The sequence below is a fragment of the Nicotiana tabacum genome, chromosome 8 (genome assembly GCF_000715075.1).
Source record: "Nicotiana tabacum cultivar K326 chromosome 8, ASM71507v2, whole genome shotgun sequence".
NCBI lineage: Eukaryota > Viridiplantae > Streptophyta > Magnoliopsida > Solanales > Solanaceae > Nicotiana > Nicotiana tabacum.
Genome location: NC_134087.1, coordinates 72,719,229 through 72,787,601, shown reverse-complemented (window position 1 = coordinate 72,787,601; position 68,373 = coordinate 72,719,229). Strand labels below are relative to the sequence as shown.

General features: G+C 35.6%; 1 protein-coding gene and 1 long non-coding RNA gene across 3 annotated transcripts; one reads left to right on the top strand and one right to left on the bottom strand.

The window, feature by feature from the left end:
- Window positions 1-30,125: 30,125 nt before the first annotated feature.
- On the bottom strand, window positions 30,126-33,637 carry LOC107813056 (small ribosomal subunit protein bS16m/bS16c-like). Its single transcript, XM_016638263.2, has 3 exons — window positions 33,328-33,637; window positions 32,738-32,783; window positions 30,126-30,609 (listed from the first exon to the last, which is right to left on the bottom strand). The coding sequence occupies exons 1-3, from the start codon at window positions 33,458-33,460 to the stop codon at window positions 30,387-30,389; spliced, it is 402 nt and encodes a 133-aa protein (XP_016493749.1). The 5' UTR covers window positions 33,461-33,637; the 3' UTR covers window positions 30,126-30,386.
- Window positions 33,638-45,290: 11,653 nt separating this feature from the next.
- Window positions 45,291-57,307, top strand: LOC107813055 (uncharacterized). Of its 2 annotated transcripts, none has more exons than XR_012694070.1 (4): window positions 45,291-45,477; window positions 54,123-55,170; window positions 55,515-55,583; window positions 57,046-57,307. It is a non-coding gene; the product is annotated as an uncharacterized LOC107813055 (long non-coding RNA). The 2 variants fall into 2 exon arrangements; XR_012694069.1 differs by lacking the exon at window positions 45,291-45,477 and adding an exon at window positions 51,019-51,857.
- Window positions 57,308-68,373: the final 11,066 nt, after the last annotated feature.

Below are 68,373 nucleotides of genomic sequence, written 5' to 3'. Positions count from 1 at the left end.
AAAACATTTTCTTTATGAACTCATTTTCCTCCAATATAATTGGAGGAAAATGTTTTCCTTATCAAGAGAAGGGAAAACATTTTCCAAAATTCCTTTTCAACCTTCCCCACCCTCACCAACCCATCCTATCCCCCTCTCCAAAAAAGGCTCCTTTTTTTTCAAATTTCAGTTTTTCCATTACCACCTACCCTACTACCCATCCCACCCCCAACCCTACCCCTACCCCCACCCCCACCCCCAAACCGCAAAAAAAAATTACCTTAATTTTTTTTTTTTTTTGCAATTTTAAATTTCTGTTTTTTTGTTTTTTTACACCACCCACCGCAACCCCCCACTACCTTCCCCCGCCCCCCCTCGAAAAAAAATATTTTTTAAATATATTTTTCAAATTTAATTTTTTTATTTATCGGTTTAAAGGTTCAAAATTTTACAAATTCCAATATGAGTTCGGAGGTTTATGTGTTTGGAAGTTTACGAGTTTAGAAATTATAAAAGTTATGGGTTCGAAATTTCACGGTTTTGAAAGTTTAGTGGTTCGAGAGTTTATGAAATTTGTGGGTTGGGAAGGTTGTTGGTTTGAAAGTTTATCGCTTCATGTTTATTATTTCTAAATTATTTATGAATACTCTTGAAAAGTCATTTTCCCTAATTTACGTATCAAACACCGAAAAATGAATATTACTACTTGTTTCTTGGAAAACATTTTCCGTTATACCAAACACATCCATTGTAAAGTGTTATTATATAGGGATATTGTTATAGAAAGGTCTGAGTGTATCAGCTTTCTTTTATTTACTGGAGTTTCTTGTTCCCGTGCCCCCTGGTACCGAGACCCCCAGTAATCTCTTGCAGGGCGCACAAGGCCCTTAGTCTTCCTGTCCCTAGATGTAGTAGTCAATAAGCGGGACATTCAAAAAAGCTATGCACCTTCACTGAATGTTAATGAAAGAAAGCCCTTTCATCCTAATCTCATCTACTTAAAAGGGGGCCGGGCATAGCACATTCTTTTTTGGGACACATAGGCTATTACAAACGCATCAAAAAAGACTTTTCGAAGCGGGATCTTATTAAAAATATAATACATTTATATAATAGATAATTTTAACATAAAATTTTCTATTGTAGTCTTAATGAGAAAGTTTTTATTCTCGGGCGAATATTATGGTAAATTAAGCTTCAAAAAATTTTACTTTCTTGTTTGAAACTACGTATTTAGTTGAATTGGTTACATAAATTGCAATGGTTAAAGTACCTTTCTAATGACGTGTTATATTTTTCATTGCACACTTTTCTTTTCCTAATAAAGATGCTTGTAAGTTAGTAATAAAATTATTCGAGAAACCAATCGATTAATTACTTAACACCAAAATAGCAAGTTAGGTAAATTACTGTTGGAAATTAGGTGTAATTGGCTAAATGGATATTTTATAGCCGTTTCATTTCATTTAGAGTACCGAGGAAAGCTCAACTCAAATTACTCTCTATTTTTTTTCTTAACTATTTGAATCAAATTGCTCTAAGATAATATTGAGCTTATCTAATGCATGTGAAGGGTACCACTTTTCTAGAATTTTTATATAAAATATATATTGTGTTGATATTATTTTTGTTGGCCGTATTTATGCTAACGAACATTAACATTTAACTCAAACAATGGGACTTCATTATTTTATGGATTTAATAAAGGATTTTTACCTCTTATAGCAAAGGTTAACATCCTATTTATTTTAAATAAATATCATTTTAAAAAATTATATTCTATAGATACCTTTTAATGTTTATAGCAAAATACTAATTTTGGTTACTTCCTACTCCTAAGCCACTAAATACGTTATTCAGTTACACTATTTTCTTTCTCTCTCTACTTTGATACATGTCATTCTCTTCCCCCATTCCCTGAAAACGCGATGCTCCATCTCAAAATTCATCTCACCCACATCACCTACCATTAGTCAAAAAAACCACACGCTCTCTTCTCTCTCCTCTCTCTCTCTAGGGCGACATGGTGTAGTATAGGCTGCCATGGATGCACAGCCCTCTCCCCAGCTTCAAGTTGTGGGAGAGACGAACAAAAACACTACTCCTAATACAACATATGCAACGTTATTGGAATCAAAACAACTTGCCCAAATTTCAACAAAAACAGATTTGAAACATGTTGATATTGTGCATGGTGTAGCCACAATAAAGTTTACAATGGACGAGATTAATCAGTTCACTAAAGTGGAGGGATTACATCAAGCTCTTGTGCTCAAATTCTATGTATCATGTTGTATCAAATTCTTGTGTTGTAAAGTTTACAATGGACGATGCCTTATTGGATGGCTTGCAAGAAGACATATTTTGATTAGATTCGAAACTGGGAAGGTTATCGAGCATGTCCAGAAATTCAATTTGGAGCTGAGCAAGTTGATTTTATGTTAATATATTTCAATGTATTACGCTGTATTTTCATGTATTTCATTGTATTCATTATTTTTTTTCATTGTAATTCAATGTATCTTGCTGTATTCCATGTATTTCATTGTATTCGTTGTCTTTTTTTTCATTGTATTTCAATGTATCCCGCTGTATTTTATGTATTTCATTGTATTCACTGTCTTGCTATATGCCATGAATGTATTCATATTTTTTTTAATTAATATAATTTATGTATTCATATGTATTATATAATTTCTCTGAAGGTTGCTATGTTTTTGGGATATTTTTCGGTTGAGAATCTTTTTTATAACTAAAAATACAAAATTTGTGTGTTATAATTGAGTTTGTTGAGTTATATTAGGAGTCTATTATGTTAATTGATTCACTTTCCGCTTAAAAACAGTGTAATCCTCTGTTTTCACGCCATGAATACAGTCGAATACAATAATTTGTCCAGCTGTAATCCCATGTTTCACGCCATGAATACAGTCGAATACACTCGAATACAACAACTGATTAGTTGGACTTCCCGGATTCACGCCTATTTTTGCTACTGTATTCATGAATACAGTAGCTTAAATACATCTAATACATCTTATAACAACAGAAACTGTATCTACAATCCGTAATATATCAAATAATATCTATAGATAGCTAATTACCAGTAAAAGATAGTGCTTTATGAAAATTTCTCTTTAATAAAATAGAAGTCTTAGGTCGTTTGCCTATCATTCTTTACCTATTGCGGGGTCGAACTAGTCTAACACCAATGTAAAAATTGCACGGGGCACCTTATTTGGTCACCCTCGTTTAACCTATACCCATTTTTCTTAAACTTTTAACTTGTACCCACTTTTTAAATAATTTCAGCCCTCTTTCTCCTCATCCTTCTCCTCCTTAAAGTTATATCCGCCGTCAATCTCTTCCTGCTGGACAACCATAATAGGAACAGCGCCACAGTTGAGATACAAGTCGTTAAAATGTAGTGTAGATATTAAGAAGTTCCAATGAAGTATCTGCTGGAAGCTAGTCTGCTCAGAATATCCATCCATACATCATCTGGAAGAGGTTTACAATGCTCAGTTGAAATATAAGATCGAACCATTGTGAAACTGACAATCTAGTTTCTTTGGTAAAAGGAAATATACTATTACTACCCTGTAGAATTAAGAAAAAGGTTCCGAGAAATGACAAAGGCTTTGTCTTGGAAAAGCCTCTGGGAAGCATGAAAACCATAAGCCAGTTACAAAACAAAAACTTCAGCTCTAGAGCTGAAGTTCGCCAGTTACAAAATAAAAACTTCAGCTCTAGAGCTGAAGTTCGCCAGTTGCAAATAAAAACTTCAGCTCTAGAGCTGAAGTGTTCGCCAGTTGCAAATAAAAACTTTAGCTCTAGAGCTGAAGTTCACTAGTTACAAAAATAAAAACTTCAGCAATTACAAATAAAAATTTCAGCACACTTGCTACTTCAGTCCCGTCTACTAGAATGTTGAAGTTTTGCGTGATTGCCTTTGCTATTTCAGTCCCGTATGCTGAAGTTACGCGAAAAAGTGGGTACGCTTGCAATTTTTTTTTGCAAAGCAAACACAAATTAAAACGTGACCCAAAAAGCGGGTATAGATGCAAATGCCCCAATACCAATTCCTTGCGGAAAATTTATAAATGGCCAGTTTTACACCTGGTCAATCAAATTTAGCCACATAATCAAAAGTCAACGATATTTAGCCCCGAATTAAGCACGGTAACAATTTATTGACTAAAATACCCCTACTATGTTTATTAAATTTACGCGACTTGACCTTATATTCTTCTTTAGCAAAACCTTCCGGCTTTAAACTGAAAATCGAAGTAAGCTCTCTCAATTAAATCTATCTTCTACCACCACAGATTTAATTGTGATTCTCTACAATTCTTCTGTTTGTAATTCAAACCAGAAAATTCTCTCAGTAAAATTTTTTTATTCTTCGAATTTTCTGCAAATCGAAGTAAGTTCTCTCAATTAATGCTTTAATCTGTGTTATTTTGACACATTTTCTCAATGCGTTAATCTGTGCTTAATTGTATTAAATATCTTCTTTTCTGTAATTTAGATCGTAACTATTAAAATCTGCATTGTTCAAAACCACAAAAAATAACACAAAATCCTTCAGAACATAATGCCAGTATAATTAGCCGGAATTTTCTAAATTAATATGTAAAACTTAGATATTTTCAGTATAATATATTGGAAGTATGTTTGACTGCAGTAACAGCAGTATAATAAACTGGAATTTGCTTAATATATATGAAAAACTAAATTATTTTCAGCTTGATCCTGGAGTTATATTTTTTAACATTATAACTTCTATATATCTAATTATTTGGGTTCCTGTATATTTTGCTAGAGATGTACATTGCGGAATTATAATGTCCAGTATTTTATACAGGATATTCACAAACCAGATTGTTTACACAAAGTTTGTTGATTTAACTCTCTCAATTAATGCTTTAATCTGTGTTATTGTCTAATTTTCTCAATGCGTTAATCTGTGCTAAATTGTATTAAATATCTTCCTTTCTGTAATTTAGATCGTAACTAATAAAATTTACATTGTTCAAAACACCTATAAATAATATAGAATGCTTCAGAACATAACGCCAGTATAATTTGCTGGACTTTTCTAAATTAATATGTAAAACTTATATACTTCCAGTATATTATACTGGAAGTTTGTGTGACTCCAGTAACTCCATTATAATAAGCTGAAATTTGCTTAATTTATATGAAAAACTCAACTATTTCCAGCTTATTATACTAGAGTTATATTTTTTAACAGTATAACATCTAAATATCTAATTATTTGGATTCCTGTATATTTTGTTAGAGATGTACCTTGTGGAATTATAATGTCCAGTATTTTATACAGGATGTTCACAAAAAAGATATTTTACCCAAAGTTTGCTGATTTAACTATTGTTGTATTTCTTATTTTAGTTGCTTACTGATAATTATACTGGAAAATCTAGTTATAAAGCTATATAGGCAAGTATATTGTAACAGAGATAGGTAAGACAGTTTCTAATTTGTATCTACTATACTTTGGTCGAATTATAACTCCAGCTTATTATTTGGTTTCATTAAATACAGGATGCATACAAATTTCTTGCTTATCGCATTCGATGGCAAATGTACTGCAGATTTCAAGTACTTAGATCATAAAACAAAGCTTCTCCTTATAAATGATGGGACTTCGTTTGAAGAATTCATGAGTAAAATTTTTGAAGTTATGGAGTTAAACAACAACAAGTTTGAAGCAAGAGTATGACTTAATATCAACCTAGGTACTGCTAAGGGAATACAAGTGACAAAAGATGAAGATCTTAGCTTGTGTATGATGCTTTTAAAAAATGATCCATACTATAAAGGTTCCAAATTTATTGTTGAAATATCAGAAATACCAGATCAACAACCAGAAGGTAGTGCAATAATGGAAATTGAGAATCATCAATTATTGCACAGAAACACATATGTTCCGGAAGAGCAAGTAATGTTGATATCGGAAGTAGCAGAAGAGCAGGAGATGCCAATTTATGACATTACAATGCAAAATAAAATTGTAATTCCTGTGGAATATCAAGAGATTGAATCACTAGACACTATTGAAGGAAGAAAAAGGAAAGCAAATGGAAAGGCAAAAGAATCCCCATCAATAATACTAAAGGAAAATGTATCATTGGATGATGTAAAACTCGGGTCAGGTTTTCAAGACAAAAATGCTATGATTATAATATACTACAATGAAACAAAACTCAGCTATATTATAATATTCTTCCAGAGTGACACACACAGCAGACGTCCCGTAAAATACTGGAAGATAAACATTCACATGACAAAATTAACTCTAATATACAGAGACTAGAAAAAATTTGAAAAACTTATAAAAATAAATTACACAACGATTACAACATTATAATATAAAACTAATAACAGAGTGACAAAATTACCAGAAGTAAGACAAACTAATGAACAGAGAAAAAAATCGTAAAAGTTAAAATACAACAAATATTTAAATCCTAACGGTACGGAAATCAAAATTAAACCTAAAGAACCATTAATAACAACGAAAATTCAAACACATTATCATAAAAAACAAAACTCACCCATAATTTTGAAGAAAATTGGACCTAACCCAGACAAGATTCGAAGAAAAGTGCTCTCTCAAGAAGCGAAATCCGTACAACTGCTGTAAAAACAAAGAGAAAGGCAAAAAAGTAACTACAGTATATTAAAAAGGTCAAGGGAAATTATGTCATTTACCATATATTTTAAGTTAAAATAGCTAGAAATCAATTACATTTAGATCGGTGGCTATTTTTCGATAGCCAACCGTAAATCTGGCTACGTCTTACAATTTTGACCAATTCCTTAGATATTGATTGGAAAATTGGCCCGTAATAAATTGGATCAATAGGCCCATTATATTCTTTTCACAAGATGAAGATTATTCACCTATTACGGGCCAATTTTTTGATCTAATATGGGCCCATAATATTCGAAAGAGTTTAACTTATGAATTTTTACATAAATAGCCAGTCATATTCACTATTTACTTTTTCTAGCTGATGTACATGAATTACACACTGATTATACACAGTTATAACATATTATACCTGATTTATTTATATATTATACATCAGTCGGCAATTTTAAGTTTAAGCAATTGGCTGAACGGCTATTTAGGTTAATTCTTCAATAAATATCACGAACAGAGTAATTTAACATAATTATGTCACTAATTATAGCTGACCGAGGACATGACCCTTGACATGAAGGTGTGGAGGTCGAAGACTAGGGTAATAGGGTAGTTAGTTTAGTGTTCTCCCTGTCATACCGGTAGTATTAGCACCTACGTTAGTTTTCTGTTGGCATTAGATTTCTATGACTACCTATCTTTTCTTTTATTGCGGTCTCCTGATTATTTGTTGTGATTTATGCTATTTTTACATGGCTTCTATCTGTTGTGATTCTTGTTTTTCTCTTATTTACGGCTTCGTATACATTATTTTCTCCAGACTCCACTATGTGGGATTATATTGGGTTTGTTATTGTTGTTGTTGTTCATTACAGGTAGCCCTTAAAAATCCCAAGATGGAATAGGAAACCTAAAGCAACTAACAATCTCATAATTTAATTACTTGGAAAAAAAATGTTCACAAAATTGAGGATCAATGTGGGACTATCCTCCCAAAACACAAATTTTAAATTAAGTAGAAAATTTAAATATAATCGCTAATTCTTTGCAGTTAGTGACAACTGATTTATAAAGAAAGTTCTTATGTGGAGAATTATAATTAACAAGAGCATATTTACTCTAAGTTTAACAGATTCTAAAAGGAAATTGATCACGCCCAACTATGCCTTATAAAAAGGACAATGCGGTCGTTGCAAATATAATCCGGTTTACAAGTCCAGAATCGAATCCCACAGAGAACTAAGGCTTAGCTACAGCTGTTCACTATCACCAAGAAGACAAACTTGAACAGTTCCTAACTTATAGATATTTAGATTCTTGTGTTTAACTAATTGATTAACAAATTAAAATAATAAATTAACAACTAAAGATACTAAGAGTTAGAGACAAGATTAAGGAGGTCTAGAGTTATGATTTCCCCAATTGTCGGAATCCTTCCCGCTATGTCTTCTATAATTTCGCCTAAGTATTCTCTACCGATCATGAGCACTCTTATTACCGTAAATCTCTCCCGAGTAATCACGACAATTTACTAGACGCACTCTCCCGAGCTACGCTAGCTGACTTTTGATACAGCTCACTTCAGATCGCACCCAAGGCTTCGTTATCCCTAATCCCGCCTTTAAACCCTCGGTTATTGATCCCTCATATACTCTGGGAGTGGTGTTGTTCAACAATTACCTAAATATGCACTCTCTCTCGAGTTATGCACACTAAATAGGCACAGCTAATTGAGAGCTCTTCAATTAACTACAATAAGAACGTAGTTGAACAAATAGAGATTATACTACGGCTCAATTATATAAAAACATAACAAGAATTTATCCTACAAAAGGTTCTATCAAAACTCTAGATAACAATTTAGCTATTCATAATAGTATGTAAAACTACAATAATAAAAGTCATAACCAACAATAAAAAATAGGAAGAGAAAAGAAAAAACTTGTAGAAGAATTTCCAAGCCTTGCTCTTATTGTGTCTCTGCCTCCTTAGATCAAATCTATGTCAAAAATATGTCCTCTCCTTTTCTTGGCCGGCTTCCTTGGTTTAATATAAGGTTTAGGGCTTAAAATCTCGTGTTTTGCACTATGGTCCCTGAAATTTACGCATCCTGCCGCGGTTCCACTGCGGTCACGGTCAAACCGCGGCCAAACACCCTCTCAGATTCTTCAGTTGTCCGCGACTGCCCTCTGCCGCGGTCGCGCCAAAACTGCAGTTTTTCACCCTGTTACGTTTGGAATTTGGAAAAACGTAAAACATAAAAGTTGTAACGCTTTGCGTTATCTTTCCAACCATAGATTCTAGAGCCCAAATGGAGTTCTGCGCAAAAGGTTATGTCTATTTTACTAGATAGTATGCAATATATCTCTTCGAGTTTTTGTTTTGTTGTTTTATCATCCGTTGATCCCCGAACACGATCCCGGCTTAATTCCTTGAGCTCTTACTCAGAATTCAAAGCTCCAAACCACTTAAATTCGTTTCATAACATCTATATAGCTCGGAATCACACCTACAAGGCATAAAACACACAATTAGTGCAAAACACTAGCGATTAAAGCGCAAACTCAACTAAAGTGCAGTAAATTAGAGTGTAATAATCGACTAAAATACGTAATTATAGCCTATCATCAACACCCCACACTTAAAACATTGCTCGTCCTCGAGCAATCAAACTACACTTTTTTTTAGACACGGCCTTTTTCAACAATTTTCCTAACTCATCACACCAAGAGTATTTAAAATAGACTAAGCACAAAAGCGTAACATCTTCACCTCAAGATTTGACTCACAAGTACCATGCATTATTCACAACTCACCTACTTACTCTAACATAGAGGTCACTGACATTACATTTCCTTCATGAATCAAGTGCCCTCACACAACAAAAGAGAGTAGTTCTACATAATAAAATTTAAGAACACTTTAGGAACTCAAGATAGAAAGAATTCACTCACTCTCAGAAATAACATTCATATGCCACAAAAGATGCACCATAAGCTTGCCCGTAGTGTACTACTCCACTAATAGAGCTCATTCAATCTAGGATCAATTAGGACTTTATTTGGTTGTAATGTAGGCTACGGGACAGGTAGGATACATTTAGATAAAAGAGTGACTACAACTCACTTAGCACTTTAATACATATACTTTAACATTCAAACCCCATACTTATGTCAAGCCAAACTCCACCTTCACATCAATATACATCAACTCCCAAATTATTTAAGCACAATTATATCAAGAGTCACCACTATCAAAGAATATTTTTTTTTCACAACAATACAACTATATTATTTTTTTTTCATTCTTTTATTTTCAATTCAAGTGGCTCTTGCTTTTCAAATCAATGCACCCTTTCTCCTTATTTCATTAGTTCCACTCAAAAGCCAAACCAACCACCTCACACTTTAACTTTTACAAAGTTCATAAACAATTCAAGTGCTCATGAGAGGTTACAATGGTTCAAATAGATGGTTAATTCAAACAAATGGGTAAGGCTTGTAATGTGGTTGCCAAAGAAATAAGATTATAGGCTCAAAGGGGTTAACTACGATACATAACAATTAGGTGGGTAGAATATACATATCTGGCTCAACAAAGATATGCCTATATCACTTCCTAGACTGAATAAAACTACTATTTCGCTTTGCAAATACACGGGGCAAGTTCTAGGCATCAAATGCAATGCACAGAATATAACAAATCCTTACACACACATGGCACATGACTCACTCAAGATTGGATCATGAAGACACTCTAGTCAAAGCAGTTAAGCAAAGTTAAGATCATACAATTTAAGGTACTTCTACAAGAGTCAAAAACTGAGCCTAAGCGTCACAACCAAAGTACTCACTATTCTCAAGGCATAACAAAGTCAAGAGATATTGCTTCACTTCAAAACACAACACAATGACTCCTACTCGTCAAAAAAAACTAACTAACCCCGGTTCAAATAAAACCCTTGGAAAAGAACCATGGTTTAAAGAAAAACCAAGGGGTAATTATTACACTACCTAACAATAGAAAATTTTTTTGTACTTTTTCTTTAGACTTAAATCCCTCAAGAAAATTGTCTAATAGATCCGTCGTCGGGAAAAGTCCAATCTTTTCTATTTAAAAAAAAATTGTTCAATTAAACTAACACAACTAAAATAGCATAGAAAGTCACCCAGACAATCTTCTCACCCCACACTTAAAATTGTGCATTGTCCCCAATGCACACCATAACTAATAAAAAGGGTAAAAGAGACTCCCTGGTAGGCCAAAGGCCGAAACATTAACAGCTCATGGGGTACTCAGACTTCTCCCAAGTTTGGTCCTTTGTGCGGGTACCTCACACTTAGTTTCAACCATTTGGTTTGTTGTTGCATCCTTCCAATACCTTTGCTTTCCATGCTCCTAGAAAATAAAAAATTGACACTACAAAAATAATACAATTAAAAAAATAAAAAATAAATAAAAGAAAGCAATAAAGTTAGGTTGCCTCCCAACAAGCGCTTGATTTAACTTCGCGGCACGACGCGGATCACTTTTTGCCTCCACCTCGAGTTTATGAATTGAACCTCAAGTTTTGATTCAAGCTTATGATTATGGTCATGGGGCGGTGGAACGAATCTGACTGGCCCAATAAAATAATGTAGTATTCTGCACTTCTTGGCCTTTAGATGAGGTGTGTAATCCCGACTTTCTGGAAAGAAGAATTCCAGAATGTAAGCACTTTGTTCCTCATTCCTTGACTCCTCAAGTGGCTCGGACGACTCTATTTTCATATCATCATCTAAACACAATGTGAAAAATGCTTGGAGTGAGGACCAATGCGCTCAACTACATGAACATTGGGACAGTCTACATTCTCAACACTAATGACAATAGAGTCAACTAAATATGTATCCTCAATATCCTTGGTTGACTCTAGTATCTCCTCTACGACATCGGCATCCTCAAAATCTAGATGGTTAGAGTGTTGGGGTTCTACTTTGGATCCCTCCATTAGCACCTCAATTTCCGTCTCTAATGCAAATTGCTCCCGGCTACTATCCATAATATTGACATATTGAGCATTAAAAGCTTCAACTAGTTGACTCACTTGAGCCTCTAAGTTGCGAATAGTTTCATCTTGCCTTTCTACCTGCAGTTGTATTTTACTTTGTTGTTCTATAATGCACTTTAACATATCTTCGATCTTCTTTAGGTCAGCTTCCCTAGGTTCTTTGTTCCTGTTATCCTCACAAGAAAACGTAGAATCATCATAATAAGGGGTTGGGGGAAGATAAGAAATATAAGCACAACCATGAAAGTGACCATCTTGACCACCACACATATCACACACATTCCACACATAAGATTGAATTGGTGCACATAACTCCCTCTCGGGAATATTTTGATAATTTTGCCACGGGTAATTTTCATCACAATATTCGTAAGGAGGATTAAAAGTAGAATTACCAACATCAAAAATTTCATAATTCAATGATGCCATGTTTTTTTTTAAATCAACAAGTAAAACAAAAAAAAATCAAATACAAAAAATAAAAATAAAAGTTCAAACTTGTAACCTAGCAATATGTACACCTACAGCTACACCATTAGTTCCCCGGCAACGGCGCCAAAATTTGATCACGCCCAACTATGCCTTATAAAAAGGACAATGCGGTCGTTGCAAATATAATCCGGTTTACAAGTCCGGAGTCGAATCCCACAGAGAACTAAGGCTTAGCTACAACTGTTCACTATCACCAAGAAGACAAACTTGAACAGTTCCTAACTTATAGATATTTAGATTCTTGTGTTTATCTAATTGATTAACAAAATAAAATAATAAATTAACAACTAAAGATACTAAGAGTTAGAGACAAGATTAAGGAGGTCTAGAGTTATGATTTCCCCAATTGTCGGAATCCTTCCCGCTATGTCTTCTATAATTTCGCTTAAGTATTCTCTACCGATCATGAGCACTCTTATTACCGTAAATCTCTCCCGAGTAATCACGACAATTTACTAGACGCACTCTCCCGAGCTACGCTAGCTGGCTTTTGATACAGCTCACTTCAGATCGCACCCAAGGCTTCGTTATCCCTAATCCCGCCTTTAAACCCTCGGTTATTGATCCCTCATATACTCTGGGAGTGGTGTTGTTCAACAATTACCTAAATATGCACTCTCTCTCGAGTTATGCACACTAAATAGGCACAGCTAATTGAGAGCTCTTCAATTAACTACAATAAGAACGTAGTTGAACAAATAGAGATTATACTACGGCTCAATTATATAAAAACATAACAAGAATTTATCCTACAAAAGGTTCTATCAAAACTCTAGATAACAATTTAGCTATTCATAATAGTATGTAAAACTACAATACTAAAAGTCATAACCAACAATAAAAAATAGGAAGAGAAAAGAAAAAACTTGTAGAAGAATTTCCAAGCCTTGCTCCTATTGTGTCTCTGCCTCCTTAGGTCAAATCTATGTCAAAAATATGTCCTCTCCTTTTCTTGGCCGGCTTCCTTGGTTTAATATAAGGTTTAGGGATTAAAATCCCGTGTTTTGCACTATGGTCACTGAAATTTACGCATCCTGCCGCGGTTCCACTGCGGTCACGGTCAAACCGCGGCCAAACACCCTCTCAGATTCTTCAGTTGTCCGCGACTACCCTCTGCCGCGATCGCGCCAAAACTGCAGTTTTTCACCCTGTTCCTTTTGGAATTTGGAAAAACGTAAAACATGAAAGTTGTAACGCTTTGAGTTATCTTTCCAACCATATATTCTAGAGCCCAAATGGAGTTCTGACCAAAAAGTTATGTCTATTTTACTAGATAGTACGCAATATGCCTCTTCGAGTTTTTGTTTTGTTGTTTTATCATCCGTTGATCCCCGAACACGATCCCGGCTTAATTCCTTGAGCTCTTACTCAGACTTCAAAGCTCCAAACCACTTAAATTCGTTTCATAACATCTATATAGCTCGGAATCACACCTACAAGGCATAAAACACACAATTAGTGCAAAACACTAGCGATTAAAGCGCAAACTCAACTAAAGTGCAGTAAATTAGAGTGTAATAATCGACTAAAATACGTAATTATAGCCTATCATCAACACCCCACACTTAAACCATTGCTCGTCCTCGAGCAATCAAACTACACTTTTTTTTTTAGACACGGCCTTTTTCAACAATTTTCCTAACTCATCACACCAAGAGTATTTAAAATAGACTAAGCACAAAAGCGTAACATCTTCACCTCAAGATTTGACTCACAAGTACCATGCATTATTCACAACTCACCTACTTACTCTAACATAGAGGTCACTGACATTACATTTCCTTCATGAATCAAGTGCCCTCACACAACAAAAGAGAGTAGTTCCACATAATAAAATTTAAGAACACTTTAGGAACTCAAGATAGAAAGAATACACTCACTCTCAGAAATAACATTCATATGCCACAAAAGATGCACCATAAGCTTGCCCGTAGTGTACTACTCCACTAATCGAGCTCATTCAATCTAGGATCAATTAGGACTTTATTTGGTTGTAATGTAGGCTACGGGACAGGTAGGATACATTTAGATATAAGAGTGACTACAACTCACTTAGCACTTTAATACATATACTTTAACATTCAAACCTCATACTTATGTCAAGCCAAACTCCATCTTCACATCAATATACATCAACTCCCAAATTATTTAAGCACAATTATATCAAGAGTCACCACTATCAAAGAATATTTTTTTTTCACAACAATACAACTATATTATTTTTTTTTCATTCTTTTATTTTCAATTCAAGTGGCTCTTGCTTTTCAAATCAATGCACCCTTTCTCCTTATTTCATTAGTTCCACTCAAAAGCCAAACCAACCACCTCACACTTTAACTTTTACAAAGTTCATAAACAATTCAAGTGCTCATGAGAGGTTACAATGGTTCAAATAGATGGTTAATTCAAACAAATGGGTAAGGCTTGTAATGTGGTTGCCAAAGAAATAAGATTATAGGCTCAAAGGGGTTAACTACGATACATAACAATTAGGTGGGTAGAATATACATATCTGGCTCAACAAAGATATGCCTATATCACTTCCTAGACTGAATAAAACTACTATTTCGCTTTGCAAATACACGGGGCAAGTTCTAGGCATCAAATGCAATGCACAGAATATAACAAATCCTTACACACACATGGCACATGACTCACTCAAGATTGGATCATGAAGACACTCTAGTCAAAGCAGTTAAGCAAAGTTAAGATCATACAATTTAAGGTACTTCTACAAGAGTCAAAAACTGAGCCTAAGCGTCACAACCAAAGTACTCACTATTCTCAAGGCATAACAAAGTCAAGAGATATTGCTTCACTTCAAAACATAACACAATGGCTCCTACTCGTCAAAAAAAACTAACTAACCCCGGTTCAAATAAAACCCTTGGAAAAGAACCATGGTTTAAAGAAAAACCAAGGGGTAATTATTACACTACCTAACAAAAGAAAATTTTTTTGTACTTTTTCTTTAGACTTAAATCCCTCAAGAAAATTGTCTAATAGATCCATCATCGGGAAAAGTCCAATCTTTTCTATTTAAAAAAAAATTGTTCAATTAAACTAACACAACTAAAATAGCAAAGAAAGTCACCCAGACAATCTTCTCACCCCACACTTAAAATTGTGCATTGTCCCCAATGCACACCATAACTAATAAAAAGGGTAAAAGAGACTCCCTGGTAGGCCAAAGGCCGAAACATTAACAGCTCATGGGGTACTCAGACTTCTCCCAAGTTTGGTCCTTTGTGCGGGTACCTCACACTTAGTTTCAACCATTTGGTTTGTTGTTGCATCCTTCCAATACCTTTGCTTTCCATGCTCCTAGAAAATAAAAAATTGACACTACAAAAATAATACAATTAAAAAAATAAAAAATAAATAAAAGAAAGCAATAAAGTTAGGTTGCCTCCCAACAAGCGCTTGATTTAACGTCGCGGCACGACGCGGATCACTTTTTGCCTCCACCTCGAGTTTATGAATTGAACCCCAAGTTTTGATTCAAGCTTATGATTATGGTCATGGGGCGGTGGAACGAATCTGACTGGCCCAATAAAATAATGTAGTATTCTGCACTTCTTGGCCTTTAGATGAGGTGTGTAATCCCGACTTTCTGGAAAGAAGAATTCCAGAATGTAAGCACTTTGTTCCTCATTCCTTGACTCCTCAAGTGGCTCGGACGACTCTATTTTCATATCATCATCTAAACACAATGTGAAAAAATGCTTGGAGTGAGGACCAATGCGCTCAACTACATGAACATTGGGACAGTCTACATTCTCAACACTAATGACAATAGAGTCAACTAAATATGTATCCTCAATATCCTTGGTTGACTCTAGTATCTCCTCTACGACATCGGCATCCTCAAAATCTAGATGGTTAGAGTGTTGGGGTTCTACTTTGGATCCCTCCATTAGCACCTCAATTTCCGTCTCTAATGCAAATTGCTCCCGGCTACTATCCATAATATTGACATATTGAGCATTAAAAGCTTCAACTAGTTGACTCACTTGAGCCTCTAAGTTGCGAATAGTTTCATCTTGCCTTTCTACCTGCAGCTGTATTTTACTTTGTTGTTTATAATGCACTTTAACATATCTTCAATCTTCTTTAGGTCAGCTTCCCTAGGTTCTTTGTTCTTGTTATCCTCACAAGAAAACGTAGAATCATCATAATAAGGGGTTGGGGGAAGATAAGAAATATAAGCACAACCATGAAAGTGACCATCTTGACCACCACACATATCACACACATTCCACACATAAGATTGAATTGGTGCACATAACTCCCTCTCGGGAATATTTTGATAATTTTGCCACGGGTAATTTTCATCATAATATTCGTAAGGAGGATTAAAAGTAGAATTACCAACATCAAAAATTTCATAATTCAATGATGCCATGTTTTTTTTTAAATCAACAAGTAAAACAAAAAAAATCAAATACAAAAAATAAAAATAAAAGTTCAAACTTGAAACCTAGCAATATGTACACCTACAGCTACACCATTAGTTCCCCGGCAACGGCGCCAAAATTTGATCACGCCCAATTATGCCTTATAAAAATGACAATGCGGTCGTTGCAAATATAATCCGGTTTACAAGTCCGGAGTCGAATCCCACAGAGAACTAAGGTTTAGCTACAGCTATTCACTATCACCAAGAAGACAAACTTGAACAGTTCCTAACTTATAGATATTTAGATTCTTGTGTTTAACTAATTGATTAACAAATTAATATAATAAATTAACAACTAAAGATACTAAGAGTTAGAGACAAGATTAAGGAAGTCTAGAGTTATGATTTCCCCAATTGTCGGAATCCTTCCCGCTATGTCTTCTATAATTTCGCCTAAGTATTCTCTACCGATCATGAGCACTCTTATTACCGTAAATCTCTCCCGAGTAATCACGACAATTTACTAGACGCACTCTCCCGAGCTACGCTAGCTGGCTTTTGATACAGCTCACTTCAGATCGCACCCAAGGCTTCGTTATCCCTAATCCCGCCTTTAAACCCTCGGTTATTGATCCCTCATATACTCTGGGAGTGGTGTTATTCAACAATTACCTAAATATGCACTCTCTCCCGAGTTATGCACACTAAATAGGCACAGCTAATTGAGAGCTCTTCAATTAACTACAATAAGAACGTAGTTGAACAAATAGAGATTATACTACGGCTCAATTATATAAAAACATAACAAGAATTTATCCTACAAAAGGTTCTATCAAAACTCTAGATAACAATTTAGCTATTCATAATAGTATGTAAAACTACAATACTAAAAGTCATAACCAACAATAAAAAATAGGAAGAGAAAAGAAAAAACTTGTAGAAGAATTTCCAAGCCTTGCTCCTATTGTGTCTCTGCCTCCTTAGGTCAAATCTATGTCAAAAATATGTCCTCTCCTTTTCTTGGCCGGCTTCCTTGGTTTAATATAAGGTTTAGGGCTTAAAATCCCGTGTTTTGCACTTTGGTCCCCGAAATTTACGCATCCTGCCGCGGTTCCACTGCGGTCGCGGTCAAACCGCGGCCAAACACCCTCTCAGATTCTTCAGTTGTCCGCGACTACCCTCTGTCGCGGTTCTGCCGCAGTCGCAACAAAACCGCAGTTTTTCACCCTGTTCCGTTTGGAATTTGGAAAAATGTAAAACTTGAAAATTGTAGACCTTTGAGTTATATTTCCAACCATATATATGGAGCCCAAATGATGTTCTGAGCAAAAAGTTATGTCTATTTTACTAGACAGTGCGCAATATACCTCTTCGAGTTTTGTTTTGTTGTTTTATCATCCGTTGATCCCCGAACACGATCCCTGCTTAATTCTTTGAGCTCTTACTCAGACTTCAAAGCTCCAAACCACTTAAATTCATTTCATAACATCTATATAGCTCGGAATCATACCTACAAGGCATAAAACACACAATTAGTGCAAAACACTAGCGATTAAAGCGCAAACTCAACTAAAGTGCAGTAAATTAAAATGTAATAATCGACTAAAATACGTAATTATAGCTTATCATCAGAAATTTTAATCTCATAATAACTCTTTTATGTGTTTTATTTCCTGACCATGAATTCTTACTCTTTCCATTTCCTGCTAGGAATCACATAAAAACATAGATGTTAAATTTTGTAATAACTCTTCTTTTATATATAAATTTCATATTCCTACAAAGTTTTAGTATGTCACGCACGTGACTAAAATAATTTAATTTTATGATCAATTTCGTTAAATTCATTTGTATAACATATTGAATTCCTTTAAGGTTCTGGGCAATACTACTCTCAACAATTTAAAGAAAAGAAAAGAAAACTTTCCAAAGGCAGTCTGCCTAAGATAAATACTTATCTACATCGGGTACCTATCTAACTAAATAATTAACTTGAAGAATCAACAAATTAAAGTGAAAATATATCATATTTAACCATGATTAAATATTAAAAAGTATATATACAAGATATATGTCTTGCATTCATTGGTTTTGAAAATGTATATTATTACCTGTAGTTAAATATTAAAAAATGTATATAGAAAATATGTTTCTCGCATTCACTGACTTGATGTAAACACATGTGATATAAGTAAGTTTTTACCGTCTGATGATTCTCTTATACCTTTGAGTTAGTCGAATCGAAAAGTGCCGTAATGCATGCAGTTGAGGCATATTCCTAATAAATTTATTATTAATCTTTAACAACAAAATAGAATTATTGTTCAGCACTTCGATAATATGAAAAAATAAAAAATTCTGCCCTTCTTTCTCTATATCTATCCCAGAAATGGAAGGGCAGAGGGGCATTTGTATTTATACCCGTTTTCTGGATCACGTTTTAATTTGTGTTCGTTTTGTAAAAAAAATTGCAAACGTACCCACTTTTTCGCGTAACTTCAGCATACGGGGCTGAAGTAGCAAAGGCAATTACGCAAAACTTCAGCATTCTAGTAGACGGGACTGAAGTTTTTATTTTTATAACTGGCAAACTTCAGCTCTAGAGCTGAAGTTTTTGTTTTGTAACTGGCGAACTTCAGCTCTAGAGCTGAAGTTTTTGTTTATAACTGCGAACTTCAGTTCTAGAGCTGAAGTTTTTGTTTTGTAACTGGCGAACTTCAGCTCTAGAGCTGAAGTTTTTGTTTATAACTGCGAACTTCAGTTCTAGAGCTGAAGTTTTTGTTTTGTAACTAGCGAACTTCAGCTCTAAAATGAAAATAACTAGCCTGATAATTGTTGGATACTCATTGGAGGATACTGGAAATTGAATGGAAAGGGTTACTGGAATGACTCAACTTCTAGGATGCCAGAAAAGTGACTAGCAGTGGCTGAGAAAAAGGATAAACACAAAAAATAATTGATTGAAGGTTGCTTAATTAGGTCAAACATATGGAATGGTGGTAGTATTAGAGAATTAATCATAGTGTCTTTCAGTTGTTAATAGAAGAAGAAGAAGAAGGAGGAGGAGGAGAAATGGGCTGAAATTATTTAAAAACTGGGTACAGATTAAAAATTTTTTAAAAAATGAATATAGATTAAATGGGGGCGACCAAATAAGGTGCCCGGTGCAATAGTGTCTCCTCTGGTCAAGAATTGTTTACTCAACTAATTCCGTTTACTCATTCTATTCTACAGCTTTTAGATAAGAATAAATAAAATATCAATCAAACAAATTCTCTTCAATTATCTTATTAATATTCTTACTATATTTTTTCTTTTATCTTTTTGTTCCCATTTTTGGTATGCCGATAGTGAGAGTAATTAGCAACACATGGATTTGACTTATATCTGAAGTCTATTTCAATTGGTTTGACAAATACAATATTCTTCAATAATTTGAATTCTTTTCCTGGATTGGAAAAAAGTAGAGAGAATTTTTAGGGAATAGAATCCTAAAACAGAAACTAAAATAGTGATTTTTAAAGAAAAAAAATGACTTTTTATTGACAGAGATATTTAAAAGTAATTTTATAAAAAAAAAAAAAAAAAGAGCAAACACATGATTAATAAGAATTGGTTCTGGTTGTCTGGACCCCAGGAGATATGCCATGGAATTGGAACTACTTCACATAACACTTGTCTTCCATAAACAAGGCATGTTAATTAATTTTGCATGGAACGTGACCTTTCTAAAATAAAGGATTATTCCAACATGGAAATCTTGTAGTAGACTATGCTTGAGTAGGGCTGTATTCTGGGCCGGGTCCGGGGCTTCGTGGGCCTGGGCTCTGGCGGTTCTGGGCATGGCGGTCCCGGGCTTTGTGGGCTCAATGGGTGGAACCGGCCCGTGACGGGCCTAAGCCCATATGGTCCTGGGCTAAACGGGCCGGGCTCGTGGGCTTCGCGGGCCTAGCGGGATTTTTTTTTTTAAAGGCAATTTCTTGTAGTATCATGGCACTATTAAAAATATATATGTAGTATATATGTAGATCTAATTATTAAAGTGCTTGACGAAAAAGAAAAATAACAAAACAATAGTAAAACACTAAATTGTCATGCATAATATATTTTCTTGTAGTATATATATTGTATCTTATGTATATATATTATAACTTATTACTTATATATTTTCTTGTTGTATATATTGTATGTTATGTATATATATTCTCTTATATATTTTTTTGTAGTATATATTGTATCTTATGTATATATATTCTCTTATATATTTTCTTGTAGTATATATTGTATGTTATGTATATATTGTAGCTTATAAATTTTTCTTGTAGTAAAGACAAAGAAATATTGCGAAAAGATATTCAAGGGTATGTCTTATAATTTTTATTACCAAAAATGGCATATCTTTCTTAGTCTTCCTCCCCCCAATGGAATGAGCACAACAAGGTACTAATACCACCATTAGAAGGAAAAAAACAACTAAGGAAGATGTGCCAAAATACAAGTTACATATTAGTCTATGTATTATCTCTAACAAATCTCATAAATCCTTCAAGGTTCGGAGGAGGTTGCGTTGGTGGTGGTGGAAAAGAAGCTTGTTCATCACCACTTCTGGGCGAAGCCGAATCCTCCGCAAGTTCCGCTATCATTTCTTCATAAGCTTCATCTATCGCCGGTTGTGATTCTGTAATTCCAAAGTTTCTTCTTTCCGAGCGGATCCAATCTCTAAACAGTACTGATTTTTCCAAGCTATCCCTCATAGACGCTCTATGATCACCTATTTGCAGTCTTGCTTGACTGAAAGCGCTCTCTGATGCAACAGTTGAAGCTTGAATTGATAAAATATCCCGAGCCATCCTTGCAAGAACCGGAAAATGTTTTTCCCTTGCCTTCCACCATTCCAAAAGATCAAAAGAGCCGTCTGGATTCTCCTTTTCAAGTGCCTGAGACAAATAAACTTGAAGCTCATTTAGATGTGAAGTTTCATCATAATTATCACCTTGAGAACCCCTGAACTCCGTCCAAGATTTAAGAGTTTTTAAGCCCGCAGCTCTTTTAGACGATTGTGAGCTAGACGAAGTAGGGTTGGAATAGTTGGCCTAGCATGCTCTAAGGCAAGTTGATAAGCATTATAAACTGTTTGAGCATTAATTTTAATTGAGGCTTTTGCATCTGCAAGTGTAGCAACTTCCTCATTTGAAAGATCTACAGCCTTATAAATATTTGAATATCAAAAATGAGGACCTCCCAATTTCATTGTAAGATTTAACATTGCAGCAAGACCATAAATAGGAGGGATAGGAAAAAATATTTTTTAAAATTTTGTTTCATTTCATTTATAGCAAGTTCATAAATGTCCCCACCCTCACCAAATTCAACAAACAAATCAGATAGTGCTGCAATATAAACTAAACAGTTTGAAATAGTAGGATAATATTGCCCAGAAAATGCATTTGTAGCAATTTGAAAATGTTCTAAAAAATCTAAAAGAATTTTAACATTCGTCCAATCTTGAGTAGTAAGCATTTCATCATCATCCTCACCACCTACCCGAGAATTAAACGTTGCATTAATTGGGTTTCTATATTCATATGCAACTACTAAACTTTCGTACATACAATTCCATCTAGTCGGGCAAGGTTTAGGAACCTTTCTTTCTCTAAGGCCATATTCATCACATTTTTTAAAATACTCTCTAAGTCTACTTCTACGGTTTGAATAAAAAGCCAATTAAGAGCCATTCTAACCTTTTCAATTTCTATGTTTAAAATTCGCATACCATCACCGACAATTAAATGATAAATATGACAAATACATCTAACATGAAAAATATTAGTAAATGCAGGATTTAGTGTTGTTGTAAGCATGCCTATAGCACTAGTGTTACTAGAAGCATTATCCATAGAAATTGCCATTATTTTATCGCTAAAGCAAAAATATCTACAAATATCTGCAACAGTGTTAGCTATAAACTTACCTGTGTGACGCGAATTAATTATTCTATACGCAATTATGCATTTTTGCATTGTCCATTCCTCATCTATCCAATGACTTGTAACAGTTAGATAATCACAATCATTACCACTTCTACCAATATCAGTAGTAATAGAAATCCGATTAGGTATATGAGTAAATAAATACCGCAAATATTGTTCATATTCATGTTTGAATTTATAAATATCACTCTTAACTGTTGCGCGAGGCCAACCTTTATAAGTAGGATTAAAAACTCTTCTAATATAATGAACCCAATTAGGATTAGAAGCAAAAGTATAAGGTAAGCACATAACAGTAATCATCTTTGCTAATTCTTCACGATCTCTATTTGGATCGTAATATAAAATACCTCCGGTGACAGTGTTAATTCCTGGTTGAACTAGATTTGAACCTGTACTAGGGTTAACCGCAGAATCTACACTTGTCCCCTCTAGCTGTGCTTTCATTTGTAAAAATCTAGCCTTATCTCTAGGGTGTGTTTTTATGTGCCTAGTCAAACTACCCGTGCCGCTACGGTCTCCAGTATATTTATGCGACATTAATTTCTCACAAGTTTACACTTAGCCTTATTTTGTTCTCTTACTTGAGTAAAAAAATTCCAAACTAATGATGTTTCTAGGCGTTTAGCAGGTTCTCTATTAAAAGTAGGAGTTTCTACAGGTGGGTCGGCCGGTGCATCAGTTGGGTTATTAAGAGGACTAGTAGGTGTATCATCTAAATCCGGTGCTTGGGTTTCATCATCATCCTCATTTTCCTCATTATTCTCTAAGATAGTTTCATTAGGATAAAGAGCATTCATAATTTCATCATCTAATGTTTCACCTGGTGCAACATTATGGCAAAATTCACTATCGGTAAATTGAAAACAAGGGTGATCACTATCAAGAATTACGGAAGGAGGAGGACGTCTAGGTTGGCGACTACTTTCAACTTGCTTATCTTTTCTAGGTCGGGGAGTCGGGGGAAGGGTAGTTGGTTGGCCACTACTTTCACCGGTTTTATCTTTTCCTTTACCAAATATTTTTTCAAAGAAAATGTCATATTAATTATAAATATGCAAACTAAACCACACAAAAATATATTCTTAAAACGTAAGAGTTGAAACGAGTTTACCGGATTGCCGAACAACTTCTTGAAAATTGAAAATTGTTGAACACTTGAAAACTTCAATTCAACAACTTCACAATTTTTCACGAAATTTCAACAATAAATTAAGTAATTGTAGTAGAGAGATTGAGAGAGATTGAGAGATATTGATGAATTGGTGAATAAAAATGAAAGAATGAGGGGGTATTTATAGTTGAGAAATGGAAAAAAGTATAATTATATAAAGTTTGGGGGCCAAATGGCTATTTTCTAAACTTAAAAACGGTCAAATTGTCAGCCCAAACGGCTAGATTTTAAATATGGCCGTTAGAGAATTTTTTTTTTTAAAAAAAAATAAAAAATAGTCGTTGGGCCCGTTAGGCCCGCCAGGCCCGGCTGACGGTCCCGGGCTAAACGGTCCCGGGATCGTGGGCTAACCTATGAAGACCGGCCCGTCACCAGGACCGGCCCACCAGGACCGGCCTACCAGGCCCGTTAGGACCGCAGACCCGGTCCGGTTCAGGCCCGGCCCACCAAGCAGCATTATGCTTGAGTCAAAGGACCGATCCATGATTTAAACGTGATGAATTCAATCTTTAATATTTCTATCTTTGAACATAACAATATTGGAATTACTAGTTAAAAATTTACTTTTTTGACGTTTTAATTATTGACTTTTCACATATATTATTTATGTTCTGCGTCGAAAATGATGGGTTCAGAACTCATCAAATATATGGTCCGTCCAACTCAGCTTGGGGTTGCTTCTATCACCTAGGGTAGATATTAAGTTGGGCTTCTGCCCTAATACGGATGCAAGATTTGGAGTCAAATTGGTATAAAACAAGTATGGTTTAATATATACATACCTTTTTTTTTAAAGTGTACATATATATAATTCGAGCAGAATGTAGCTACGTAGATCCCCCTTACCTTCTCCTAATGGGGTTTGTGGATCTTAAATGAGTGATATGAATTCTTTAACTTTCGCGATGATGAAGTTCCCCCCATAGATGTGATGGGAGCGAATTGGACATTCATTAACACTTACATTAAATCAATAAATGCATGACATTTGTCTTCCATACACATGGTACTTATAAGGACTAGTTGAAATGAAAACTCACATTCAAACTATCATCACAAATACGAGTATAGTAAGAAATATATAATTAGCATGCCTATTTGTTTAGAGTTTAGCATAGCTTATTGTCATTACTAGTTTCTATTAGCAAAAAATGAGGAATCTTGTCGCTGGGTGTGTCGGTTCTTCTGAAAGTAATGCATTTTTGAAAGATTCGATATAGATATAATAATATTTTTGGAGATTGCAATATGGGTATAGTAACAATTTGGAGATTCCCAACAATATAGCTTAAAACTAAGCTTTAACCACGACTGCTCTTCACTTCTAGCTGCCATATAAATGTTGATTTAGAAGTTCTTGGCTCATTCTTGGTTCATTCCTGCCTCTTAAAATTGCATGACCTTAAGAACTCTATAATGAGATTTTCACTTAGAGTGTATTTGATATGACAAAAGTCATATCCAAAATATTTTCCTAAAACATGTTTTCCAATATTTGGTTGGTGAATGGAAAAAAAAAATTCGGAAAAAATATATATTTACATTAATGATAATATTAGCAAATCAAAGAGTGCTTTGATCAAATTTTTGAATAGTAAAGATTATTAATAATAATAATAATAATAATAATAATAATAACAACAACAACAACAACAACAACAACAACAACAACAACAACAACAACAATGTCTTACTGTTTTAGTTGAAATAAGTAATATAAAGTTTAAAGTTTAGGTAGTTGTAACTGTAGACATGTGATTTTTGACCCTCCCCAAGATTTTATATATTTTAGTATGTAAATATTTAATTTAGGTCTAATATTGCTATTTCAACTAATTTTGACTCTTTTACTTTATTTTATTACAAGAAAATGAAAATTACAAAAATATTTTATTTTATGTAACTTTCATAAAGTAAAAAAAATACAAAAATAGTACCTTATTTTTTTCTTTATATAGTTTTGAAAAATACAAAAAATATATAATAGTTTCATGTTTTAATATAGCTTAGTTTAATTAATTAGAATTTGTTTTTGCATCATGTAGTATAGTTATCTTATATTAAAGGAATTTAGTTATGGTTTTGAATAATAATTTTAAAGTCTTCTTAGCCCAAAATTGAAACACAACCCATGTAAGTGCAAGATTTAATCCTAACCATCTATTTCCTTCTGATCCAATGGTCATCATCCCTTCTCACTTCCATATAAAATACCCAATTATAGAAACCCTACCTAAGTTTTCAATTCCTAGACTTAGACTAAAAAATAAAAGAAAACGGCACATCAACCATAAAAGACGATTGGTCTGTTGGTTTTGCTGATTGTTAGTAAATGAACTCCAAATTGAAATCGAAGCTGATTGGTTGCGGATGTTAGTAGTTTTTCAAAGTGAATGTGTTCAAGGTCCTTGAAGAGAGTGAGTTGATTGAGCCTCTCAAAACTTGTCTTGAAATTGCCTGCATGTACAAATCAATTACTGGAGCCAAATTACAACCACCAATCTTGTCCAATTGTAGCTTCTAAAATTGAGCTCTAACTTCGAAATTATCAGTGAACTAAGGTACTTTCCGGCCACGCTCATTACCAGTAAGAAGAATCAATTTTGGCGTGCCTGGTTAAGGGGAAAGCTAGTCATCCCATAGAGGATTTCCATGTTGCTAAGTTCGTCCAGTTGCAAGGACGTGAACTAGGATTTTTTGCTATTTATGATGGGTATTTGGGAGATAGCGTTCCTGCCTATTTACGGAGGCATTTGTTTTCCAATATCTTAAATGAGATCTTAAAGGGCGTGCTTTGTCAGATTGTTGGAGGTTCTAGTTTATCTGAGTTAGATTGGGGTTTCGAGCTCTCCGGTATCGATTCGAGGTTCCGGTTTGTAATTTCGGTGTTTCAGTCACAGGATCGTTGCCTTGTTTAGCTCAATTGATTTGCAATTTTCAGTTTTGTTCACTAATAAAAGATCAATTTCTCAATTTTCGTTCTCATTTCATTTTATTACAATAGCTTGGTCCGTGTGTTGGTTGATTTGTGATTTTACGTTGTTTGGGTAGCATGTTTTATTTTTTTTCATTTAAATTGTTTGAATTAGTTGTATTTCGATTGTGATGCATGTAGTCTTGGGTCTTTGAATAAATACTTTTAATTGGGTAGATGAAAATTGAAGTTGTTTCTTTCTTGACAAGAAATAAGAATGGGTCATAAGGTGTGTCTTGAACTATAAAGAATCTAGGCCAAGTAATAGATCATGTTAGCTAGCCCTTGGCCCCAATAATATCTTGTTCATAAATTTGGCCTTATAACAATCTCAAAGATTAGGAAAATAATTCAAATGCGTGGCTTGCTTTAGGCGCGCTAGTTAATAATTTACCTTCCTAAACTCGGGTGTGCATTTCATGCGACCCAAATCCAAATCTCAACAACGTTAACTAAAATGTGTCGTGGACCGCGGGTGCATTTCATGTGGTGTGGTTCAAGATGTATTTTAGATAACGTTGAATCTTCCTAAAATTAATTAAAAGCTGTTAATAAGTTAAAAATGTACCATAGGCTAAAACATGTATTAAAATCAGATAATAGGCCAATTATAACAGTTAAGCGACCTGCTAAAACCACGGAACTCGGGAATGCCTAACACCTTCTCCCGGGTTAACAGAATTCCTTACCCGGATTTCTGTGTTCGCGGACTGTAAAACAGAGTCAATCTTTTTCTCGATTCGGGATTCTAAACCAGTGACTTGGGACACCATAAATTATCCCAAGTGGCGACTCTGAATTTTTAATAAAATGATCCCTTTTCGATTGTCACTTTAAGTTGGAAAAAACTCCCTTATATACTCCCTTCAGGGGTGTAGTGAAAAAGGAGGTGTGACAGTAACGAAAATTAATGACATCCCTCTAAAAATGAGGGAAGTTCTTTCCCATCATTTGATAGAAAATTTTTCTTATCCATCAACCAAACACCATAAAATGATTTTGTTGTACCAAACAGATCCTTAGTTGCATTGAAATTATATGAAGGAATAACTAGGTTGAAAATGTTGCTGATTAATTTGCATGTAAATGGAAATGAGTTGGAGAAAAAGAAAGAAAAGAGAAAAGGTGAAAATGTAGTCTCACTTGGAAAAGTAAAGCATCAGGTACTTATCTGTGTAATAACTGAGACATGATTCTTAAAGGAACTAATTTGGTTCCCTTAGAATAGAACTACTCATAAAGATTCTATGAATCTAATAGTATCTGATCCTTCTGTTATTTTTCTTTTTCTTTTGTTGCTGTTAATTAAGTACATAGACTTAAATAGTGGTCCTAAGTGATATATAAGTCTTGCTTCCTTTTCACTGTTCTTGACCCGAGAGTCCTAAGGAAGGAGTAATATCTGCGTACACATTATCCTCCCCAGACTTGACTGGGTTTGAGAGTTCAGTTTAATGACTAGGGCTACTGTTACTTGCACTCAGGTGACCTCTCACCGGGCTGACCATCAGCTGCAGGTGTTGAGGCACACAAGACGGCCTACAGGTTTGATCGAACCCAGTAGTTTTTATTCAATCAGTGTATTTGAATTCATGAAATATGTATAAATATTAAATCTAGAACCCAGTCATTAACACTTGAAGTCGTGGTCCCAAAATCCAGAACCCATAGGGTTAAAATCCTGGCTCCGCCTTCCACTCCTCAGGTAGAAGAGGAATAAGTAAGCATGTCAAAGGTTTATAGAGGAGATGAAGTAAACTTGAGCAAACAAAACAAAAACGAACCATGGATTATACCTTGCGCACAGCAGATGACTGCAGTAATGTTTGAAACAAAAAAGAGGAAAATGGTTAGCACTAACGGATAACCCCAGTAAACCATGAAACTTGCAAGTGGAATAATCTTATCTCGAATAGTTGACCTGCATAAATTATAAGCATATGGATCTTCAACTAAAATGGGCATATGGATATTTAACAACTAAAATGGACATATAATTGACATTTTAGTTTGTTTATATTCTGAATGTGCAACATCCACATCCAAGAATTGCTTGACTTACCCCAATATCATAAGTCTTGTTCCAACAGCCTATACAAGAAAAGAAAATGAGTTACAAACCACTTTAAACTGTACATTTGTGTGTGTTTGGTTACTGTTAGAGCATTTCATACAGCATCTTCGTCAATATCCTCTTCGTCATCGAGGTGGACTAAACAAGTTGAAGAAACTTTCACATCCTTCTGTTTTAGTGATCGATAGGTTTCGAGTTCTTTGGCTTCTTCTTCAGAATCTTTTGTACATGTCAAGCATTTACCTGGATACCATTCAATCAAAATTCAGAGAGATAAGAAGCCATGGTGGCAAATAGTATTGTGAATGGCACTACATGTTTCCTAGTAACTACCATTTACCCAAACAGATACAGATGGTGGAGGGGATAATTACCACACACTTGACCAAAACCTACACATCCATTAGATTCTACAATTTGTGCTTTCATTTAGTACAATCAACGACTAAATGACAAAGAAACTCTTATAAATAAAAGGTTAGGGAGCGGAGGCAAAAAAATTTAGAAAGCCCCATTCTTTTCATTGTTAATCAACTTCTCCACAATTAAACAGATGGGTTGACCTCGTACAAACAAGCTCCAAAATCTGTTTTTTGAACCATATAAATGAATTTAAATGTCTAATAGGATAACAGTTATCACAATCATTAACAAGAACCATGTTTGGCAAGAGGCACACAATTGCGGCAAAAACTAGACAACTTCATTAAAACAGCAAAAACAAAATGATTATATGCAACAGTCAAAATGTAGCCTAGTTGTTCGATTACAAACCCTCCCAACCCATTATTTCCTCTCTGTTTTCCCCTTAGTAATCAAAAGCCAGCAGCTTCATCATCTTGTGTTCCATTTTTTTTTCGTACTTATTCAGATGTTCTTCTTTATAATGGAAAAAATCCCCGAGGATCAATAGCACATGGTTTGAAATTCGATAGATAACACGCCAGCCCTCCTTGTTCAGAGTTGACAACCATCTATCTGCAGTTTGCTCCCTTCTGAACAACCATATTTAAGCATATTAAACCTGTACATCAGTCTCATTTCTTTATCCAGCAACATCCAGCAACATAAAAGATTCTCCGACAAAGCAACAATTTAATACTTGCCATTATACTAGTGCCAGACTTTCAAAAGCTGTATCTGACTAAGAAAAATAATGGTTTTAGCTCATATCCGTACACTCAGCGCAAGCAGGGGACAAAAAGTATCATGTATGATTTTAACTCCAAAAACATCCATGCTTTTGGAAAGATGGATATTATTCCTAGTTCCTACTATCAATGTAGGATATTCATCATCAGACTATCCTGCAACTTTTACTAGCTTTTCTACACCATCCATTTATTACCATCAGAAGGCAAAATGAGAAAGCAAAGGATGATACATGATCACATAGTTTCTAGAGACCACTGACAACAGCATCTTTAACGATGATATGTCCTTGGATATCAAGTTTTAACCCCAGCAATCAAGAGCAACAAACAGATATTAGCTCTGTAATTATCACATATCAACAGATCACTATTGGAACAAACATTAGCTATTCAAGTTGAAGTTGTATAAAATATAACTAGTCGGGTTCTAAGCTTTGTCATCTCCATCAACTTCAGAACTAACTTTTGGATCAGCAATTTTGACACTTTCCGGTGCCATGACACGTCCAGTCATAGGATGAACTGGACAAGTGTCCCGTGGACCACCTTTTTGTCCCATAGCTAGCATAGGTGGAGGAGGTAATACGCCTGCTCGGAAAAGAAGACGTTCAACCAGTTCTGACGGCTGTGCACCAACGGATAACCAATATCTACAGAACAGCAAAGATTAGGTAAACAATACATGATTGTGTCATCTTAATAGCTATCTGATGATCAGAGAGTATAAGAATCAACAAGGTCTTGCAGCAACTAAAAGCAAAGTCAAGAGTATAACCATTTCATTTGAGCACTATTTTCCTTTTGGACCTTTGCAAGAGTAGCAAAATTAAGAAAGTTCATGAGACAGCAGCACAGTGCTACTGTAATTTCTACAAATTGGAAGAAATAGGTCCTACAAATATCAGCTATAATTTTACTCCCTGCTCGACCCAGCCAAAATGAAGTCTTCGACCAAAATAAAAGGTTTAAAAAAGAGATAGATAAACTAACAAGCGTTATTTCTTAATCTGTCTTTATGCGTTGCTGATAATTAGCCTTTCAAAATCGCAGCCACACGCTCCTAATTCCCCAGACAAAGTGTACAAACACATATCAACTTGTTGCACAAATGAACCATTCTATCATGTTTATGGTCCATGTCCCCAGTAACAGAATAAACAACAGAGGATCTTTGATTATACAAAACACTTCACTCACATATGTCTCTCTCCCTCAGCAGCAGGACAAGTTCTACATGATTATTGTCAGTTAAAGTACACAATGCAGCAAACCATTTATTCCCATCATTATTTGTTAATGGAAAACATCATTCCTAAAACTTAAAAGAACACAAATCCTCTCTGTTGGTAGCAAAAAATCTCACGAACTTCTAAGACAGCAAACTGTTAACGAATTCCCAGATGAGTTAGCATATTGTTCTATCCACTTGTTACACTCTCAACAAAAGGTAGACATTAAAATATCTCATAAGAAAATTATAACCCAAGTACTCATAATTATAAGTTTCTTTTATAAGTAAATAACTTCTTACATGAAACATCTAAGGGGATGCAACAAATATTCAACAAAGTATATAAACCACCGCCCACCAGAAAAAAAGTGGCCATTTTACAGTGGTCTAATGCTTCTGATCCCTAACATTAACTATGCTCGCATAGTCAAGTGAATCTTAATTGCACCGTTTTCCTTGTCTCTTCGCCATCATAGTTAGCATTGGTCCACAACCTCCTTAGATTCAGTTGCATCTTCATACAATTACCTGGATAACTCGATTCAAACAGCTTGGTTGTTCCCTCATACATACCTTCAATAGTCGCCCCAAAAATTACCCAAATTCTTTAAATTGCTTCCTTGTATATATCAGCATTAGTCACCTTAGAAATTCCCCAAACACTTTAAATTGATCCATTCAATCAGGCATCCCCTCTTACACACTCACGTCATTGTTAGCAGCTCATGAGAAATTTTTGTACATGTTTTGCTACTGATCCAGGGATTTGATTTCTGCTTCATGCATCTTACAGCAATCTTTTTTGGCCAGCGTATTCAGTCATTTCATATGAGATGATATTCTTTTTGAAGGATTGCCGACCAGATGAACAGAAATTTAAAGTTACAAGTTAGCAAAATTAATTTTAAATTTATTTACCACACCCTTAGGCTAGTCGTCTTTTAAATTTATGTAGTTAGGGATAGTTTGTCCCTGTAGACTCTCATGTCAAACTTTTGGACTTTGTCAGCTTTTATCCTTAGCATAGGCCTCATTGCAACAGAGCTAACAAACTCTCACTTTTGTACTTCTGCTATCATGCATCTACTTGATGCCATTTATAATACCACTTACTTCATCAAAACAAGTTAGCAAAATCTGTTTTACGTGACTACAATGTTATTCTTGATCCTACAGCTATAAACTAGTCTTAACTATTCGCATTCATAGCCATTAAAAATTTTCAATGATCTTGTAGATCAAACAAGCTTTACCTAACTAGAAAAGCTATACTCGAGCTTCCACATTTTGCATAAGCAGCTGATTTATCACTTTAAGTAGTCTTACAATGTTCTTTGTCAGACAGCAAAAGGTAAAAACATGATACGTGAACTGAATATTTATCAATATATGATTGTCTAGTATCTACTATACCTATTAATTTTATCCATCTTATCTGAACTTTAACAAGAGACCAGAAAATGAAAATAAAACATCTCTAAGTTATAAATGGAAATCATCCTGTTGGGAATGATAACAAAAACAACACCTTCTGGAAATGTACTTACTTCACCCGGTCAAAATTAAGACCCATCCGTTTGCCACCATCTTGACCTGTACAAATGAAAATTGTACAAGATATTCATCAGCACCTCAAAAAAATATTACTTCCTGATTATAAAATACTTTTTTTTTAATGAAGTAAGATGTTAAATTGCTAGCATCAAGAAGATGCAATGAGGACAAAAGTGAGACGTTAGCTCCATTACAGCATGTTCCAAACTAAGATCAGGGAGCTAACAAAAAATATAGTAAAATACTACTATATGTCCCCTACCAGCCTAAATCGAACACAGTTCCTTGATAACTCCAAACTCTTAATTCAACATTAACCAACTGAGGTTTCTTGTCAACAAAACCTTTACACTACACAAGGATAAGAACCCAAAATCAATCAGTTAAAGGAATAGAAAATCAAGCTGAAAGATGACAATTTAAAAATGGGTTAATCCAAACAAAGTGAAATTACTAACGCTTATTAGGTCACAACAATAACAAATACAGTAGTACTTAACAACTTCCTATTGAAGAATAAGGTGGGCTGCTGCTTAACCTGGTCTAATTAAGCTCACATGAGGTTTTGGGAGATAGGGTTTACCTGGGAGAGGATTGTAGTAACCGAGGACTTCCAAGTGCTTGCCATCTCGGGGAGATCTGCTATCCGCCGCCATTACTCTGTAAAAAGGTTTGTTTTTGCATCCAAACCTCGACAACCGCAATCTTACCACCATTTTTCTCTACCTCTTCTTAGCTCCAAATGTGCCGGCTGAGTTTTTTTGTAAACAGGGAATGCAAATTGTGAGAGACTAGGGTAAGAGACTACGGCTCGTTACTGTATACATAGGTAAACATCACTTCACTCACTATTACATACTCCTCGCTCCCAATTTATATGTGATTTTGTTTTGATAAAATGCATAAAGACTCCATTTAACTTATAGTGGAAAATCACTTACCCACATAAACTTTACGAGTGTTCTAGCACTCCACTACTATTTAACAAATTGTATTTATTTATTCCCTCCTAAACCCTACCCCAACTATAATAACTTGAGTGGGAAACACGCATTTTTATTGTGAGGCCACGTAATTAAATTGTTCAGTAAATAAATATAACACCTTCAAAGACTCTCATTCACCCTGTTAGTAAAAAATTCTCAAATTGAAGAACCCTAATGCCCCACCTTCAAAGATTCGATTTGCCTCGCCAAAATCGATTTGCCTGACCAAAATCGAAGGGACCTGTTACAAAATCCTTCGATTTCGTTGTTCCTTAGGGTTTCATTTGTTCTCAATTGTTTCATTTGACGATTTGGTGGAAGACCCGTTCGAAGTTGAAGGTCTTTGAAGAATCAAGTTCAAACGTTATCTCTGTTTTAGTTTGGAGGTAAATACATCAATCCTAGCCTTTTCTATTGTCAAAATGTTATCTATGTTTTAGTTTGTTTAATATCATTCATATCTAGGGTTTTGAACTTGCTTCAAATTTCTTCACCGTAACGTTTTCAATGTAAAATCGAGTAACAGAAATACAATTTTTAAGGTGTAATAATAACCAAATTTCAGTTTTTTCTTGTTGCATGTATTGTGACTTCTTATGTCGGGGTCTAATAGTAACTATTAATCCTTAATTAGTTTATCTTCTACTATATTCAGGTATTTCAATGTCTTTTGTACTTGTTACACTGAGGTTTTTTCATGGTGGAAAAATCTCCATGGATAAGTTACATTACTTTTCAGTGGAGGATTATGTTGGTGGGATAATTATTGATTTTGTTGATGTCAATATTGATATGTTCTCATATTTTGAGTTTTTAGGTTATGTGAAAGAGTTTGGGTACAATAGTTCTTCTGTTGTTATTTATATTAGACCACCTAATTGTCCTGATTTGGTAGTAATTAAGGTTGATAGGGACCTTATGGGTATTTGTGAAAAGTTAAAAAGTGGGAATATTTTGGAGGTATATGTAGATCACATGGTTGATGATGCTATAATGGTCCCCCCTCTATTAGAATATGTCAGCCAAGTGGGAGGGTGATAGTAATGTTATTTTTTAGAAAGAATCTAGTCAAGATTTGGGGGGCTGTGAGGGTTTGGAAACTTCTGAAAAAGTATCCAATGCTGCTGAAAATAGTGCCAATAACATTGTACCTACAGCTGTTACTACTGATGATAGTTCAAAGTTCAAACTCCTCATCTGAATCAAACTCATCTGAATTTAGTAGCAGCACTGATAATAGCTCAGATTCAGAGCATGAGGAGTTGTTTGAAGAAGGAGAAGCTGATTATGGCAGTGATACACATGAGGAATACAGGGCATTTAGGGCAGAGAGAAGGACTGTAGAGAGGAGGAAGAGGAAAGAAAGTGCTCCTGAACAAGAAAATGTTAAACTAGGTAAGAGAGGGCCAGATGCGGGGTATGATGTATATGAATCTAGGAAGAAGAAGAGTTTAGAAGGTAAGATAGGTGGTGATGAGCCTTATTACCACTCAGATGAAGCTGCTAGTTTTGCGACAGATCCAAATGATGTTGATGATGAAGGGAGGTTCAACAGAAAGTTAAAGCTAGAAGAAGAAAGACTAAAAGAAGAGTAATCTTTGACAAAACTTGCAAGAAAATAGTTTGGTAAACTGGACTTGCATTTGCAAGTGTGAGAGATTTCAGAGAAGCTGTAACTAAATATGTTGTTCAACAAAAGGTTTCTATAGAAAAGTATGTAAATGAACCTACAAGGGTGAGGGTTAAGTGCAAGAAGGCATCTTGTCCTTGGCTTCTAGTTGCTAGTTATGATTCTAAGACTAAGGATTTTGTAGTCAAGAACTACAATCCAGTTCACAAATGTGACCTACTAACAGAAACAAGCTATGTAATTCGAAGTTCTTGGCCAAAAGGTTCAATGAGAGGATAAAACAACAACCTAATATTAGAATATTCAAGTTTCAAGAGTTGATTAGAAAGAAATTGGGATTATATGTTGGGAGAACAGTTTGTAGGAGGACAAAAAATATTGTGTTGAATGAGATAATGGGTGATCATAAACTGGAGTATGGCAGGATATTAGATTATAGGGATGCGTTGCTTAGATATAATCCAGGGAGTACATGTGTAATGAAGTTTAGTGAAGAAACTTTTGAAGGTGGGAAGAAAATATTTATTGGGTTCTACATTTGTTTTGATGCAATGAAGAAGTTATACTTAGCTGGTTGTAGGTCATGCATTGGATTGGATGGATGTTTTCTAAAAGGGGTATGTAGAGGCCAACTACTTGTAGTAGTTTGCAAAGATGAAAATAATCAGATGCTTCCGCTTGCTTGGGCTGTTGTTGAGATTGAAAATATTCACACTTGGAGGTGGTTTGTCAACCTGTTAAAGGGTGATCTTCAGCTTGGAGATGGTACAAATCTGACCATAATAACAGACATGCAAAAGGTAAGCACTTGTAGTTTATTGTTATTTTCCTATTACTATTTCACTTAAAACAAACTACCATTGTTCATTTTGCAGGGGCTTGAGAATGCTATAGCAGATCTGCTTCCAAATTCTGAGCATAGGATATGTGTGCAAGGCACATCCTAGCTAACTGGTCTAAGAAATGGAGTGGCATAGAGAGAAGGAACTGCTTCTGGAGGTGTGCAAGGTCTACCTATGAGTGGGAGTTGAAGAAAAATCTGGATGAAATGAAGAAATTGGAGAATAAGATAGTTGATGAAGTGTTGTACTACAACATTAAAAGATGGAATAAGGTGTATTTCAACACATTGTACAAGTGTGATAGTGTTGACAATAATATGACAGAATGTTTCAATGCTTGGATTTTGGCAGCAAGGCAGAAAACTATAGTGACAATGCTTGAAGAAATATGGGTGAAGATGATGAACAGAATAGGTTAGCTCAGACAGTTTGGAAACACTTGGATTACTGATTTTTCACCAATGGCCATGAAAGTCTTAGAAGAGAACACATAAAGGTCAATGAAATGTAACATTTTCTAGAATGGTGAGTTTGGATTTGAAGTGAAGCAAGGATCAGGTGCAAGTGAAGTGAAGCATCTAGTGGACATCAACACACAAATATGTGTTGGCTAGTAATTATAAAAATATACATACCATGTGCTCATGCAGTTGCTACCCTGCATTATAAAAATCTGGAGCCTTTGAACTATATTTCTCACTGGTACAGTAATGCCACTTACATGAAAACATACAGTTACTTTCTTCAGCCTGTCTTGGGTATGAATATGTGGCCAGAGTCACAAAACCCAATTGTTATACCACCTCATGTCAAGAAGATGCCAGAAAAGCCAAAGAAGGTTAGAAGAAAAGATCCAGGTGAAAATAAGATAAGAGAGTGGAGTGGAAATGACATGTAGCAATTGTCATAACAAGGGTCATAACAAGAGGGGTTGTCATAAAGCTGCTGGAAGTAATATTGTTGCTACTTCAGTAAGTTCTGTGCCTGCAAGTGTTGGTAGTTCAAAGCCACCAAAGCAAAGTACTGGAAGAGGAAGGGGTAGGCCAAAAGGTTCTAAAGAAAAGGTGAAGTTCTTCCCTTTAATGTCTTTTTTTTTTTAAATAATTACCAGATTCTTACTTTTGATTGGTTGATGTAGGATGTTGGTACTAGCACTGATGTAAGAACACAATATAAGAAGCCAATGATGGTTGGAATGGGAGTTTTACACACTCAAAACGGTTTCAAAATTCAAAATGTAAGTCTAACACAACCTCTCATATTTAGGCGAATTCATTGTCTGATTTTCTGTTGGATCTTGGCAGCATGGAATGTCACCTACAAACTTTAAGAATGTGAGGTCTTCGGCAGAAGTAACTGGACATCTAGGCCATCAACCAGTGTAAAATGGAAAGGTAAAGAAGCTATGACATCAAGGCAGCTTCAACAATTGAGAGGCAAGAAACTCATTCAAACAAGGTCTAGGGCTGCTAAGTTGAGCCAGGAAAGCACCACTACAAATCAACCCAATTGATGAAGATATTGTTTTGTTGATGACTGTATTGCAATAGACTGCATTATGCTAAAATTTTAAGCAGCTATAGACTGCAATTCTATATTATGATAAGGATTTTTAGGTAGCTAGAGACTGCATTTTGCATTTTGTTACATTTGGTATATGTTTTGTTGCTGCTACAATGACAACAAACAGCTGTTTTGTCAACTCATTTTTGTGACTTTTATTATGTTTGTTTCGTTTAGGTCAATGAGACCAAATATGTGTTTCAATATAGTTTATGCATCTGTCATATTAAGTCTTTTGTGTGTCTATTGTTGATTGCCAAGTTCTGAAGTTTATGCAGTTTACTTCACAATGTAAAAACAGCGCTTCATTAGAAATAACAATTGATAAGCAACAACTATATACATATTGAGATGAGAAAACTACAAAAGGCTTACATTCAAATGAAAGGTCTATTGCAAACATACAAAATAAAACCTACAAGCAACAACTACATACATATTGAGATGACAAAACTAGATTCACAATGGCAACCTCATTGCATCTTCTTTCAATGACATTCATGGATACCTACAAGCAACAAGTATAATACGCATCCCCAATATAATGAACCAAAGTACATTTTCCCTAGCTTTTGACTTAGCCAATTTACTCTTCCACTTCTTTTCCTTCTCTTTCATCTTCTTCATATCAACTTACAATTTCACCTTGGGTTCTGAGGGGTCCAAGCTGTTAACAAAGGCAGCACATAGCCATGGTTGCATCGAATTTCTCCACTTGACTCATTTTCTTCCTCTTCCGTGCAAAGCCTTGTCAAATTCAAGCCTTTTGAAGGCATTGCAACAACTACAACACAAACAGCCAATACAAAGTCAGATAATTTGCATTTGCTTTCAAAGATCAGATAATTGAATTTTAGGAGAAAGACATAACAATAATAAAAGAAAGAAATTAGTGTTCTTAAGAATAAGAAAGATTAACCTTTGCCTTCAAAGATTAAAACTTCAAAGGGCAATACAATTTGATGGAATTTCAGAAGAAGAAGAAGAAGAAGAAGAAAAAGAAGAAGAAGAAGAAATTAGGGTTCTTCAATTGGGTTTGGTAAAATATTGGGGAAGAGGGGATTTTACCATTGATTGGGGGTTATATTAAGGTTAAAAATTTATTTTTTTCTTTTTTTTGTGGGTATTTTCAACGATTAAAAGAGAGTAAAGACGCGCTCAATTCGGTTGTCTAAGACGTGCGGTTGGCCAGGCCTTAGGAGGGAGTAAATAAATACAATTCTTTAAATAATAGTGGGGTGTTAGGACACCCGTAAAGTTTAGGTGTGTAAATGATTTTCCAGGACAAGTTGAACGGGTCTTTATGCATTTTCTCTTTTCTTTTTAATCTATATATAAAACAAGGAGTATAATTTTATGTTTAAAAAAATTAGTTTTACACTTCTTATTATCTTTAATGAAATGATTTTAGCCAAATAAATATTTATAATTCTTTTAAATTATAGGTTTCAAACGTTTTTTTTCTTCTTAAATTTCATGATTTTTTAGCATATGTTGGGCTGCTCATAGAAACATTTTTTTTATTGGAATTAGTTAAGTAGCAACTTTTATAGCTAGTTAAAAGTAATAGTACTATATACTTTAACTTCAATTCACGATCATTATGATTAAATTATTTGATTTGGTGTTAATATTGAGTGCAAATACGATTATTTTAGGAATACTATGGTAGGAGTTGGAGTAGGAAGAGCTTGCAGAATTTTTAGTTTCGTATGCTGTGTGTATTAAGGGATGAGCAAGCAGTTTTCTAACTTAAATAAATTACCTAGTCGTGCTAAAATGTTGATAAGTTGCTCATTCCAAATTTTAGGTTTCACCTTAAGCTCGATTGTTAGAAACTGCTTCAACTTCAATTGCTCATTATGGATTTGCTGAAGTTCATAAACTAGAAGAAGCAACCAAAGGAGAAAACCTAGCACCTTACCGGATCATTTTACCTCTTGACATTTCGACAGATAACTCTTAGCATTGTAGGCTCCAACTGTTTTGAGCTGCTCATAGAAGCATTTTTTCTTTGAAGTATCCAAATAAGATGGGGTATGTTATAAAATAATGACTTTAAAGTAAATGAATCAAAGACATTATAGAAATAAAGAGTAATAATTATTCAATTTGAAATTGATGTATATAATGAACTGAATTTATTCTTTTTACATAGAAGAAAAGAAGATGTTGTGTAAGCTGCCATTACAAGCTGCTGTGTAAACTGCTACTGCAAGCTGCTGTGTAAGCTGCTACTGCAAGTTGCTATAGATAATCTTTTACAGGGGGTAATATTTATCCATAATGGAGTACTGAAATGATAAGCTTTTTCAAGAGGCTTATTTCCAATGGAGTACTAAATTGATAAACATATTTAGGGCGGAGTTCAATATGGATAAACTCCTTCAGGAAGTTTATTTACAGCAAAGTATTAAATGGACATCCACAATACAATATATTTATAACAGGGTAGTCCTTAAACAATTTTACTTAATCCCACATTCATTTATCTTAGAGTTCACATAATTGAATCATCCTTCAAGCAATAGCAGAGGTATCAAATTTAAAAAAAAAAAATAAGAAAAGAAGTCAAGGAAATTATATATACATAAAGGATAGGTAATAAATAGTATATTATATTATCACACGTTAAACTATATTATGAGTTATAGTATTGGTGAAAGTAAACATAAACTATTTTAAAAGTAAAAGCAAAAAAAGAAAAAGAGTTACAGGCAGGTCTATACGTTTTGGACCATATTTTGAGAAGATGAGGGTTGAAAGAGCAGGGAGGAGTATATTTGGAATGAAAATGATTGTCGGATTGTATCTTCTGTCTTCTTTTCCTTGGTAGTATAGGACCTTAGGTTAGTTTGCACAAAGAGGAATTTTGACTAAGTGCATTTTCAACCTTTACTTCATTTTTTATCTCTAAAATAGGGATTTGCTCATTTTAGGGATAATTTATTTCAACCATTCCCTTATTTTTTTTCCCAAACCTTTTTATATTCTTCTCTCTCTTCTATATTATATTATTATCTTTCATTTTAATTTTCATTAAACAAATTCCATGTTTTATTTTTATTAATTTGTAATTTCCATTAAAACAATTCCATAAAATTTTAAATAATATAATTTGTAAGCAATTATTATAGATTAACTAATTATTCAAATAAAAATGAAATCATTGACATACATAGCTCCCTACTAAGTTATTATGTTATTTACCGTATTTTCAATTTTTATGTATTTTAATTTAATGTATTTTCAATTTTAATGTATTTTAATTTAATGTATTTTCAATCTTCACTTTTCAATTTTAGCAACATCTGATATTTTATATTCGCACCTTTCAATTTTAGCAACATCTAATATTTTATATTTGGACCATTCATTTTTTGAGATAATTATATATTTTTTGTACAATTATAACTTATAATAAAATTAACTTACAATTTTACATAAAAATAATAAATGCACAAAAATTAATTTATCAAAATTATACACCAAAGTTAAGATGTAAAATTAATATTATAAAGATATTACATAAACACAATTAGGTATATATAAAGTGATAAATTAAAAGATTAAATAATAAAATAATAATAATAAAGTGATGAATAGTAATGAGAGAGATGAATAGTGTATCCTCATATATGAGAGAACACTATTCATCCCCCATTTTTGGGACAAAAATGGGGGAGAGTTGGAGCTAAATTTTCCCAAAAATTGCTCCCATTATGGAAAATGAGGGTAAGGTTGGAGATGGCCTAAAATACTTAATTAAAATTTTTTTTTTGTTGAAATTGATTATCATAGGGATATGGATATGTGATTAGCAACAGTAACGATAAACGTAGCAATCTGTCATGATCCAAAATTCAGTAGTCGTGATGGCACCTAACCCAACCCGCTAGGTAAGCCAACTAATAACTATCTAATTTCAATAATATTAATAAGACAATTAAACCAAGGAATTCTCTGAATCTTATACATTTCTCAACGACTGGTAGTACAAATCATGAGCTTCTAAGATTAGAATTTATAAAGCTGGTATGAAATAAATACATCATCTGTTTGAAATGTACATAAACAGATTTGTATGAATCTAAGGCTACCATGAACAATAGGTAGCTACAATCGGAACGCATGTACATCTTCCAATCTGGCAACCATCGAGCACAACAACAACAACAGCCAACATCTGTACGCAATATGCAGAAGTGTAGTATCAGTACAACTGACCCCATGTACTGAGTAAGTAACAAATCTAACCTTAGGTTGAAAGTAGTGACGAGCTGGAACATAGGTCGGGTCCAATACCAATAACTAATAACAGTTCATAATAACGTAGAGCATATAAATAAGGAAGTAATTCAGAGATAAGAATGCTTAGCTTTTTCACAGTTTTCCGAAAATAGTTCCGCTTTTTAAGAATATCAGTGAAAACTCAAATCCTCTACCGAAATCGTTGTAAAATATGAGATAGTTTGAAGACTGTAATTTATCTAAAAAATCCTTTTCACAATAAATAAGATGTTTTATTTTTTTCCAGATAGCAAGTGTGAAATACCTCTCTATGACCACATATCAATGTGTGTAAAAAATCACGAATGACGTGATACCGTACAGCATGAGGAAAATGCGTCTCTATGTATGTATGTCATATATGCATGCCAATGCCATGTATCCCAGAGATAAATCATGTACCCACGCTCTCAGAGTACTCAATCTCACTATTTCACTCTTTCCACTTATCACGCTCAACCACTCATTACTGTATATGGCCCATACGACTTAGGAAAATTCATCCCGGAACATATACAACACTGACTATAAGTCATCCAGTACCGAGAAAAAAAGGCCAATCCAACCCTGTGGAGAAATCCATCTCCAAGTATCAAGTACTTCGAACAAATCCATGTCCAGAGAAATCCATCCCTCAATAATATCATCCGCGCTCACTAAGGGTGTGTACATACTCCGGAGGGGCTCCTGCAGCCCAAGCGCTATCATAATTATCAATATAATCACTGTGACGTGCAACCCGATCCCATAACTGTCACTCATAATTAGGCTCTCGGCCTCACTCAGTCATCACTCTCTCCAGTCTCACCCACAGGCTCACAATGTCATGAAGACTAACCCAGAATAATGATATGATGTGCCAATAAATAATAACTGAGACTGAGATATGATATAAATGCATGAATATGATTGAGTACGAAATATTAATGGAAACCAGAGAGATGACAGCAAGAAATGACCACTATGGTTCCTAACAATATCAGTATAAAACCTAAACATGATATCTAGCATGATTGACAGCTCAGTTACTTAATCATATGGTGAAAACATAGCTATCAACAAAATAGGGCCATTAAATAGTGCTATGAAAACAACGGAATCCCAATTCACAGGGTGCACGCCCACACTCTCGTCACCTAGTATGTGCATCACCTCATCATCAATCACATAGCATGTAATTCGGGGTTTCATACTCTCAGCACCAAGTTTAGAAGAGTTACTTACCTCGATCAAGCCAATTCCAATACCGAGCAAGCCAATCGATGTTCCAAAAATGCCATCACGTGCATAGCAACCTCCGAACGACTCAAAACTAGCCAAAAGCAACTCAAATATATCAATTAAAGCCCAAGGGAACAATTCTAAATGATAAAGATCGAATCCTAAATCAAATCCCAGATCCGGCCAATAATACACCCGGGCCCGTACCTCGAAATCCAAAAAAACTCACAAAATTATATAACCCATTCAATTACGAGTCCACCATACTTGTTTCACTCAAATCCGACTCCAAATCGGTGTTCAAAACTCAAAAATTTAAATTATGAAACTTTAGGCCAAAATCCTCAATTTCCTCTTTAAAACTCATCAACCAAAAGCTAAAATCGATGATAGATTCATGGAATATAATCAACTGAGTAGAGAACACTTACCCCAATTCATATGGTAAAAATTGCTCCAAGAATCGCCTCAATCCGAGCTCCATAGCTCCAAAAATGCAAAAATGGCCGAAACCCTCGAAATAGAGTATTATATAATCTGTCCGGCCTCCTCTTTCGCGAACGCGGTAGAAGCCTCTCATTCGTGAAGCTCAATTCCACACTGCTTCACCTTACACTACGATTTCATGGTCGAACCATCGCGAACCCGATGAAGAACACTGCCAGCCCCTCCGCTCAACACTACGCGACCGCATAACCATGTACCCGGACGCAAAGAACACAGCATCAACACAATGTGAATGCGACTGAGGAAAACCGAACGCAAAGAACAAACCTCTGCACTGGCCTAATTACCCTCCGCGAATGCGATACTCCATCCGCGATCGTGAAGCATAGCTGAAACACCAGAAAAGCAGCAAAACATAGTAGCGCTAACTAAAGGAAAAATAGCCCGAAATCAATCCGAAACACGCCCGAGCCCCTCGGGACCCCATCCAAGCATACCAACAAGTTTAATAACATAACACGGACCTACACGAGGCCTCAAAACACACATAACAATATTAAAACGATGAAACACACCTTAATTCAAAATCTATGAACTTGAAACTTCGAACTTCCACAACCGATACTGAAACCTATCAAATCACGTCCGGTTGACCTCATATTTTGCACACAAGTCACATTTGACATTACGGACCTACTCCAACTTCTGGAATCAAAATTCGACCCCGATATCAAAAAGTCCACTCCCGGTCAAACTTTTCAAAATTCCAACTTTCGCCGTTTCAAGCCAAACTTTACTACGGACCTCCAAATCACAATCTCGACGCGCTTTTAAGTCCAAAATCACTTAACGGAGCTAATGGAACCATCAGAAATCCAATCCGAGGTCAATTACTAAAAAGTCAAATTTGGTCAAACTTTTCCAATTTAAAACTTCTAGTTGAGAATCATTCTTCTAAATCAATTCCGAATAACCTGAAAACCAAAATCGACGATTCACGTAAGTCATAATACATCATATAGAGCTTCTCATGCCCTCAAACAACCGAGCGAAGTGCAAATGCTCAAAATAACCGGTCGGGTCGTTACATCCTCCCCCATTTAAACACACGTTCGTCCTCGAACGTGCCAAGGGTTGTTCACTACAAGAAAGTTTAGAATTGGCAACAATCTTTTTACAATAACAATAATATTGTTGCAAAATATAATAAATGGCAACAACTTCATTTAGTTGTTGCTATATCATAGAATTTTTACCCATAATTTTTTTTTGTTAGCAAAAGTTTTAATATTGTTGCCATATTTAACAAATAATATAATAAATTTTAAATATATATAAACCAGCAACGACTTTTTACCAACAATATTATAGTTGTTGGCTAAGTTTACTAAATGACAACAATGAAATTAGATTGTTGCTGTATCATATAATTTTTAACTTAGGAGTAATATAATAAATATAAAATATAAAGATAATTGGCAACAATAAATATAAGTTGTTGCTAAACACAAAACTTTCTCTGCAACCCCTTTTAGTTGTGGCCTAAAATTTAGTAAATTTTACGCCAAAATAGTTTTTCGCCAAAACAAACGTGCCAAAATAGTTTTCCCCGTTCTATTACTTTTTCGGTTTTCCCCAATTTCTTAGTTTCCACTGCAACTAGGTTTTCTCTTTTCATTATTTTGCTAAACTAAGATCTTGCATCTGGTGTTCAATTCTTCGATCTCTTCCACTGTGTTCAACCTCAGAATCTGGTGAGTTCTCGCTTTTGAATTCATTTCTACTCAATGTCTGGTACTTTGAGCTTTTGATTTAGTTTAATGTGTACTCTTCTTCTTAATTTGCGATCTATGGAATCTATTCTATTTTTTTTTCTTTTTATGATACAACTCAAAATTTTTGGACTAGAAAAAAGATGAGAATTGGAGAAGATATGATTTTTGAGAAGAGGGTTTTTATACCTCAAACTGAAGTTTCTCTTGCTGCTATTTGTCGCGCCCCCTTTTTTCCCTTCTTGACGGGAAAAGTCCAGGTTTCGACATTCATCAGGGGAGATAACTCGTTTCCTTTTGGGAATTGGGTATTTGAAGAGTCGTCACCTAACAGATTATGGTGTGTTAGGGCACCTAGATCAATTAACTCATGAACTAGTTTGCATTACCAGAGATTTGGATAAGGACTCGAATAACCTTGAGGGGAAGGTGTTAGGCGCCCCTCGGGGTCCACAACGGTGGGTCCTGGCCGAACATAAACTATGTGAATTAGTCATTTTAATAAATAAACAGTTTTAACACACACTCGCAAATAAAGGCATGTTTTTGACATGTATGGTTCAAGTAATGAAAGTAAGGGAAAAGGGTTTGAACAATTTGCACATATGTAAAGAAAGTAAACTCATTTAAACACCGGGAGTTGGGAAAAGGGGTCCTAGGTTGGTTAGCCTACAGGATCATACCCACACAATGCCTTGTAATCACTCCTCAATGAGGGGATACACGTGACATTAGCGCGTAGTCATCATATCCTTACTACCCAATTCCCTCCCCTTGGTCACAACCTAAAGCGTTCTAGCAATCTTAAAAGATACCCTATGCGTGCACTACCTGTCCCTTCCTTGTGGCCCTGGAGGTATTTAGGACCTCTAATTTAGGTAGTTTTAGACCATCCTAAGGTATTTAAAGGATAAAATCTACGGGTCAACCAAAACAATTAGGACTACATTTAAAGAGGGAACAATTAAAGGCTCACATTACCTCCACAAACCGAACAAGTAAGTGCACGTCTCAAACAACAGTTTCAAGTATTTAAGAGAAAACTTTAGAGCATGATATCTAGGTGAGCAGAGAATGGGCAGTACTGAATTTGGACCAAAGTGTCGAAGACCTATTCAGCTTGCCTACTGATTTTAGACCCATTGATTATGAGCAGTCACAGATAACAAGATGCAATTTTATTGTTTGCAGAATTTTAATCGCCCTACAAGCTTGCCTAAACGTATAACAGTAATGTCCTATGAGCATGATATCTATTATTGACCAGGAATGCAGTAAAACAGTAAACGATTTTTAAACGGACAATATGAGATCCTATAGGCATGCTTTCTAGCAATATTAATTAAGGCAGCATTTGAAAACTTATTAAGGAAGCGGACAAATTAGTAAATTAAACTGATTCAGAATAAACTAACATGAATTAAACTGTTTTTCTAACTAAACTGGTTTTAAGTCCTATAGGCATGATTTCTAGTTCAACATAAGGTGAAACAAACATCATTCATTTAACCAAAGTGAAACCCCTATAGGGATAATTTTTATCAGAGCTGATTTTAACCCTATAAGTATGATCTCTATTATTAAAGCCAGTTTAGATCCTATAGGCATGACTTCTAATTGTGTGGAAGTAAAGCAACCAGAACTTATTTTAAACCGAAGCAGATCCTATAGGCATGTTATCTAACAAACACATTTGAATCAATAAAGACCTTATAGGCATGGTATCTACCCAATTTTACATACAATATACAACTACCCTCCCTTTTTTCACTAATCACCCCACTGTTTGTTTACAATTAATTATTACAGACTAATGAATTGAAAAATACATAAATAGACAGAAAATTAATCTATAGGGAGCTTGAGGTAGTCCCAAATGATTTCCAAGCCTCCAGTAGTCTCAAATGCCAAAGTTCCATAGCCAAATTCATGCCTAGGTGTGTCAGAGTTCCCTAAGGACCTTAAGGATCCTGGGCAGTGCTCACACCTAGACCCTTCTCAAATAATAACTGAATTAGGTGTAGTGTGGAAATGCCAGCCCTGACATGCCAGAGTTCAGAGAGATCTTAAGGGTCTCAAGGCAGTACACATATTAGAGGGACAAGACCTAGTATTCTAAGAGTAAGTGGAAGTGCATAATGGTTTGAAAGAGTTTAATAGATAATATAAAGAAAGGTCTTAAGATTGAAAAGAATTTCTGAAAAAAAACAGTGCTGATTTTGGTGATAAAACAGTTTGAGGAAAGTGTAAAGAAATAATTTGCAATCAGAGCACAAGTCATAGAACAAAACAAGCTTTAGGAACAACTTTCACACAAGGGAAGAGGGGTTGGGAACATAGAGAATACACCTCAATGGAACACACAAACAACAAGATAAATAGAGTTTGAAGCGTTCTATAGAACTAGTAGGTTAGGTAGAATGCAGCAAAGATTACAGTAGAAGCATGTTGAAGCCATTCTAGGGAGAGTAATTAACTTAACAGGAGTGAGGCAGAACATACAAAGACTTAGATGGGCATGCTAAACAAATATTAACAAATGAAGGCATGCTAATTATATAGAAGCAAAGTTTAGAAAAAATAGTAGTTAGTCAAACAGGCCTAGTTACATATGTAGATCTGTCAAACAAGACAGCAAGCAAGCAAGCATAGTGGAAACATGTTGATCATAGATTTGAGCTGGGTGAGCAGTAAACAGAAGCAAGAATGGACATCAGGTCATATAAACTAAAGTAGTACATAAACACATAGGTTTTGATTCTTAAAAATTAATCAGAAGTATACCTAGATAAAGAAAGAAAACACAAGGTGTGAGCAAGGTGTTGTGCAATTCCCAGCCTTGGCTTGCAGCCGACTAGAATAACAGAGATCACAAGTAGAAAAGAGAGCAAAGAGAGCAGAGAGAGAGCCTTTTAGAGTGTAAGGTGATAGTTTCTGAAATATTGTTCGTGTCCAGCAGTTAAAATAAGAGGGATTTTATATAGTAATCAAGAGTTAAACAAAATAAGGTAAGGGATCAATTAAGTAGCAATTAGAAAAATTCATGGAATCAATCACATGTAAAATCAGTAAGTCTTCCCTTGAATCAAGGGATAATCAATCAACGGTAAGAGCATGACAGATATTTTAAGGAAGGAAATCAAGTAAGGCAATTAGGGGTGAATGAACAGGGGTCCAATTAAGGAAATAGTTAGCACGAATCAGTAAATAACAAATAAGGTAAGAGGAAACTAATTAAGGCAAGAAGTTGAATTAAACTGAGTATAGTAATGAGAATCAAGGACTTTGTTAGGGAAAAGGGCTCAATTTAAACTGAAAATAAGAACTTCAGAATAATCAAGGTTTTAACTAAGGAGAAAATCACGTAAAGAGTCAGCAAATATCGCAGACAACTTAAATAAAGCAAGAAAAGAATAGTCAGAATAAACATAGATATATATAATAAGTAGAAAAGTTGAACCAAGAACTTAGTAGAGGTATATTAGGATAAGAAAATCACGAGACATCTAAATGGCTAAAGAGAAATCACAAGAACCAAGGCAAGAAAAAAGGCAGTACACAAGTAACTCAGAAAACAAACAAAGGAGTCGAAAAAATTAGGGCTTTTAGTGTAAACGAGTTAAAGTTAGAGAAAACCTAACAAAATCGGTTAAAACATATAAAAAACAGAAGATTAAACACCCAAATCATCAAATGTTTTGGAAAAAGAAATTTCGGAAACCCTAGTATAGAGAAAGATGAAAAATAATTAAAATATCAGACAATTCTTGTAAAGAATCAAAAGGTTATTATAAAACTCATATTAAATAGGTTCAAACCATCTCAGATCTGTACAGATCTAAGAAGTTTAGAATGAAGAAATTAGGGTTTCTTGAAGAACAATCACATAGATGAAGAAGCAAGCTTAGAAACCCCTAGATTCATGACGATATTGGGAGATCTTACTTGGAACCAAACCGAAACAGTCTGAAACAGGCGAGAAAGGGCCAGAGATGAAAGCGTACTGACCCTGATCCCTCGAGGACCTTAGAGATGGCAAGACCAGCGTGAGGGAGGCCATTAGAGGCCTGGTGGTGGTGGTGGGGAAACACCATGAAAGGCAGCAGATGACCGGCGATGTGGGTAAATTAGGGTTAGGGTTTGAGAGCTTTTGAGAGGAAAGGGATTTCAGGGCGGCGGTTGGTGAGAAATGAGAGGGTTTGGGGGGTCGTTTGGGACTAAAAAAAGGAAGGGGCCAATTGTGGCCGTTGATCTCTATGATCAACGACCGAAATTAAATGAGATTGGGGCCGGGTAGGGCGTTTAGTTTTGGGCTGGGTAGGTTTAGGTTGAGATTGGGCTGGGTATTGGGTCAAAATTAAGGCCAAAATTGAAATAAAATCATGCCAGGTTTTTAATACCCATTTTTAATTAATAAAATAATTTGTAAAATGACAAATAAAATAGTAAAATATTATTTATGCATAAAAAATGAGTAACAATAATTATTCAACACTGTAAAAATATAATTTTTTTTTTGCATGAATATGAAAATTATAAGTATATATGGGCTATTATTGCAAATGTACAATTCTAGCCTTTAAAAATGCAAATGTATTTATGATAAATATGTTAAAGTATTTAAAACCTAATCTGGGTGTAAATGATGAAATTAAATGATAAATAAAATAATTTATGATGCAATTAGCGAATATTTATATAGTAAAATATAGGAATAAATTGATTTAAAACTCCTTTAAATTATAGAAAATTATGAAAAATGTTTGTATATGTCTTAAAATCAAGTGATGATGCATATGCACTATTTTAGAAGTATATTTGTATATTTTAAAAATGTGAGGAAAAAATTGGGTATCAACACTATTTAGTGGCGTCTTTTCTGGTTGAGGAAAGTAAAGGAACTTTGATTTTCATTGTTTTTACTTTTCTGGAAAAGTTGTACATTATCAAGAGTCAAATTATCAAGAGATATTCCCCTTAAATTTTTCTAGTCATCAATTTCTACCTCTTTCACTCAAAAAGTCTCAAATTTTGTCTTTTAGTTAGTGGGAAAAGAAGTTAGAAATTGAATAAATTGATCAAAAATGTCAATCATCACCTCAATTTGAAATACCCGGCCGACATTCGGAAAAATCATAAATAATTGGTTGTAACTAATGAAGGTCTAGTCATTGATTAACCCAATCACTACTAGTATTCCAGTGTTTCCACTCGGTTTGAAGGATTTCATAACTTACTGTTTCTTGAGCTTAATTGGATGGGAACTATGAAGTAGTCTTTGTAAGCATGTGATTTTTGTCCTATATAAAGATAACTCCTAAAATAAGTTTAAATAATTTTTATTTGATTTTTTTTAGGAATTTTTTTTCTTTTTTAGTTGCATTTCATGCATTTTAATATTTCAAAATCAAAATAATAAATACCAAAATACTTGGCATTTGCATTTAGAATTTAATTTTACATTTTAGGATAAATTAATAGTGAGTTACTTTTAGGAAAATGAAAATAACAAAAATGGTCTTTTTTGCATTTTTTTAGTTTTAATCTGTTTAGTTTGCATTTAAAATAGGGAATTAGTGTAATTGGAAATTGGAAGTATAATTTTAGAGTCAATTTGAGTTTTGGTTCTTAATTTAGCATTTAACAAAATCAGAAAATAAAGTACAAAATAACTAAATAAAATACAAAAAGAGGAAGATAAAAAGAAATTGGGAGTAAAAAAAAAGGGAAGAACCTTCCCCAAAATATTTTCCCCCAAATCATTTCTCCCCACCTAAGACCTTCCCCCCAAAATATTTCCCCACCTAAAACCTTCCCCCCAAAATATTACCTCACATAACACCTTCTCCCCAAATAAAACTCCCCCACACAAGACCCCCCCTTCACATTAAAATCATCACACCTACCCATCTATATAATACACACACACATAGAAACAGGGAGGATAGTGAGCAACAACGGATAGAGGGGAGAAGACAAAGAAATTTTATACAAATGCACTGTAATTTCCACTTCAAAATGAGAATTTACTCAAGAATACTTTGAAGAGAAAAGATCAAAGCATAGCTTCTGAAGCAGGTCCCCACTGTGGCTCCACCTATTTCGTCGTCAAGCACCAAAACCAAATTCACCACCGTCGTCCTTTTGCCGGAACTGATTCACTCACGTACGACACCAGACGGAGTCGATTTGGCGTCTTAGTCGAGCTGAGTTTCAGTCCAAGTTCTCGCTCGTACTTGACAAGTTGTCGCGTTTTGGATCGCCGACGAGGTTCCGGTTTGTTAATTTCGGTGTGTCAGTCTGAGGATTGTTGCTTGGTTTAACCCGATTGATTTGCAATTTTTAGCTTTGAAGCAATAAAGGTCCGATTTTCTTAATCACTCTTATTGATACATTACATGTACTTGGTGTTTAATTTGAGTTTATTTTACACTTGTAGCCTAAAGTGACATGTTGTACAATTGTTGGAATTATTCATCTGTTTGTTGGAATTTTTGTCGATGAATATCTTATTTGTTCTTTGGAAATCATATCTAATGTACAATCAACTGAATGTTGAAGTAATTGTAAGTAAACGGAATTTTCATTATACTTTACGTATTTTGAAACTACAATATATATTATTAGTTGTTGTTCTTCTCCATTTTGAAATGTTACGAGTTGTCTTAGAAATTGTGCTCAAAATTGTAGTAGAATTCCAAAAGTTGTCAAATGACAGTATTAAAGGAGCAAATTTGGCTTCAAATGTTTAGTTTGAATGTTATAAATACTTGTTGCTTCCGGTCAAATATATTGATTAATCCTCAATGTATTTTCAATTTCTTAATAACTAAAGGTGATAATTTAGTTAGTTTTATTATTAATATTAGTGCTAAGATCTGTTGCTCCTAGTCACGTGAGCTTTGTTTTTATCTAAGGTTATTAATGTGTTTGGTTGATGATAATCCTTCAGCGTATTTAACTCCTTCATTCATGTCATTCACTGTTTGTCCGCTCCCTTATGGCTTAGGAGATGAAGAACATATGAACATCGTAGCCTGCTTTAGGCGCGATTAATTTTAAATTATTGTGGTCATGGGTACGGTTCCCGTGGCATGGTCATGATACGTAAATCTCAATCGAGGCGTGCCATTAGTTGAATTTCCATGGCCCTCGCAAATTTGGAAGTGCGTAGTTGCTTTAGGAGTGCTATTAAAAATTATTTTCTTAAATTCGGGTGCGCATTGATGCGACCCAAATCCAAATCTCGATGAAGTCGAAATGTGTTGACAATCACGGGCGCATTGATTGCGACGGGGTTCGAAACGCGTTTTCACGACATCGTAATTCTTATAAAATAAATAATGATAGAAAAGAGGTTCACAAATTGAGACAAGCCTCACCGAACAAAAATAAATAAATGTGGGGCCCTCAATAAATGGTTATTAAAAATGATTAGAATTTGGGAGGGCCATTTAGCGAACTTCACGGCCTTCCCCAAAATAATATTACGTTAGAATCTTTAGGCGCGATTTTAATTAAATTACCTTCTTAAACTCGGGTGCGCATTGATGCGACCCAAATCCAAATCTCGACGAAGTCGAAATGTGTTGACAACCACAGGTGCATTGATTGCGACGCGGTTCGAAACACGTTTTCACGTCGTCGCAATTCTTTTAAAATAAATAATGATAAAAAGCGGTTTACGAATAAAAGGCACATAAGCTAGCAGGTATTAAAATCAGATAAAATCAAATGCAACAGTTAAGCGACCGTGCTAGAACCACGGAACTCGGGAATGCCTAACACCTTCTCCCGGGTTAACAAAATTCCTTACTCGAATTTTTGGTTCGCAGACTGTAACAGAGTCATGTTTTTCCTCGATTTGTGATTCAACCGGTGACTTGAGACACCATTAATCTCCCAAGTGGCGACTCTGAAATCTCAATAATAAATCCCGTTCCGATTGTCCTTTAAATGGAAAAACTCCTTTACGCCCTCCTCCGGGAATGTAGTAAAAAAGGAGGTGTGACAGTCTTCTTTAGATTTGAGATAGAATCCATTTTTTTTACTGAATGTATTTTTTACATCTTTTCCAATTGATCATTTGCTGGCGTCTAATAATGTGGTCTCTCTTATAAGTTGGAAATTCTAGTCATACTTTAGAACGACAACAGAATACAAAATCATGCAGTGAGATAAACATGAGAGAGACGCGCGTGTCCAAGTTTGATTTTCATTGTTTTTACTTTTCTAGAAAAGTTTGTAAATGCTTTCGTTAGAATTATTTTGTTAGTTTTTGCTTTTTTCTTTGTTTTTTTAAGTTATGGAATTTGTAAGTTGATGTTGTAATAGAATAAATTTTTTAGGAGTGGTTAATCCTGTCTGATAATTTCTTCTTTAATGGTACCCAATTTCACTTGCGAAATCACAAGTTATTTTGTTGGATTCTACTGTATACTTATAATATTAAAGATGTTAATAATGTACGTTTTATTATAGTTATTAATTGGTGTCTCGGGTTGAGCCTGAGTGTAACGATCCGACCGGTCGTTTTGGGCTTTTGCACTTCGCTTGTCAGTTTTCGGGCACGACTTGCCCCGTGTGATATACTATGACTTATGTGAATCGTTGGTTTTGGTTTTTAGGGTAATCGGAATGAATTTCGAAGAAACAGTTCTCAGTTTGAAGCTTGAAATTTGAAAGGTTTGACCAAGTTTTGACTTGTTTGTATATAATCTCGGATTGGAATTTTTATGATTTGGTTAGCTCCGTTAGATGATTTGGGACTTAGGATCGTGATCGAAATGCATTTTGGAGGTCCGTGGAAGGTTTATGCTTGAATTAGCGAAATTAAGATTTTGGCGATTTCCGGTTGGTAGGCGAGATTTTGGAATAGGGGTCGGAATGGAATTCCGAAAGTTGCAGTAGTTCCATTGTATCATTTGGGATGTGTGCGCAAAATTTTGGGTCATTCGGACGTGGATTGGTTGGATTTTTGATCAAAAGCGTAATTTAGAAGTTCTTGGAGTTCTTAGGCTTGAATCTGATGCAAATTTGGTGTTTTGATGTTGTTTTGAGCGTTCCGAAGGTTGGAACAAGTTTGAATGATGTTATGGGATATGTTGGAATGTTTGGTTGAGGTCCCGAGGGCCTCGGGGGAGTTTCGGGTAATTAAACGAATCAAGTTCATGTTTGAAAAGTTGCAGATTTTTAGGTTTCAGTTGCAGGCATTTTTGTTCATTGCGATCGCGTACGAGGGTTTGAGATCGTGTAGGCTCAGTTGGGCAGGGTGAAAAATTGTTCTATGCAATCGCAGAAGAAAGGTCGCGATCGTAGTCAGTGGAGAGATTGTGATTTGCGAACGCGAGGGCCAGGATGCGTTCGCGTAGAAGAAATAAGGTGGCAGAAGAATCAGGTGTTACCCTTCGCGTAGGGGCAGTCGCGATCGCGTAGCTCAGAGGAATCAATGTATCGTGTTCGCATGTTGGTTAACGCGGTCGTGTAGAGGAATATATCGAGGCAACAAGATTGTTCTTCGCGATCGCGAGGATGTTTCCGCGATCGCGATTAAGGAAAAATCTGGGCAGACAGATTATATTTTTAAAATCGAGGGTTTGAGTCCAATATCATAAAAGCCATTGGAGAGCTCAAGAGAAGGTACAATTTGATGGGATTTTCAGTGGAGCAATTGGGGTAAGTATTCTTCACTTATATTTGATTTAATTCCATGATTTAGTCTTGAATTTCATCATTTAATTTGAGAAATTAGAGTGAAAATTGGGGAAAAATGGAAGAAGAGTTTGAGAATTCTTTTGGGGATTTAAATGGGCAATTGAGGTTGGATTTTAATGAATTTTATATGGGTAGACTCGTGAGTGAATGAGGATTTTATTTATGTAATTTTTATCGGACTCTGAGACGTGGGCCTGGGGCTGGGTTTGAGCAATTTCAGAATTTTTTTTATGTAAATTGGATATTTTCGAGTAGGCTTTGTTCCCTTAGCATATTTTAATGGTTATGTACTGATTTTTGGCTAGATTTGGAGCATCCGGAGGTCGATTCGTGCAGGCAAGGGCATCGCAGGCTAGAGTTTGGACCGGATCGAGGTAAGTAATGATTGTAAATGCTGTCCTGAGGTTTGAAACCCTGGATTTCACATCGTTGTGCTACTTTGAGGTGACACACAAGCTAGATGACGCGTGTGGAGTCGTGCACCGTTAGGGATTGTGACTTTGTCCGTCCCGTACGACTGTTAAGTCGCGTATTTGCTTTGAAATCTTGTGATATTCCATATTTTAGAGATTGATATTATATTTTGGGTTGTATGCCATGTTTGGGGCCTTGTGCCGACCTGTTGAGGCCTTTAGGGGCATTTTCACTATTTTTCCTCACTCTATTTGTTTTGAAAGCATATCCTCAACCATATTTTACCTATTTATTGTCTAAATCTTGTTTTATCAATTTACTTCTTAAAATGTGTAAACTGTTTGGGCTGAGTTCCCTATTTTACTGATGGTCCGAGTGATTGTGAGGTTGATGACTGAGATAGACCGAGGTTCTGATTGTGAGGTTGATGACTGAGATAGATCGAGGGTTTGATTGTGAGGTTAATGCCTGAGAGGGGTCGACGGCCTGGTTGTGAGGATTATATATTAATGGATCGGGCTGGTGCAGCCCCATATATATATATATATATATATATGGGCTGCACGCAACAACAATATATGGATCGGGCTGCACGCTACAACGATATGATGGATCGGGCTGCACGCCGCAACGATATAACGCTTGGGCTGTAGGAGCCCCTCCGGAGTCTGCACACCCCCAATGAGCGCAGTCGACTATATATATGGATCGGGCTGCACGCCGCAACGATATATTTATCGGACTGCACGCCGCAGCGGTTACTATATGGTACCTATTGAGTGTGAGTGCTGAATGTGAGCGCTAATTGGTAAGAGTTGAGTCACGAGTGACTGGGAGGCTTGCCCGAGGGGCTAGGTATATACATGTACATGAGTGATGTTTGCCTGAGGGGCCAGTTTATGAACTTACTGTGTTTCACTCCTCTTTAAAGTGAGTTTCTATTGAACATGTTGATTTAATTACTACTTTTACTCATCTTTAGACCTAACCTCTATTGAAAATGTTGAACAAATGTTTTAAATGACTTTCATTTAAACTGATATTTTAAGTTATGAAATGGTTGTGAATTTCTGTTATGCCGAGGGGCTGTATACGAACTATGCTTTGCCCGAGGGGCCGATCATGTTCTTTCATTAATATATATATATATATATATATATTATGATTTTCATCACTTTCACGATATATATATTTCATTAAACCTCTATGGGAAAGGTTAGAAAGATATTTTCCAAAGGATTTTACTGAAGATGGAAGTTTAACGATGTGATTTGATTTGTATCCTTTTTCTTTTTTTTGGAAACATGTGGTATCCTCTGTGGCATGATGTGGTTTACGTGATTTCTTACTGCTCAGACTTTGTTTACTTTTATTATTTACTGGGTTGGAGTACTCACATTACTCCTTGCACGTTGTATGCAGATTCAGGTATTTCTGAGCTTGGCGGCAGTTTCATCGGAGATAGCAAGGTAGCTGCCTGGCGATCACGGCTCTGCTTTCTCCCTCTTTATTCTTCCTTATGTATTCTTGTGACTTTTCCTGACCCTATTGGTCTTGATGTGGTTAAACAACTGTAGTAGATGCTTATGACTAGTGACACCCCGATGTCGGGCTTGTATGTTATTTCCGCACTGTTCATTTAGACTTATATTATGAAACATTTGTTTAATTAAAGGCTTAAAAATAACTTTTATTGAATAATGGTTGATTCAGGAGTTGTGTCGGCTGGCCTTGTTTCACGATAGACGCCATCACGACCTGGTCGGTTTTGGGTCGTGACAAGTTGGAATGAGAGCCTAAGTAACATAGGTCTTATGAGTCATGAGCAGGTTTAGTAGAATCTCACGGATCGGTACGGAGACATCTGTACTTATCCTTGGGAGGCTGCAGAACCTTTAGGAAAAACTTCACATTCTTGAATTCTTATCGTGCATCCTTGATTCAGCTTGGAGTGTAACCCTTTGATTTCCTTCCACGCATTCATATGCGCGCATGAGCGCTCAGTATCAGATGTGCGTCGATGGCTTGTGATTCCCCGATCGAGGGGCGAGATGTGATTTGTCTGTGCGTTGATGTTGGGGCCAGTCCGGAGGACTTGAGGCTAGGTTTTGCCTGCAGCTTGAGCACCAAGGTGCTGCTTGTGTGAGCAAGTGTTTTTGAACTTATACGTTCGGTAGTGCCCCTATTAGTAGAAGTGATGGCTGCATGTCTATGTGATGAGTATGTTATGACTGCGAGATGTATCTATATGATTTGGAAGCAACAAGAAGGGTCTACTGGAGGATAGAAGAACTATTAGGTGCTTGATTTCCATCTTGATTTAAGGTATAGTCCCGAGTTATGGGTGTGTGCAGAATCTTTTCATGTTTTCTAGTTGGGGGAGTAAAGTGGATTTCATGTTGTGCTGTGAGTTCAGACTCAGGAAGATTAAGTGACTGCGTAATATCTATGACGGTGGAAGGGTACAAAGAGATGTTAGTTGAGGCGACGCAGGTGGGTTATCTCCTGCGGATTGTTCTGAAGTTTGCATAATCCCTTATGTCATTTATTGAAAGATCTCTGTTACCAGGGAAATATATGTGTTACAATTCGAATTTGGGTTGCTCAAGAGAGTAGGCTTTTCTGCTACGAGAGTGAATACGAGATTTGCAGAAGATTTAAAGTACCAGATGGTCTGTGTTTCACGAGTTTATGAAGGATTGAGTTTAATCTCACTATGGTATTATGGCAGCAATAAAGTATATGTGTTATGAGTTATTGTGTGTGTTTTGGTTTATGGCTTCGAGCCAAGTGGGGAGTCCGCTATTAATTAGTTGATTGCACAGTTATGTGCTATGTTGGTTCTAGTTTGAGGCGTGCAGGTGAATCAGTTATGGCTTACGAAGATTGAGACCGAGGATGGCTCGAGTACAGGAAAATGTTGACAAAGGTTATGTCATGATTCATAAGTGTATGAGAATCACAGAGTGTCTTGAGTGGTTATTGGTGAAGGATGCTCGGGGCATGGGGCAGGAAGTTGCTTGGCTGCATTAAGGTGAGGTTACATTCTGCGGTGTCGGAGTGCTAATGAGGCACAAGTGGCTCGGTTCATTTGATCAGACTAATTGCAGTTTGAGTAGAGTGGATGACTCTAGAAAATGGTTCTAATGTGTTTAAGATTTTACCTGTAATAATTGGAGATCTTCAAGTTGTACTTTTGGCTAGAAACCGAGGTTTGCATTTGGAGGGTGTCAAGATTTGTGGTATTTTGATATCAATTAGGGAATTTTATATACATCAGCATTAGGAAGATAAATGTAATAGATTTAGATTCGCATGAAGTCTCTTCAGAGTAGAGTATTTCGAATATTTTGCTTTGAGGATATTTAAGAGGGTATTTAGCGGGTTATGAGCCTTAGACGGTGTGGTTTTATGCTTGGGTCTCGTGTGATAAGTCTGGATTGAGGAATGGTGATGTTGTAGCAAGAATGAGTATCAAGTTGAAGGTAAATCAGAATGAAACTCGGATAGATGAGATAGCTTGGTAGTAGGCCGAGTCGGTTTGGTAAGGATATGATTAGTTCTTTGGATGCTTATGAGGTAATGAGTTTTTACAGGTGTTTCACGACAATTCTCTTGGGTTTTAGTGACCTACGTATCTCGGTTGAGTTAGAAGGATTTAATCCTGACGATTTAGTTTTGTGCAAATGGAATTCGGAGAGTTCTAGATGGTTTCCACCATAGTTAGAGAGGTATATATTTCCTATTGGCGTGAGGAGCATGGGATGTATAGTGATTTTCTTCTAGATGGGATCAATAGGAAGTTCTTGGCTAGTAGAGTACATAGTTGCTTGTGGATTGGAAGAGATATGAAGTTGTCGTGGTTATCTTAGGATGGTACAATTTATGCGGTATGTTGTGTAGGATTGAGATTTGCATGAGTAAGGTCACGATTCAGATTTGAAATGAAGGTCACAAATTCTTAGATAGCATGGGTAGCTTCAGGTGACTGGATAAATGAGATCACTAATTGGTGTGGCTTGATGACAGTATAACATTTCAGAAAGGGCAATATGTTTGATTTATGGATGCTTTATCGGTATTGCGGCACTATCTTGTTTGATCGACTGATGATATTCGAGTTTGCTTGGTGGCTCAGAAGAATTATAGGTATACCTCTCATGGGATGATTGAGTATTAGAGGTGTGTTGTATATTCGAGCGGCGAAATTAGGATCAGATATGGTAATTCATGTGCTTTATGGACTTGGAGACTGAAAGTTCTCATAAACAAGTTAGCTTGTAGTTGTGGACAGTAAAGATGTGGGTAAGTTAGTCAGATGATAGTATGTGCTATGATTCAGTCATTGTGAACCTTCAGAGGGTTATTTATCTGTTGTGGGTGACTAAAGTTGATGTGTGGTTCATTGGTAGACCTATATGCATGGGTGTTCTGCATCGAGATGGCTTTGTTGACTTCGAGCTGCTATTGGTGAGGGATGTGTTGATTCGGTAGTTATTGAGCTATTAGTAATCAGGGGATCTATGAGTTATATTTTCGTGTTGCAAAATATTAGGATTTGTTGGTTATAGGCACATGTGGTGCGGTGTTATTGGGGCCTCTCAGTGGAATTCGAGCGGGAAGAGTACTAGGCATTGCTCGGTGGATGGCGTATCGGTTATGTCCTTTCGAGTTGTGTGAAGTTATGTAATTGCTTCGCTGTGGTTATGAGGATTGCTTTGGTTTTAGACATCATATTGCGCACGATTATCGATTTTGAGCGTAGTGACTTAAGGTTTTTCATGTGGACTAGTGTTTGGAAGAGGTCGCGCATTGGAGCGAAGCTATGTGGAGGTATGATCCTGCAGGTTAGATTTGTGTGTTCTGTTTCTACGATGTGTGACGGGTTCTCAGCCTGGTGTTGTGGCGGTACTGGTGGGCTTGCGGTACAACTCTTTCATTTGAGTCATTTTCATGATTTGAGTATGTTCGGATTGTTGCCTATCGGTGTGCAGATTGTACGAGTTGTGGCTTTAGATGGTATTAATGTGTCAGGCCACCAGAGTAGTTGTGTTGAATTAGATATGATCGTCGGGATGTAGAATGAATACAAACGGATTCGATTTCAGTATGTTGGAAGGATAATATCAAGGTTAGGCTCAGAAATTTGCTATGGTCTTCGCCAAAGGAGAAGTGGCTTCATGAATGGTAGATCTGAGAATTGGTTATGACTTACTGCGTATTTCGTTTATCATTGGCAGTATATGAAGGTGTTAGAATGAGACTTTAGTTGATAAGAGGTTTTCTATTGATATTCGGTTGTTGTGTGCAGCTGCCGTGATTAGAAGTTATCACTACAAGTGTTTGAGTTATGTGGTATATCATATAATTGCACCTAAGATTGTGGGTATGGGTTGTTACAGCTTGTTCGGGCTTATTCAGAGTATAGATGTGAGATTTCGATCTTGTGGATGATTTTAGAAGTGGAAATGTAGTTCTAAGGTTCATGGGCTAGGTTGGATTGTGAGATTTCAGTTACATTGTGTAACGGACCTATATGAGATAAGGTGACATGGGATTACCCCCGGGTATGTGCATGGTAAGGTTATTCAGTGATGGGTTGGTTCTTGAAACAACTCTGGGCACGTTCGAGGACGAACGTATGTTTAAATGGGGAAGGACGTAACGACCTGACCGGTCGTTTTGAGCTTTTGCACTTTGCTCGCCAGCTCTCGGGCATGACTTGCCCCGTGTGATATACTATGACTTATGTGAATCGTTGGTTTTGATTTCCAGGGTAATCAGAATGAATTTGGAAGAAATAGTTCTCAGTTTGAAGCTTGAAATTTGAAAGGTTTGACCAAGTTTTGAGTTGTTTGTATATGATTCGGATTGGAATTTTTATGATTTGATTAGCTCCGTTAGATGATTTGGGAATTAGGAGAGTGATCAGAATGCATTTTGGAGGTCCGTGGAAGGTTTAGGCTTGAATTGGCGAAATTAAGATTTGGCGTTTTCCGATTGATAGGTAAGATTTTGAAATAAGGGTCGGAATAGAATTCTGGAAGTTACAGTAGTTCCGTTGTATCATTTGGGATGTGTTTGCAAAATTTCAGGTCATTCGGACATGGTTTGGTTGGTTTTTTTTATCAAAAGCGTAATTTGGAAGTTCTTGGAGTTCTTAGGCTTGTATCCGATGCATATTTGGTGTTTTGATATTGTTTTGAGCATTCCGAAGGTTGGAACAAGTTTGAATGATGTTATGGGATTTGTTGGAATGTTTGGTTGAGGTCCCGAGGGCCTCGGGAGAGTTTCGGCTGGTTAAACGAATCAAGTTCATGTTTGAAAAGTTGCAGATTTTCTGGTTTCAGTTGCAGGCATTTTTGTTTATTGCGATCACGTATGAGGGTTCGCGGTCGCATAGGCTCAGTTGGGCAGGGTGAAGAATTGTTCTATGCAAACGCAGAAGAAAGGTCGCGATCGCGGCCAGTGGAGAGATTGTGATTTGCGAACGCGAGGGCCAGGACGCGTTCTCGTAGAAGAAAATAAGGTGGCAGAAGAATCAAGTGTTACCCTTTGCGTTCGCGTAGGGGCAGTCACGATCGCTTAGCTCAAAGGAATCAATGTATCGTGGTCGTATGTTGGTTAACGCGGTCGCGTAGAGTAATATATTGAGGCAGCAAAATTGTTCTTCGCAATCGCGAGGATGTTTTCGGGATCGCGATTAAAGAAAAATTTGGGCAGACAAATTATATTTTTAAAATCGAGGGTTTGTGTCCAATATCATAAAAGCCATTGGAGAGCTCAGGAGAAGGTGCAATTTGATGGGATTTTTAGTGGAGCAATTGGAGTAAGTATTCTTCACTCATATTTGATTTAATTCCATGATTTAGTCTTGAATTTCATCATTTAATTTGAGAAATTAGAGTGGAACTTGGGAAAATATGGAAGAAGAGTTCGAGAATTCTTTTGGGGATTTGAATGGGCAATTGAGGTCGGATTTTAATGAATTTGATATGGGTAGACTCGTGAGTTAACGAGAATTTTATTGATGTGATTTTTATCGGATTCCGAGACGTGAGCCCGAGAGCCGGGTTTGAGCAATTTCAGGATTTTTAATGTAAATTAGATATTTTCGAGTGGGTCCCTTAGCATATTTTAATAGTTATGTACTGATTGTGGCTAGATTTAGAGCATTCGGAGGTCGATTTGTGCCAGAAAGGGCATCGTGGGCTAGAGTTTGGACCGGATCGAGGTAAGTAATGATTGTAAATACTGTCCTGAGGGTTTGAAACCCTGGATTTCACATCGTTGTACTACTTTGAGGTGACGCACACGCTAGATGACGAGCGTGGAGTTGTGCACCGTTAGGGATTGTGACTTGGTCCGTCCCGTACGACTATTAAGTCGCGTATTTGATTTGAAATCTTGTGATATTCCATATTTTAGAGATTAATATTATATTTTGGGTTGTATGCCATGTTTGGGGCCTTGTGCCGATCTGTTGAGAACTTTAGGGGCATTTTCACTATTTTTCCTCACTCTATTTGTTTTGAAAGCATATCCGCAGTCATGTTTTACCTGTTTATTGTCTAGATCTGGTTTTATCACTTTATTTCTTAAAATGTGAAAACCGTTTGGGCTGCGTTCCCTGTTTTACTGATGGTCCGAGTGATTGTGAGGTTGATGATTGAGATAGACCGAGGGTCTGATTGTGAGGTTGATGACTGAGATAGACCGAGAGTCTGATTGTGAGGTTAATGACTGAGAGAGGCTGAGGGCCTGGTTATGAGGATTATATATATATGGATCGGGATGCACGCCGCAGTGATATGTATATGGATCGGGCTGCACGCTGGAGCGATATATTGGATCGGGCTGCACGCTGCAGCATATTTATGGATCGGGCTGCACGCCGCAACGATATAGCGCTTGGGCTGTAGGAGCCCCTTCGGAGTCTGCACACCCCCAGTGAGCGCAGTCAACTATATATATATGGATCGGGCTATACGCCGCAGCGGTTACTATATGGTACCTATTAAGGGTGAGCGCTGAGTGTGAGCGCTGATTGGTAAGAGTTGAGTCACGAGTGACTAGGAGGCTTGCCCAAGGGGCTAAGTATATACATGTACATGAGTGATGCTTTACCTGAGGGGCCAGTTTATGAACTTACTATTTTTCGCTCCTCTTTAAATTGAGTTTCTATTGCACATGTTGATTTAATTACTGCTTTCACTCATCTTTAGACCGAGTCTCTATTGAAAATGTTGAACAAATGTTTTAAATGACTTTCATTTAAACTGAAGTTTTAAGTTATGAAATGGTTGTGAATTTCTGTTATGCCGAGGGGCTGTATACGAACTATGCTTTGCCCGAGGGGCCGATCATGATTTTCATCACTTTCACTATATATATATTTCATTAAAACTCTATGGGAAAGGTTAGAAAGATATTTTCCAAAGGATTTTACTAAAGATGGAAGTTTAACGAAGTGATTTGATTTGTATCCTGTTTTTGGAAACATGCGGTACCCTCTGTGGTTCCATGATGTGATATACGTGATTTCTTACTGCTCAGACTTTATTTACTTTTATTACTTACTGGATTGGAGTACTCTCATTACTCCCTGCACCTTATGTGCAGATTCGGGTATTTCTGAGCTTGGTGGCAGTTTCTTCGGAGTTAGCAAGATAGCTGTCTGGCGATTGCAGCTCTGCTTTCTCCCTCTTTATTCTTCCTTATGTATTCTTGTGACTTTTCCCGACCATATTGGTCTTGATGTGGTTAGACATCTGTAGTAGATGCTCATGACTAGTGACACCCTGATGTAGGACGTGTATGTTATTTTTGCATTGTTCATTTAGACTTATATTATGAAATATTTGTTTAATTAAAGGCTTAAAAATGACTCTTAATGATTAAAGGGTTAATATGGGTGTTGTGTCGGTTAGCCTCGTCTTCACGAGAGGCGCCATCACGACCAGGCCGGTTTGGGGTCGTGACATTGAATATGAAGTTCGGGAGTAAATCTGCATAATCTTGAAGAGGTTAATAATGTGCATTTTTTAGTTTTTAATTAGTGTTTGTTCTTGCATTGTGGCCCTATTAAATTGCATTTGCGCTATTAATTGCAGCGAGAGAAAGTTAAATATATAGTTTTATATTTCGTATTTTATATTTCATTGTAGGTAAGTATATGATGGATAAGAATTGGGTACTTATTAACAGTAGGACATTACCGGAATACTTGAATGATGTGGAATATTTTTTGAACTTTGTATTTTCTAATCCTGAGGTTGGTGTAAGAATCCAGTGTCCGTGCATTAAATGTAATAATGTGCTTAGAAAATCATGCGATGAGGCTTAGGTGGGGAATAGATCCAACCTATAATAGGTGAATTTATCATTGCGAGGCAGATTTATCTTCAGATGATGAATAAATTCTGATACAGATTCAAATTTAGGGAATGATGATGCTCACACTTTTGAAATGTTGCATGACATGTATCATGGTATTCCCTCTAATAGTCATGAGTTTGATGAGACCACTGAGTCTAGGTATGAAGAGCCAAATATAGAAGCTAAAAGTTTTTATAGGTTACTAAAGGATGCAGAGCAAAAGTTGTATCCAGATTGTGAAAAGTTCTCCAAACTCTCATTTGTAATGCGTCTTTTTCAGATGAAGTGCCTACATGGCTGGAGTAATACTTCTTTTGACTCTTTATTGAAATTATTGAGTGAAGCTTTTCCCAAAGAAAATGTGCTCCCTAATTCTATCTATGAAGTTCAAAAGATCATAAAAGATTTGGGTCTAGATTATGTGAAGATAGATGCATGTGTTAATAATTATATTTTATATAGAAAGGAATATGCTGATCTTGAGCAATGCCCTAAATGTAATGAAAAAAGATGGATAGTAAGGAAGAGAGGAGATATTGATGATGAAGTTGCTTCAAGAAAATTGAATAAGAGAAATAAAAGAATTCCTAGAAAGATTCTTAGATACTTTCCTTTGATGCCAAGATTAAAACGATTATTTATGACAAAACAAATTGGAGAAAATATGCGATGGAATAAAAATAAGAGAGTTGGTGATGGAGTATTACGGCATCCAGCTGACTCATTGGCATGGAAAACGTTTGATGAAAAGCATTCAAGTTTTGCTTTAGGTCCACGTAATGTAAGACTTGGACTTGCTTCAGATGGTTTTAATCCTTTTGGTTCGATGAGTAATGCCTATAGCATGTGGCCAGTAGTTTTAATTCTATATAATCTCCCCCCGTGGCTATGCATAAAACAATCTAATATTTTATTATCCTTGCTTATTCCTGGACCAAAAAGTCCTGGTATGAATATTGACGTGTACCTCCAACCCTTGATTAATGATTTAAAAACCTTACGGGAGAGTGGAATTAAGACTCATGATGCTTTTAAGAAACAAAATTTCTACTTGCATGCTGCTTTGTTGTGGACGATTAATGACTTTCCAGCTTATGGTATATTATCCGGTTGGAACACTAAAGGTAAATTAGCTTGTCCAGTTTTTCATGTACATACTTGTTCTATTTACTTGAACCATGGTAGAAAATATTGCTATATGGGTAATCGTAGGTTCCTGGATATAAATCATCCTTATCGCCGTAATAAAAGTTCTTTTGCTAATACAAAGAAAGAAAGACTTGCACCACAAGCTTTGAGTGGAGATGATATTCTTGCACAACTTAATACATCTTCACAAGGGTTTGTTGGTGGTAGCACAAAAAAAAAAGATGCCGAAAGATGTGACAATTGGAAGAACAACAGTATATTTTTTGAACTCCCATATTGGAGGACTTTGTTGTTGAGACATAATTTGGATGTAATGCATATTGAAAAGAACATTAATGAAAGTGTGATAGGAACTTTGTTGGACATTGAAGGGAAAACAAAGGATACATTGAAATCTCGATTGGACATACAAGAGATGAAAATCATAAAGCCCCTTCATCCAATAAAAAGTGGGGATAAGTACATACTTTCTCCGGCAAGCTATACAATGTCTAAGGCTGAGAAGATTTAATTTTGTCAACTCGTCAAAGAAGTCAAGTTTCCTGATGCTTATGCTTCTAACATTGGTCGTTGTATCAATGTTAATGAAGCTAGAATATTTGGACTTAAAAGTCATGATCACCATATCCTTTTTCAACGTATTGTTCCACTTGTCATCAAAGGAATTTTGCCAAAGGATGCATATGATCCCTTAATTGAATAGTCATTATTCTTTAGTGATTTGTGCGCCAAAGAACTTCATGTGGAGAGGTTAGAGAAACTAAATAAAAGTATACGGATGACAATTTGTAAATTAGAACGTGTGTTCCTGCCAATGTTCTTTGATGTTATGATTCATTTGGCAAATGAGGCAATAGTGGGTAGTCCTATTCAATATCAATGGATGTATTACATTGAAAGGTTAGATTTTTACTTATTTGAATTGTTCTTTTAGAAGAAATTTGTTATAAAACTGATTTATCTTTACTTAATAGATATCTGTGCATGTTAAAAGGTTATGTACGGGCAACCAAGCTCGTCCTAAAGGATCAATTGCTAAGGGCTGTCTTGCGGAGGAATGCATGATATTTTGTTCTAAATATTTGACTGATATGGAGACAAAGCAAAATCGTGCGGATAGAAATTTTGATTCTCCAAACATAAATCCCAATGGCTTGTCCATATTTAATTGTCATGGAAAGTCATTAGCAGAGGGTGATTGGAAAAGTTTGAGTAATCTTGAAATCAACCAAGCTCATTTTTATATCCTCCAAAATTGTGAGAAAGTCAGACCTTGGATTGAGTAAGATAACTTTTTATTTAATTGCATCCTTTTCTTCTTATGAATATCTTTAATGACTATGATGTAATATTCTTTATTTTTTTCTAATCCTCCAATCCATAGAGAACATCTAGATATATTAGCAAAGGAAAATAATAAAAATGTAGCCAAGAGGCACAAGGAGGAATTTCCTTTTTGGTTTGAAGAAAAGGCAAACTATATCATTTGATGCTAGTTTATCTTCATTTAGGATAATTTTTGAATTTACTTTCATAAAGAGTATTAAAGTTTTTGACTTTGTACACAAAATATTATAGGTGATCCAGTTAAAAAAGAATGGTGATGGTCAAGTTACCAATGAATTGCTAGCTTTGGCAAGACTTCCGGATAATCGTGTTTATTGCCATAAAGGATATATCTTAAATGGTTTTAGGTTTCGAACATTGGAATCTGAGCTACATTTGAAAACTCAAAATAGTGGTGTAGTTGTAAAGAGTGGCGAGCATATAGAAAATATTGATTATTAGGAAAGATAAGAGAGATTTTAGAGATCCAATATATGGGTAATTCAGTCATATTATTCCAGTGTGACTGGTTTGAAGTCCCTCTCCAAGGTCAAAGTCTAAGCAGAGGCTACAAAAAGGATGAATATGGATTCATACGTGTAGATGTGACGCGACTCCACTACACAAATGATCCACTCATTTTAGGGTCGCAGGCTCAATCTGTATATTATGTTAAACATGGTCAAAGTGAGAAATGACATGTAGTGATAAAGGTAAGACCACGAAATTTGTATGATATTCCCGAACAAGAAGATGAAATGGAGCCATATCAATTAATTGACTTAGTTGAAAGGGAAGAAGCAAGCTTTCAAGAAGAGTCGGACAATGATGTCATAAACAAAGAGAAGATATTGATGGAGTGAGTGTTGCAGCACATTCTCTTAATAATAAAGAAGA

Bases quoted from the DNA above. Each gene is read 5' to 3' on its own strand.
- LOC107813056 (XM_016638263.2), bottom strand. From the start codon at position 33,460: ATGGTGGTAAGATTGCGGTTGTCGAGGTTTGGATGCAAAAACAAACCT. The intron at 32,784-33,327 runs GTAAACCCTATC...TCATTTGTACAG, and splicing joins TTACTACAATCCTCTCCCAG to GTCAAGATGGTGGCAAACGG. The intron at 30,610-32,737 runs GTAAGTACATTT...GCTGTTCTGTAG, and splicing joins CTTAATTTTGACCGGGTGAA to ATATTGGTTATCCGTTGGTG.